Raw genomic sequence first — 72089 nt, 5'->3', positions numbered from 1 at the left:
TTCAGAAACAATACAATTTTTGTGAGTCATTATTACTTATTTAAATTTGAAATTATGAAATATTTTAAGCAATTTAATAAATTTAAATATATATGAACATTTAGTCGTTTTATTCGATTATTCTACATAAAATTGTTCGAATTATTCGTTATTCGAAAATGGCCATTTTTAAATTGTTCGAATAATTATTCGTAAGAAATTATTCGATTAATCGAACGATTATTAGTCGAATGAATACCCTAGTTAGTAGACATCTAGAAGAAAAGTAATGTTTCAATTGATCTGTGGAAGTAGAATTTCACCAAATTTTTACCACACACAGAATCAGTTATGTAGATTCTTATTATGCATTATACACTATTTTTTTATTGAGGGACGATATATACTGGGTCCTTAAAAGTTTCTAAAACTATCTAGCTATGTCCGTCCATCTGTCTGTTGAAAATACGATAAGGCCCAAACGAAAGGCGCTAGCTGAAATTATACAGAAATAATCTCTTTTGATAACGTTTCACAGTGGCGCAAAAATCTAAAATTTCATGTTCAAAGTTGACTGATTTTCAGTTTTCAAAAAAACAGACTATTTATTGGTAATTTGGTCCGATCTCAGATACAATATATCGAAAACTATATAACGGATCGTCATTATTTTTGATTCTATTGATAGATCTATTTATTAAGAAAAGAATAAGAATTGTACTGTTTTCTTTGTATTTGTCTAGGTAAATCAATATTTACCAACTAATAATTTTTTCAATATTTCTCAACCTTAATGGAAAATAAAAAAAAAAACTATCAATTTCTATATTTGCCATATTTTCAAAATAAGTTCTTTGATTACTCCTTTACCTAATGCAAATATCTCCAGCTGCCCTTTTTTGCCCCATTTTTTAATAGAGGTAAAATTTTGAAAAAAGACATGTTTCCAAAAATGACATTAACCGTGAAAAACCTACAAACATTTTTTTTTTTAATCTTTTCTGGAATAATTTTAAATCATAAAAGCCTTTAAAAAGAAACATAAAAAATAAAAAATTTTAAAAAATACTTTATTTTGCTTCCCATAAAACCTAACCCTAATCAATTACCTATCATAGTCCTTTTAATTTTTTTGATTATCTCATTTGGTTCAAAAGTTATGATTTTTGCAACGAAAAAACTCAAATGGCGACAATGTGCGTTTGTTTGATATTGAAAATAATGGGCAATATCGGGCCATGATTTCAGCAAGCCCCCATACAAATGTCCCCCTGGAATACTGTTTGAGCTGTCACAAGTGTGGCAATCCTGATAAAATTTTGTACAAATTGGTTTTAAGCAGAGACCAAAAATAACTGTTATTAAATTATTTGAGACTGAAATCAATGAATAATTTTTACGTTTTCAAATAAGAGTTATTCATAATAAATATTTGTTTACGTTGCTCATAACTTTTTTTTAAATTTTTTTCAATAATAAGATTTATTCTAAAGAATATTTTTTTTCGTTGCTCATAACTCAAAAGAAGTTTCATTCGCCACCTTGGTTGCATTTTATTAGTACATACATTGAATTTAACCTTTAAAGTCGCAAAAAATATGCTTGGTATGAGATTGATGTTTTTTATTGTGTGTTTTTTAATTATGAAGAATTTTGTTTCACTATCAATGTTTTGGCAAAAGCATTGTCCGCCAAGTTGCACCTTTTCTCAGTCAACAGAAAGCCGTTTAGCCGGAAGTGCATAGACAATATGAACCAATTTATTTAAAAATTGCAAAAGTATCCTTTTTATCTTCCTAATATTGCAACAAATCGGCATCTACGTCAAGTCTCATAGGTTTAAAGCTCTCTATTTCAGTTATAGCTGTTAATAACTCTCGCTATGTATTGCCTTTGTCATCTTCTGAAGATAAATCCACTTCAAATTCTCTAATTGATGTTCCGAACATTGATGTCGTACACAGAAAAAAGAAATTCATAATTGGAATGAATTTTGTAATAAATATTATTAATCGAACTTGACTTTTTTTTCCCAAACTTTTTTCATTCAGTTTAAAACATGTTCATAAATATTATAAAATTGTTCATGATGGAAATTTTTGCTTTTTTTTCATAAATTTAATAATATTTTATAATAAATTGCATTATAATTGGATTATCTAATGAATTAATGTAAAAATATTTGTTTAGTAGCCATATATTGGCCAATATTTTAAGATGAATCAACAATATCTGAAACTTAAAAAATATCATTGAACATAATAAAATATCCATAAACATTAAGCATATCATCCCCTTAAAAAAATTTAATCAATTTCGTGCATATTTGCTCATTTTGTGGCTGAAAATCATAAAAATAAATAAAATATTTTCCAAGGAAAATTTCAAACATTTTTCAAAAACAAAAAAATATAAATGAAATTATATTTTTCAAGCCTTCTAGATTTAATTTGAAAACATAAAATATGAAAAAATCTTAATATTTAAGAAATTATTTATAAATGTTATGAATTGAAATCTATGAAATCAAATCATACTATTTATGTTGAAACTTTTTTCTGTGTATTTAGATTCGTCGATTCGTCAATCAGAAAATCGGATATTGGTTGAAGTGGAGATACTTCAGGTGAAGTTAAATCGAAAATAAAAGTTATGAGTAACGAAAAAAAATATTTATTATAAATAACTCTTATAGGCAACGTAAAAAAATATAAATCGAAAATAAAAGTTATGATTAACGTAAAAAAATATTTATTATGAACACAGAAATGAATTTTGTAATAAATATTATTAATCGAACTTGACTTTTTTTTCCCAAACTTATTTCATTCTAAATAAGAACATGTTCATAAATATTATAAAATTTTACATGACGGAAATTTTTGCTTTTTTTACTTAACTTTTTTAATAAATTGCATTATAATTGTATTCTAAATGAATTAGTGCAAGAATATTTGCATAATAGCCATATATTGGCCAATATTTTAAGATAAAAAAAAGAATATCTGAAACTTAAAAATTATCATTAAACATAATAAAACATTCATAAATATAAAAATATAAAAATTCATTCTCTTAAATCAATTTAATCATTTTCGCGCTTTTTAAATCATTTTGTAGCTGAAAATCATAAAAAAACTAAAAATTGTCCATGAAAAATTTCAAAAATTTTTGAACAACATAAAAATCAAGGCGTATTAACAAGGTGAGTGCATAAAATCAGCTGTTTCTTAATTCGCTGTGGTTTTATGTACACTATATGTCAAACTTTGTTTATGTTTACATTTGTTATTGTAAAAAACATAGTAATATTTTAATTCGCCTTGATTTTGACATTTACCGTACATTTTAAATTGCCTGTTGTTTTTGCATTGTTGTATTTGTTGCCGGGACGCACTCACCTTGTTAATACGCCTTGATAAAAATAAAAATGAAATTGAAATTATATTTTTCAAGCAACGTGTGAAAATTTTAAAATAGGAAAATAACAAAAAAAGCCAAAATAGGAGGAAAATGTTTATTTTTGAAAATTTCTAATTATTTTGTTTATTTCACAAATTTCTATAAAATTTAAATTGTTTGTACAAAATTTTGAATAATGATTAAAACTAGGAGTATGACAAGACCGGGCAAATGTTACTATGGCTTCTTTATTTCAAAAACGTTTGTATTAATTGATATAAATTTCATTATTTAAAAAAAACAATTATTAGAGATATTATAACTATACTTTTAAGCAGTCTAATTGTTGATATTTTGGTAATTGTTAGAGAACAAAAACTGAATGTATAAATCTTCATGATGAACAGCAATTCCAAAATTTGTTTCAGTGTGAAATATATTTTGAAATTGTACCAAATAAGTCATTGGTGTACCATTGTACTTTTCAAGATCGAATTGTACCAAAAAAAGTACAATTGTACCAACTTTGCCATCCCTGGTACGAGCTGATTTCTTAAATGTATCGCAATCGTATTGTTTTTCGTGTCGTGTATCGGATAATGCATCAAGCACATGTCATCAATTAATATCAAAGTCTCATTCACCATTTGTAGTTCGCAAATCTTAGTATGATGTTGGGCCACGAACGTTGACTAATAATTATTAACAAACGCAAATAAAAACCCATATAATTTCTTGGATGGTCTGTGTAAATGCGAACTAATGCGGCGATGAAAACTAAATGGGAAATACTTGAAACGGAATTTCGATCAACTCTTGTAATACATTCTCCTCAATAAAGTACACTCTTTGACCATTTACCAGATGTACGGCTAAATGAACAACATTTGGATGTCTTTCATGAATGACAAATGAAAAATTGCCCAAAGCGGACCATTTGAAATTGAGTGACTTCATCGTAGAATTGGATTACTACGACCATTTAAAAAAATTAGCCATATCGGTGCAGCCTTTTCTTTTCTAAAAAAAAATTGTCCAAATGGGCCCAGCCGTTCTCAACTGATGCAATTACCAACGAACGACATTTTATTTTTATTTACATAATTTGATTTTTTAAATTTTATTTTCTGTCATAATTTTGTAATTGTCATAAAGTTCGGAATATGGGTGAAAGGCATTTATAAAAGCTTTCTAGAATTATATGTATATATAGTGAACATTATTATTTTAAAATTTGAATCATAAAGTATAAAATAAAATGCTAGATTTACTCGTATGTTACCCAATACTGATATGTCTCTATGATGATTTCAATGGCATACAATTTACACATTCCTATGCTAAATTTGCGTTTGTATGAGTATTTTAGCATATAATTTTAATAGATTTTACAACAAAATGTTGTTGTTATTTTTCGGCTGTTTTTATTTTCTACTTAACACATACACACACATATGTACATGTGTACATGTGAACATATTTAAAAAATCATATTGCCATAATTTGTCTATGATATGAGGATGAAAAAAAAAATTTGTTAAAAATGCTTGTTTTACTTTTATTTTATGTTCCTCATTCTCTTACACAAATTGCCCCTGTGTGTGTCTATTTCCGAGGAATTTACCACAGGAATTTTGTAAACTCAACAAGACACATTCCCAACCAAACCCACAGTCAGTCAGTCACACACACACACATAAAAGCAGATTGTTTCTGTTTCGTTTAAGTAAATATGTATAAATATACACACACTAGACCTGTCCTTAGAAATTAAATTCGTTTTGGATGGGCCTAATTTTGGATATCTATTAACAACCTATACAACGCTTTCCGCTACGGGTTCTTGATATCCTATTGGCTTCAAATTGTGCATCAGTTAATTTTAAGCAGATATTAAAGTAATAAATAAAGCCTCTTCAAAACAAGGCTGGTCTAATACTTACACATGTACATTAATGCAAGTTTGTGTGTTCCACTGACTTTATAGCATTTTAACAAATTTTTTCTTGGCATAAATAAAAAATTAAAATGTAATTTACCTTTTGGGTATGTGCCATAAATTGGATGGGCTTAAAGACACAATATACACACGATTGTAAAAATACTTACATACGTTCACAAATGCTGTCACCGTGTGCTTTCCTCAAATTATAATTTCATAATTTCAATGTACAAAAGTCATAAAATGTTTAATACATCTGTTATAACTTATAAGCCACATCCTATGATGAGTTACAGTATTTTAAAATAAATAATATCTACTTTTCTACCAGATAAGAACTTTGGCTGAAATTTAAAAACTAAATCTTGTAATATTTTCGGTGACTTTTCAACACATTTAACGTTTAAGTTTATTTTTGCTTTAGTTTTGTTTCCTAATATTTCCAAATTTGCACGTGTGCACACTTTTGGCCATGACTATTTAATCGTTCATATTAAATGGATGAGCTTAAAAGTTTATTATATTTTCGATTGGTTATTTGATAAGTTTAAGTGAGAATATAGCTACAGTTACTAACGACAGGATTCTATATTAAAATTACATTTGTTTTTAAGGTTTGTTTAGACTTTTAATACAATGTTTATAACCCGGATTATCAGAGAAAAAATATAGAGTTGATGTTAAAGATAATGAAAGCATTTTATGGTAAAATCTACAAAATTGTAATAATGATACGAAACATTCTGAAAACTATTTTAGTCATTGTAAGGCCGAATAATAAAATAAAGAAAATTAATTTAAAATTTAGCCACAAAATTTGCAGAGCGATCACATTCAACTCCACTTTAATCTAAGTTAATATTTTGAATATTAATTGCGATTCTGCTAATATTTCGCAGGCATATCGAGCCCTTAGCGCCAAATTATCGTAAGCGACATTTTTAAAATTTTTGTTTTATTGCAGAAATTAAAATTTCTGCAATAAAATTATTTTAAATTCAAATTCATATAACTTTGGACTTAGGCATTATTTTTAAACAGTTCTTTTTCCATTTGACACATACATGTGTTGTTAGTCCAATAAAGGAGAAAATCGGGAAATATTTGCATAAGCTGTTATCAAAAAACTGGAGTAAGGTGGGTAAAAATGTTGAAAATTTAATTTTCAAAAGCGAATATCTCCTAAGATATAATAGATAATTAATAGCTACGATGAGGAGTATTGTAGTGCTCGATGAGAAGATTCTACATGTATAATGTTTTTGAAATCGGAACTCAAACCAAGAAATAATATCGTTTTAAAAATGTAATATACCCGAGGTGTCCTACTTTGAGGGCCCTTGGTCGCGCCCCTTGTGGACCCATGAGGTCCACGTTCAAAATTTAAACTCGACAACACTTCTTCTTTGCGTATGTGAAATTTCATTCAAACCCATCTAACCATTTAGAAGTTACAGATTTATTTTCCTTTTTTTCTATACCACTGTGTGTCGCTTACGATAAAATTTGTTTACTGTAAAATATAAACATTGACTTACGATAAAATCTTACCCCCTATATTTTTGATGTTATTAACAATTTTGATATTCTGAGAACGCTAAAACATCAGTCGGTCCATAAAACCTTAATTTATATTGTATGTATTTATACCCTACACCACCATAGTGGGGAGCGTATTAGTCTCCCCACTATGATGGTGGGTCTAACACCCACCTTAAAGTATACCGATCGACTTAGAATCACTTACAGAGTCGATTAAACGATGTCCGTCCGTCTGGTTGGCTGGCTGGCTGTCCATGTAAACCTTGTGCGCAGTGTACAGGTCGCAATTCTGAAGGTATTTCACAAATTGCGCTCCAAATAAGTTTTATATATACAAAATTCATGTCACCAAATTTTGTTACGATCGGTCCATAATTAGTCATAGCTCCCATATAGACCCGCTTTCGAAAATCACTTTAACGTGCATAAATCGCTTAAAAATGTTGGTATACTCACAAAATTCAACATAGTAAACTTTCATAGAGACATAAATCACACGACCTAATTTCATGGTGATAAGGCCCACTTCCAAAAATCACTCAAAAATATAAATTATTGAAATTTTAAAAGAAAAATGTTTTTGCTCTTTTACTTAGTGTAGGGTATTATATGGTCGGGATTGACAGACCATACTTTGTTACTTGTTTTTCAATATTGATTTGGATTTCTTAATTTCAATCAGCTTTTACTCAGTAGCTCTTCGGAATTATTCTTATAACAATATAGGAAAAATGTAAGATAATGCACATATAAAAATTGCAAAATCAATTAGAATACAGTATTTAAGGTTTAATGGTTTTTTGAGTTCTTCGAGGACCCCTGGGAACGAACACCTATACTGAATGTATTTTACTTTCAACAAATCATTAAAAAATGCTTACGTTTCATTATGTTTTAATTACTATGTCCATAATGAATGGATCAAAACCACAACAAGGTTTTCAGTTAAAGACCTTACTGGAATATACAAAACATTAAAAGTAAAGTGTAAATCTTATTATTATGTCGTTTAAACATTTATTTGTTAAACTTTTCGAAACAGGAAATGAAAACATTATTTACTCAGAACACTTTAATTTCTGGGGAACCAAAAACATCAACGCATTATGTACAGAACAAAAGAGAAACATCAACTCAATGCAGAGTTGAATTGTTATCTGTCTTGTGGCTATAACACAGTAGGTGACAATAGAATAAAAATTCGCAAGGCATTGTTATTTTTGTAAGGAATATGATGTCAGTTAAGTAGAATTGGTTTAGAATACGGTGTGATTTTTCCAGAATTATTAGTTCATCAGTATTTCTTACAAGTCACGGTACCTGGAATTATAATGTGAAGAATATGGGAAAAAATCGAATAAACACAATTTCAAAAGGCCTTCAGTTGACTCCAATAGATTGAGTGGAATTTATCAAGCAAAATTTAATAATTTTTTTAAAGATTATCTATAAGTTAAATGGATGAAAAAAACACCTGTTTGGCCAAAATATCTAAGTGTTCTTGATCTTGTTAAAAATTGATTCCGAATTACTATCCAAAAGGATAATAATTCGGAAATTTCATCCCAATTGGAAGATAATTATTTCAAAAGTTGGTTGACTTGACATGAAATCCCCCATATATATGTAAGTTTGTTATTCCATCTGTAATTTTTGCATTTTTCATTTGCGACCACATAAATATATTTTAGAACATTTTTCAAGTATTTGCTTTTTGTAATGCAGTGATAAGACAATTGGTTATAAATCTAATGTAATCTGGCGTGAAGTCAATTTAGTGTCTCTAAGTAATATAGAGTGTAGTCATTTTAAACGTTTACGTTGTACTGTACTATTGGAATGCTTTCGGATGAAGGTTTGTTTACAAGCAATCGATTATTGGATTGTCTATGATATGTTTTTTTAACTGACTATTTGAAGACAATTAGCACCCGTTCATATTAACATTACTAGTTATGTAGCTAATCAAGTTACGTAGCTGTTAATCCAATGTTTTTGTTATATTGAAACAAACAAACATGCATTTTGCAAAAACTTTAATTTTGAAAATTGATAAAAATTATCTATAGTACCTATAGTCAGATCTCATGTCCACCAAATCTTCTTGATTTTAATTATTGCATAACTCGCCAAAATAATATTAAATTGTAAAGCGACCCATTGTGTATTTATTGCCAATAGCTATAACACCGACAAATAATAATACCTTCCCCACATGTAGTGATATAGGGTATATGTAATAAAAAACTTTATACTCTTCACACAACCAACAATAAACATAGCCACAACCAACAGTAATACATGGATACAATGAGTGAGTGAATGAGTTGAAGTTGTTAATGAATGTAAGAGGTCAGTCTGTTTAACCGCAAATTTACAGTATTGAGCAAAAATGTAATATGTTCCGAAGCTTTCTCTCCTTTCAAATTGTGTATTTACCGTTACCGCTAAATACGCAATTACCATCAAAGCTATAAAACCGTTACCTCAAAAAACCTTTACCGTTATTCTATAAATATTTTTAAACTTCCTGCTCTCTTTATAATTTTAGTCAAATCGAAATTAACGTTCTCCTTAACCCTTTGTCGACCGACGGTACTTATAAGTACCATAACAATAATAAGCTTACAAAATGAAAACAAAACATATTTTGGCCATTTGGAATAATATATACTTTTTTCCTATTAGCAAACTCGCTTATCCAGAATAACGGTGAATTATTTCATATTCTCATTGTGGTATTTATTTATGTTGTAATGATAAAAAATACTGTTTGGTAAAATACCATAAATTAGACTTGTAATAGAAAATGTTATAAAAGTTACAAACTAATCAATATATTAATAAAATTTAAACACAAATCTATGAGTTTTTTATCTTTTGGATGATGCTGACCCAACGGTACCAGGTCCCTTTCGGATCCTTGCAGGTTTCTTTCGGTTCCATGCAGGTTCTCCACAAAAAAAAAATTGTAAATAACTTCCTGTAGTCCTTATTTTCAATATTTCATAGAAAAAATAAAACTTTTTCAACGATTTAAAGTCTTGGTCCACAAGGGGTTAAGTAAATAACGGTATTACTAAAATATGCCGCTAAAATACGGTTACAGAAATATTTGAAATTAAAGTGACCATTACTTGTTTTCTGCATTATTTGTCAATCAGAACTATTGTGATATCACGGGATACTGTTAAAATAGAGACCATATAGTAGAAAAAATCCATAGGCTCAAATTAAATTTCATCAAATGCTGACAACCCATGAAGATAATTTAGGACAAACCTAACCAAACACCAATTTTCTTTATTGCCAGAAGATCAACGATCAGACCTTTGTACTTAAATTTCAATTAAATACTATTTTATTAACATTAAATTATTGAAAATCAAATTTATAAAAGAAATTGTATTAAACCTTGAAAGCCCGATCGACAAAAAATGCCATTCAATTTCATTATCACAAACTCTCTTTATCTGTGAGGACCTTGATCCACTTATATTTTTGATCGTCACTGTTGGTTTGTATCTGCCTATATTTCTCTATGTACAATAGTGCAGAAATCCGAATAATTTAAAGAGCCTTGATTATTTTGCAAACCCAATACGTTAATGTGATTTCCGGAAGTGGTCCTTATATGGGAGATATGGCAAATTGTGGACCGAGAGTCATAAAATTCGATGACTTTACTTTCATATATATTACTTATTTGAAGCAAAGATTGTGTAGATAAATACCAATATAATCGTGGGTATTTTTAGAGTTTAATTCTTCAATGAGGTAAAATGACAGCTTCTATTAGGTTCAATCGTTCAATCTATTAGGTTCAATCGTGAATCTTTTAAGAGTTACATTTTCAACTGTCGCTCTTTAGTTAGAAAAGTCTAGCTTCAATCGCGGGTTCTTTTAGAGTTAAATTTTAGCTTCAATAGTGGATCTTTTTAGAGTTAAATTTCAGCTTCAATCGTGTGTCTTTTTAGAGTTAAATTTTAGCTTCAATCGTTGGTCTTTTTAGAGTTCAATATTAGCTTCAATCGTAGGTCTTTTTAGAGTTAAATTTTAGATTCAATCGTGGATCTTTTTAGAGTTAAATTTTAGCTTCAATCGTGGATCTTTTTAGAGTAAAATTTTAGATTCAATCGTGGGTATTTTTAGGGTTAAATTTTCGATTCAATCGTGGGTCTTAATAGAGTTAAATTTTAGCTTCAATCGTAGATCTTTTCAGAGTTAAATTTTAGCTTCAATCGTGGATCTTTTTAGAGTAAAATTTTAGATTCAATGGTGGGTATTTTTAGGGTTAAATTTTCGACTCAATCGTGGGTCTTAATAGAGTTAAATTTTAGCTTTAATCGTGGATCTTTTTAGAGTTAAATTTTAGCTTCAATCGTGGATCTTTTTAGAGTTAAATTTTAGCTTCAATCGGGGATCTTTTTAGAGTTAAATTTTAGCTTCAATAGTGGATCTTTTTAGAGTTAAATATCAGCTTCAATCGTGGGTCTTTTTAGAGTTAAATTTTAGCTTCAAGCGTTGGTCTTTTTAGAGTTCAATATTAGCTTCAATCGTGGATCTTTTTAGAGTTAAATTTTAGCTTCAATCGTGGATCTTTTTAGATTAAAATTTTAGATTCAATCGTGGGTATTTTTAGGGTTAAATTTTCGATTCAATCGTGGGTCTTAATAGAGTTAAATTTTAGCTTCAATCGTTGATCTTTTCAGAGTTAAATTTTAGCTTCATTCGTGGATCTTTTTAGAGTAAAATTTTAGATTCAATGGTGGGTATTTTTAGGGTTAAATTTTCGACTCAATCGTGGGTCTTAATAGAGTTAAATTTTAGCTTTAATCGTGCATCTTTTTAGAGTTAAATTTTAGCTTCAATAGTGGATCTTTTTAGAGTTCAATTTTAGCTTCAATCGGGGATCTTTTTAAAGTTAAATTTTAGCTTCAATCGTGGGTTATTTTAAAGTTCAATTTTAGCTTTAATCGTGGCTTATTTTAAAGTTCAATTTTAGCTTTAATCGTGGCTTATTTTAAAGTTCAATTTTAGCTTCAATTGTGGGCTCTTTTCAGAGTTAAAATAACTACATATAATGCAAATTGGATCATTTAGAAATAATGGGCTTCAATAGTAAAGGCCTTGTATAATTTTCTCCCTCTGAAGACATTAAAAAAATAGAGCAACACCGTGAAAAAAGAAAGAAAAAGAAATACAAACAGCATTGATATTGACACATTACCAACGGTGAAAGATTTAAATTTTTACAAGGTTAATAGGAGATTTAACCATTCCTCTTTGCATTTAATGTTGCTATTTTTTATAAAGTTTTTTTCTCTATCTCGTTTTATTTTCTTCTGTATTTAAATTATGTTAATTTTTTTAAATATTTGCAGTTCTTTCCGTTTGTTGGTTTGATTTTTTTCGAGTGGAGCTGTAATGATTATTGTGATAAAGTTAAAACCAAAGTAATAAATCATTTAAATAAATATTGTATGTAAATAAATTTATGTACATTATACTGTATGTTGTTCATATGTATGAATTGTAATATAGGATATCTGAACACATTTGAGTACTTTACTGACGGGTTATATTGGAATGTGTACGAGTATTTAAGTATTTAAGTATGTACAATGTACATTATTACATTTATAATTATGCAACAAACAATGTTGCATGTAGTAGGTATTTATTGCTTTATGGATAAGAGTGTGTGTTTATGTAAGTGTTTATTATGTTTTCTTAATCAGATTTGTGGTATGTTGTTAAAATCCGTTTAATTAAATAATAAATCTATTTAAATGTAGTTCAGTGTACTTTTTTAAATCGTAAAGTAGACACATTTAAACAAATATTTATTTCAGAGATAATTTGAAGTATCTTTTTATTTAATTCTAAGTTCCTAATTGGTTTTATTTTGGTAAGTTGAAAGGCCTAAAATAATTAATCCACATATGTTTCATTTAATTTTTTATAGAATTCTTTCAGATATTTTTCATTTTACGGCATCACTCACCGGGTTAAGCTAGTTATTAATGAAATTCCTCAATAAATGTGTCGTAATCAGTTGGAGTCGGTCTTGGAAACGAACATTTTTCCATTTCTTTTATAAACAGGCTCTGTTCGGTTATTTGCTAGTCTTTTCAACATAATTTATTCAGAGCTATATAAAAATTTAAAAACCAAAAATTAAGCGAATTTCTTAAGAACCGGTCGGATTTTCAAATTGAAATACTTTAATCAAAACTCATCGTTTGATTGGTATTCCTACCAAAAATTCACAAAAAACGTTTCTCGGACAAAATACATGTTATTTGTTCAACTCAATTAACCCTCGTATAAATACAAACATAATATTTAGTATGAGTTTTTCAAACTTTTGTTTATTTGCGCAACAAATATTCAAGCGTTCAAAAAACCAACCATACCATTCTCACTTACTGACTTACATATGTTTGCATATGAATTCTTATTTATTTTTATCTTCTTAAAATTGCAATTTCAACAAAATTTAATTTTCAAAAAATGTGTTACTTTATTGCGAAGATGTGCTTGTAAATTACACTTACCCTCAGTCATATATACATTAGGGAGGCCCCAAAAAAAGGAGTTGTGGGTGTTCCATACTAAAACACGTGTTTAATTTAATCTAAGATATCGTTTCGCAAAATTTTGGTCCTGCAAACATTTCGATATTTTAAAATGTTCGCATATACTTATATAAAACAATTAGTTTAAAGCTATTTGCTGGAAAATGAGGCTTTTGCGCATTAAACAAGTTAAATAAAAAATGAGGAACACTCCGTAAGAGCGCATTTCGACCATAATTTCTTTAAAAAATATTACTTTTGAGTTTTGTTATCTACCGGTGCCGTAGTAAAATTAAAAATATTAAAGGATTTAAAAAAAAAATAAATGAATATTGTAGCGACATATTTTCCCACCTTATGGTGGGGCAGAGCTCGCGGCTACCAGGGTTCGTTACAAAAATTTATTTTTTAAGCCAAAGGATTAAAAGACAGTTTCTTTTTCTTACAACGTTATAAATCGTGCTTTATTTTCCTTATACACTAACAAAGCACTTTATCACGACGTTAGCCACCGACCGACGGGGAATAGAAGGACCCGTATTATACTCTTAAATAAAGGCTTACCGTATATATGTACATACTCTCACGGAGAGAAGCACGTGATAACGATATTACGGATATTTGTTTTGTTTCCCCACTTACTACTAGGTGGCGTTACTTAAACTAACTACAAATAACGTTTAGACAAATTTGAACAATAACAAATCATAATATTAATAGGCAAGTCGATTTATTTAGACCCCTTTTACGCTCACATTATACATTCAATTTGGACAAGAAAGTTACCATTTTAAAGCGATTTATTCATATAAGTGCAGAATATATATTTATTGAAATCGGTTCAGTTTTTTAGGACTTATATGCGTATAAAAATGTTACCAACACATATGCAAACACGTGTACATGTAAATAAATGAGAGAAACAATTAAACAGTTGATTGATTTCGCTCTGTTGAGAGTGAGAGTTGTTATAGAAAACAAAGAAAAAGACTTTAGTAATTTAAATTCGCTTTAATAAATATATTTTGAAGGTGTTTTTTTATTTTCTAACTCCCATATGCATAAACAATTTTTAAATTTATCAAAGGAAACAAAATTTCCATTCAAAATTTGTTTTATAAACCTTTGACAAATTGAAAAATGTGCAGAACTATAATTGTGACGACGATTTTCAACGGTTTATCACTGCATGAAGTTTAATGAAAAATGGGACGGGTCGGAAAAAATGGTGAGTCGCCTCCCAAACAAAGTAAAGTTATTTCTATATAATTGCAAGATTCTTCAAACTTAGTCTAAATGGCTCTTTTATAAATTTGCATAGCTTCTCTGAAATTGTTCGGGATTGGATTAGTGGGCGTGGCACACCCTATACAAAGTATATAATTAATTTCGAATATCTGTAAAACTATAATTGTAAAAATGTTTTAGCGAGTTTATCTGAATATAAACGGAATTAGATTAGAGGGCATAGCACCCAAAATGGGAGGGTTCGGAAAAGGAGGTGAGTCACCTCCCATACATAGTAATAATTGCCAGGTTCTTCAAACTTTGTCCACATAGCTCTCTTACCATTTTACACAGATCGACTGAAAATGGTCGGGATTGCATTAGTGGTTGTGGCACAAAGTAAATAATTAATTTTGAGTATCTGGAGAACTATGATTCTAAATGAATTTAAACTCTGTATCAATTAGTAGGAATGACCCCTCCCTTATAAAGGAAAGTTAAAGTAAAGCTTGATATTTACATAAAAGGTTTAAAAATGGGTGGGATCAGAGCAGTGGAGTGGTATCTCCCATACAAAATTAGTTAGTTATTTCCGAATATCAAGTGAACTGTAATTGAGAGATTATGAAATTTTGTATGTGTTTTTATCGTATTTCCATTCATATTTTTTTAATTTTACTAGGATAGGGGTAGCGAAGTGCACCGGGTTAAGCTAGTAAAAATAATTAGACTAATGTGAGGCAAAAACAAGTTCCTACGACTTTTGCTCGTCACAATATAATTAAACCGGAATTTCTGGAATAGTGAAAAGGTGGCAGTGGTGTTAGTTTTTCCAAAAAAAATTATTTTATTAAGAAAAATGAGAGTAGTAGGTAGGTAGTAGTAGTAGGTAGTAGTAGTAGGAGGTAGTAAAATTTAGTTCTTTGAGTTTTCCTAAAATTTTCTCTTATTTAAAAAATGAGAAGTGAAAAGGAGGCAGTGCTGTTAGTTCTTCATATGGTATTCAATCAATTAATCTGGTTTAATCGGCTAATCGAGCAAAAATTAAGCGATGTTTAGAATTATTTTTTGTGTGAGTGTTTTTTGTTGTAAACATCAAAATTAAAATTCATGTTTTCTCGTATATTTCATAAGTAAAAATTTGGGTTAAATACAGATTAGAAATATATTAACATCTACTATTTATATTTCTGTAATAGCATGATTTGTTGAAAATTTATTTAAGAAATAGTAAAATGTCATAAAATATTCAAAGACGTTTTTCTCGAAAGGACTTTTTTTAATTATGACGTTGTTGCAGCAAATGAGCGATATGCGAGTTTTTTATGGTTTTTTTAGATCTTCTGAAATAATTTTTTATAAAAAGAATACAATTTAAACGATTTTTTTCTTCAGATTTAATAAATCTTTTCTTGAAAAAAACTCTCTCGCTGATTGTATATGTTGGAGAATTCAAAAGCATGATAAAGAATATTCCATTTTCGATAGTTTTAGATTTTGATTCATTTAATAGTTTCGTTTAGTTATGCTAAAAGACTCAATTCAAAAAAAAGTTTCGTCTATACATGTAAATACAAACAAAGTTTCAAAGACATGTAAATTAAATATGTCAGTTGTTATACATACTCACTAATCATGTTTATTGGATGTTCAAAAAATATATAATTTTAATTGAAACGGAAAAATAAATACAAAACATTTTTTAAAGTGCAAAAAAAAGGAATTTCGGTTAATCGACACAAATTAATCGGTTTATTTGTTATTTGAAAATCGGCAATTTCAAATTATTCGAACAGTTAACCGTCCAAAATTAATCGGTTAACCGATTAATCGATTGAATACCCTAGTTCTTCACTAAACAAATTCTCTTATTAAGAAAAATGATAAGTGAAAAATAAGCAGCATATTAAAAACAAACAATTTTTGATTTTTTTCTTTACAAACCATAGTGCATTTGTCGGCTTATCATTTTCTAAAGCCCATTGTATGCATATGTTTATCGATGTTATACAATCGTCCACCTTAATTTTGTTTTCATCATGACCACTATCGTACAAATCCTCCGATTCCGTATCTGATAATATCATTTGCTTCTCATTACTTTCCACGTGAAATTCTTCAAGAATCCAGTTGTTTATATCAGTTGTTTATGTAGGCTTCCAGGATTTTTGGATATTGGACACTGATATTTTATCCGAGGACGTTGGTGAAAACTAACTTACGTGAGGAACAGATTCGTTATGGAACCAGTCCTTGAATATAAATGATGTCATCTAGGCGTTATTACTGGAGTTGTATATTATAGGATTATTGAAAAAACATTCAAAAGCGCGTGGGTTTTTCAATTTTCCAACAATTTTAGTTTGTATGTGCCATTAGCAACAAAAAAGAGTTATTTGCTCTTTACAATTTTTTTTCCGGGAGCCCTTTTCTCATTACATGTGACAAAAGTGATATGGAAGCATCCTAGAATATAAACCGGATTCATCGTCATTGCTCATCAACGTAAACCTTAAACAAATGGACAAATGGATCAATACGATGTTTCGAAGACAATTTTTCGCTCGTAATTTTAAAAAAATCTAATTCCATGTCGACGAGTAAATTTCGACATGATAAATTTTGAAATACAAATGACTGGCTTTTGATCGTAAAATCGCTGCTGAGATTGGAAAAAAAGTTTCCCTTTGTTTTGCATCCCACTTATAAAGCATTTTTTCCATTCTTTAACGTATAACGTTTGTCCGGGCCACTTTCTGTTGTACTTACGAACTTTATTAATGAATTTTCTTGCTTTATAATGCGGTAAACTGAAGACTTATGTAACTTATATTTCATGCAAATTGAATCTCTACTTTTAAATTGTTTTAAAATCTAATTTTTGAGAAATCGTTGGCTTTAAAATATGTTGAACTTTCCCCATTTTAAGACATACGAATATGCTGACAAAATTGAAGATCACAATCATCCAAAAAGGTTAATATACCAAATGACGGGGTTTCCATTTTTTGGTTATAGACATTGTAATCAAATTAAAAAAACAACAGATAAAAGTCGCGAAAATATAGCCCGTTTTTCGTACACTGTCGCGATTATTGAACCTGCAATGTTAAAAATTAAGCCGTCGCGAATAAAGAGCTTGCACTGTACAATGTCAAAATCTTAAAAAACAAAACTACGAATATTTTTGGACTTGAAGGTGAATTCATTCATATACGGTGCATAAAGAGCTTTTCAAAGCCTTTTACATAATATCAATATTTCATATGTTTACTATGCAACCTTCATATTGGTTGCATAGTAAACATAAAAACTTAAAAAACCCCATACAAAAGGAGCCACCCTAATATATTCATATGTATGCATATTATACGACTACATACATATACATTGCATATTTGTTAATGTGGGTATGTAAATACATTGACATTAAAACATAAAGAATAATTTTTTATTTAATTTTAGATGATGTATGAGTTTGTTGACATTGAAGAAAATGACATATCAAACCCTGTACAAACCATACGAATTTGTTTATTTCTACTTACGCGGAGAATATTAAAAAAGTTTTTTTACAAATTTTCTCTTACACTGGAATTTTACCAAACGAATGTTATTCGTGTTATTTCAGTAGCTTAGCAATATTTTTTCTGAATTATTTATCTTAAAGCGATGCCAAATGCACAGTAAAATATAAATTTTAACATTCACTTGCCTTCACATTCAATAAGAAAATTATTTTTTATTTGCTCCTTTATATTTAGCGAGTTAATTGCTTCAATGTGATGGCAGATGATGCTCAATCTGATTAAATGCAGTCATTTTGAGACAGAACAATAATGTTAAAATACAGAATTCTCGCTCTCTCCTCCGATCTATGGTTAAATTAATTCGAATAACCCCCATTATCACCTTAACTACCTACAGTATAACTATAAGTATTCAGAGTTTTACTTAATATACATACTTACAGTTACAAAATGAACATCCCTAATGAGTATTTATCATAATTGTTGCTAAAGAAAATGTAAAATAAATCGCATTAATTTTATACTTTTCGTTTATTAAAAGCAGACGCTATTAAATTTTATTTTACATCGCATTATTTTTGTTAATATTCTTATATGTTCAAGTACAAAAAGGCAAATGCAGACACTAGGTCAGCAGTATTTGATAAAAAATACAGTAGAATTATATTTAGTTTAATTAAACAAAGGAATTAGAAATTCTAATACCCGTATTAGACTGTCTGTCTTTTTCAACGATTATAAATTTGAGGAAATATATAATGCTCTCCCTAAATATTAAATGTTGTGAAATTATTGTTTTCATGTTATGTTAAGTATCCTTAAAAATTATTATGCAATTACAACTCAGCTCAATTTAATATTAATAATAAAATTGTTCTTGCTTCGTTTATTTAGCTTGTCACTCAAAAATCAATATTAATACAACGCCAATTGTTTAAGTTTTGTGTTTTGTTGACGATTTTTATTCAAAATCTATAACATTCTGACAACATCGTCAATATGTTGGTTGATTAATAACTTGCGCGTCATTGACATTATTTCTTAAGGGCAATCAGGCACGTTTTCGTATTTGCGTTGATAAACACTGGAGTAGACCACAAAAACTCATCCATACTGGTGAAGTTCCGTTTATAACTCAAATCGTAAATTGGTGGAGTGTTACGCGTCGTATATCAGCAAAAGAATAACAACATTTGTCAAAAATTTGTCTTTAAATTGAAAAATATACAATTCATTGGAATACACAGTTAAGGGGCACAATAAGGTCTACAGCTAGCTCAGCGATTGGTATATAAAGTTCTTAACCCAGTTTCCTTAACGCATAACATATAATATACTCTTTTGCCAAAATTTACCACAGAGTATATCTAAATATTTCTAAATTTTAAATATATCAAACCAAAATGATGGCAAGATATTGTGCCAATTGGGGTACATTTTTCCCACCCTACTTGACTAACAAACTGTCAAACGCCTTGACAGAATTTGTACCCAAATTTTTACTTCTGTCCCTAATATTGACATGATTAGTTATTTAATAAAGAAACATTTTATCTTGGCTATCCTTCCCTTTGAATAAAGAAATTAAAATTGCATTTTGTTTTTTTTATGTTTTACAATAACAATTCAAAAAGATGTTTATTTATTGATTTAAAAGCAAAACAAAATAAGAAAATCATTATATAAACATAGTAAAAAAAAGTGTGTAAATTCATTCATAAATGAGGCAAAATAAGATGAATGAAAAAGAAAAAAAAAAACTAGAATTTACAAACATACACAAGGCGTATTAACAAGGTGAGTCCGTCCCGGCAACAAATACAACAATGCAAAAACAACAGGCAATTTGTTTTTGTTAAAATGTACGGTAAATGTCAAAATCAAGGCGAATTAAAATATTACTATGTTATTTACAATAACAAATTTAAACATAAACAAAGTTTGACATATAGTGTACATAAAACCACAGCGAATTAAGAAACAGCTGATTTTATGCACTCACCTTGTTAATACGCCTTGAACATACATATTACTTTCGTTATTGATTGAAGAAATGATATGGAATCGGACTAACGATCAAAAAAAAATGAGAGTATTTATACTTAGAGTAATAAAAAAGATAATTACAAAAAAAAATAAGGTGTTTTAAATAATACTCACAACAAAAATTTACCATCGGTGTTCCATTTCTCGTTGTTTCGACTGTAGGGCCCAGCAATCAATACAAGATGATGGTGATGTTTTTGCTTTTTTAAAAAAAAAAGAACTTTTAATATTTTTTGTAATTACTTAAGATATAAATTCATAAGAAAAAATATTAAAGATATTTAAATTACACTCATAAAAATACAATAGTTTTATTTATAATTTAGATACTAATTTTAGGAAATTTAAAAGTATTAAATAATTTTATGTTTTAGTTTAATATAATTCATTTAGTATTATTTAGGTTTACATTTTTAAATTCATTTTCATTAATTATTTTAATTATTTATTGCATGTAAGTTGTATTGTTTTTGTTTAAGATTTAATAATATTAATACTTTTAAATTTTTACATTTTAAGGTATTTTAATTTATATAAAGAAATTTTAAGAATTTAATGTTAAATTTTAAATTTTTTTAAAAAAATGTTTTCAGAAATAGATTTTTTATGAGATTATATGCTATCAATAGTACTTTAATACAAATAGAAATATAAAAATATGTAAAATTAATAAGTTTTGTATGACAAATTATAATTCATAATTATAATTTTGGTTAGTTTTTATAATTTTAATTAATACATATGTAATTTAATTATAATAGGTTATTTAGTTTGATTTTTAATTCACGTTTGATATTTCTATAATATAATTTTCTGTGTACAAAAACTTTAATAATTATTTAATTTAAATCATTTTGAAACAGCATTTTGGTTAAAGTTTCTTTTTGTAAAAAGTAGTTTTGTTTGTTTTAAATTTGGTTTACTTTTCTTATAATTTTAATTGAACTGTTTGTACACATTTATAGTTATTTTTAAAGCAAATTTAAGTCTTTTAAAAATATGTTGAACATTCTTAATTCGTTGTTAGAAATTTATAAAATTATTATTAGAAAATTAAACTTTTATACTTAAACTGGTCACATGTAGATATTGGAAGATTGTCATATGTAACTTGGACAACACGTTTAGAACTTAGTCTTAGACCACGTGTGTGTAATGTATGGAAATATTCTTCTAATCTTGGGGAGTATTTGGTCCTGGTTCGCACTTACGTGGCTTCCCAAAATGGGATTAATTGGAGTGTGGAAAAATCCACGTGCAATTTGAAGTCGATTTCTTTAAAAAATATAAAAATAATCTTTGTAATGACAGCCACATGCATATTTTTCTGTAAAATTAGGTCTTACCTGAGACAATATTAGTCTTGCTTATAAATTTATTTTTAGAAAATAAAATTAACAATTTTCTGATTTGCTCCTTTGAAGAGTTTTGTGTAACAAAATAAGTTTTTTAAAATGATTTTCACATTGATTATATATTTATCACTTTTGAAAACATTTAGTATTGGAAAAAAACTAATTATTTATGCACTTAGATATTTGGTTGATGCGATCACTTAAAATTGTTTGTCTATTTACCAAGAGTATCACTAAGGGTACTCATTTAAACGCTTTCCCATTTTCCCATTTGTGCAAATGGGCAGATTTGCGCGACGTGTTTCATGAACCCACCTTTTCAATTTTGTGCAATTTTATACAGAAAATTTATACATATTTGTCAAATAAAAATAAATTCAACAAAAGCTTTAATAATTTTTTTTTAAATTGTATAAATTTTAATTTTAAAAATGTTGAATGAAAGTTAAATCTTTGGAACAAACGGTGGTATACATAGTTTGGAGGATTTTGATTATGTTCTAGCTGTTGGTTAATGTTTTCTTACACTATGTCATTTAATACAATCATTCTGTTCCAAAGTTACACAATTTTCACATGCACAAAATTTTTATATTTTATTTGATTTTTATTTCTTATAAATAAAAGTAAACAAAAGCAGCTGATTCATCAAATGCACAATAAATTCAAGTTTGCGAGTCTAAATTGTCGCGCAAACTTATCGGAGTTGTGCAAACGAATTTCCATACATTTTTTGACAGTTCATTTGCGAGAGTGTAAAAATGCACAGATTGCACAGTTTGCGAGGCTTTTAAGCGTTTACATGAGGACCCTTACTATGATTATGAAATTGGTTAAGCTATCAATAAAATGATGAAGTGCGTATCAAGATAAGAAATTGCGTAGTAAAAATCAAATTACAAAGGAGTGTAATAGCCCTGACAGACATGTGGTTTCTATACCACGATATGTATACTACGGTTTTTGATACTACTTTAGTGTGACAGACATGTAGTATGCGTACTACTATTATTGTTTTTACATTTGATATGTTGGGAAAAATGGAAAAAGAAAGAATTTTGAGTGTAATTTTAAACAATAATAATAAAATTGCATATTTTGTTCACGTGAAGAATGTCAGCGTCATTATTAAAGCTCTTTGCATTTTGCACAACATCTGCAACAATAATAATGAGCTGATTAATAATAATTGGACGCAAGAAAGTGTCACAGAAAAATTATGACACCAACCAAATCGTAACCCACCCCAAAAAAATAAGTGCAAATCACTTTTTTAAACGTAAGTTTATTTGTATTTAAAATTAATTTTTTCAAAAATTAAGCCAACTTTGGGTCATTTTCTAATGACTGTTTCTTTTTTAGCTGAACTTGGTCCAGGAATATTATCTGAGGCAATGTTGCTGGAGATGTTGCAGTTGGAGGATTGAGCTGAAGCTAGCGAGTTTTCCTCAATAAATTTTTTTTTTTTTTTATTTTTATTTAATTTTAACAAAAAAAAATTTTTCAGCTTTTCTATTTGAAGCCTCAGCGCCTTGTAGGCTTTATAGAGGCTGTAGCATGGCATTACAATATTAAAAAGTGTATATTAACAATATTTAGTTATATATATTAGCATTTATAAATTAAATTTCATATACATAATATATATTAAATTAGAAGTGTTTCTAAATCATTTAACAAATATATTTTAAGATCATGTTTAAAAGATGATATAATGGACATATTTTTTAGCCTAACTGGTAAATTATTGTATTCAATTGGACCAGCAAATGCAATTCGTTGCTTGGTTAAATCTATACGACATCTTGCAATTTGTAAGTTATATGCTTGCCTTGTAGATCTACCCGTTCTTCTTATATTTTGATAAAATTTGATTGCTCTTGGGCTTAATCCTTGTACAGACTTAAATATGTACAATAACATTTGCTGTTTGTATAAACCACGAATTGGCAAGATATTTGTTGCATTATATTTATATAAATTGATAGTAGAATAACGCATTGGTAGGTTATAAACTGTTTTTAGTGCCTTGTTTTGTGCTGATTGTAATTTCTTTAAGGAACTTGTCGTACGACATCCATATATTAATGGCAAATAAGTTAAATGTGAGTGTATGAGTGATTGATAAATCATTAACTTAACATCAGTATTAAATTGTTTTCCAAATTTATAAAGAATTCCAGTTGCAGCTGATATTTTTGAATTAACTTTTGCAATATGTACATCCCATAGCAAATTATAACTTAGATGAATTCCCAAATATTCAACAACTTTTGATTCGTAAACCAGTGATCCATCCACATGAATTACCATATTTTCTGCATTTCTTCTTACATGCGGTCTAAATCTTATAAATTTAGTTTTAGCTGAATTAAGAACTAATTTTATTTAGCCGGGCGAACTCCGTTAGTATTGCAGCATCATATTCTATTACCGTTTGTAACACCTTCTCATGATTATATTTATAAAATAGACATATGTCGTCCGCAAACATTATCAGTTTGCCGTTAAAATTTATATTTTTTAAGTCGTTGATATATATATTAAATAGCAATGGTCCTAGGACACTGCCCTGAGGAACACCGTATTGTACAGGTAAAAAACTGCTCTTCGAATCACCAATTTGAACAAACTGAAGCCTGTTTTTAAGATAATCATTAAAAAGTAATACAGTTTCAGAAGCAACACCTATGTTTCTTAGTTTTTTTATTAGAATATCATGTTGAACTAAATCAAAGGCCCTTGAAAAATCGAAAAATACACCGGCCACACCATTGAACCCAGCATCAATTCCATCACAAATATATTCTATAACATTTATTAAAGCTTCTTCAGTTCCAGAACCTTTTGTAAATCCATACTGACACTCATACAATATATCTTTTGAGTGTAGATAGTTTGACAATTGATTAGAAATTATTTTTTCAAAAATTTTATCAATGATTGATAGTACTGACACAGGTCGAAAATCTACCATATATTTTGAAGCAGTTTTTTTGGGTATAGGAATGATTCTATGTACCTTTAATACATCCGGATATTTTTTAGTTTCAATCATATTATTAAAAATTTCAACAAGTACACGAGATATTAAATTTTTTCTAATCAACAACATTTTTGTTGTTATATTGTCGTAGCCAACACTCTTGTTCAGCTTAAGCGATTCAACAATGCTGACAACATCTGTCTGACAAATTCTGGCTAAATTCCAAGAATGATGTTCAGGTATTAATGTTCCAAACATATTAATATCATCATTGGGATAACTTATTATGTTGCTTATTAATCGATGGCTACATTCTGAAAAATATGAATTCAGAGCATTTGCCTTGTCACCGTCTTCAAAAATAAATCTACCATTTTCTCCGATTAACTCATTTTGTGTTTTATTAGATCGACCAAGCTGTTTATTTAAAAATTGCCATGTTTTTCTAACATCAGTTCCAAACGATTTCAGATTGTTAATATAGTAATCATCCCTTAGTTTTTTATTGCAAAATTTTATAACTTTACTGATCCTTTTCAATTGTTCGCTAATGTTAGATTTGTGTCTGTTCCTTCGCCTTGTTTTCAAAAGTTTATTTTTAAAGCATATTAAACCGTATAAGCATTCAGTCATCCAAGGAGCAATTTTATAGCGTATATTACATGACCTTGATAAGATTTCTGTACTTTGTAAAGCAGCTGAAGTTAAAATTTGGATAAATCTCTCACATACATCAGAAGATGGGATTCTGACACATATTTCGCCTAATACATTATCTAGAATCGACCCAAATTTTTCATAGTTAATTTTCTTCTTACACTCAGTTATATTCTCATTCAGTTCAACGTTCAAATTAATACCACAACTAAGAAAGTTGTGATCAGACATCGTGTTTTCAATACTATGAACAACAATTTTACTGGGAATACTGCTAAATATCCAGTCTATACAAGTTCTACTTATGGGTCTAGTAATATGGTTGTGACAAGAATGCATATCAAAATTGTTAAAAAGATTTACCAGTGCTTGCTGCGGTCTGTTTTGCAGTAACAAATCTACATTTAAATCTCCAACTATCAATGTCATATTAGATCCCAGCTCATCGAAGATTCTTTCCATTTTTCTTAAAAAATTGCTAATTGTGCAACGCTGAGATCGATATACAGATACAACGACAAGTTTAGAATTATTTAATTTCAGGCAGCTCTATAGCAATAACATCCAAGTTATCTTCACTTTTGTTCAAAATAGTTCTATACGTTAATTTGGAGTTTATATATATTGTTGTTCCACCATATCCATCCATCCTATCGCAGTGAGTCGCATTAAAACCATCAATCGTATATAGACTTAGGTGATTTTTACTGAACCAAGTTTCTTGAATATCAATAATTTCAGGCAATTTTATCAGTTGACTTATTTGATTTTTAAATATATTAAATTTGTTTATTGAAGAAACACTTCTTATATTAATAGAAATAACATTAAAATTTTGTTTATTATTTTCAGAAGTAAAAGAATTATAAGCATGAACACTTTTAAAGTAATTCGAATTCATAGTTGAATAATATATTAAATAATAGTTGATACAAATACAAAATCATTAATTTGGGGACATAAAGCATGCACCCGGATCATCATCGTCATCATCATAAACATCACTACGGGCAGAAGTACGCTTAGATACACCAACAGCAAACTTCATCAAAAGACCATCAACATCCTCCATAGACCTTACTCGAATCTGCCTTGAACCATCCATTTTCTTAACAAAAATTTTTCCTGCATACGTGTAGATATACTTGAAGCCAACAGTTTTTAGAGACTTTGCATGTTTTAAAACCTCAAGGCTTTCTTTTGATAAGAAATCGTTGACAAAAACGTTCTTCATTCCTTCCACATCACGCAGTTTTTTCTTTTCTTTTATGAATGCAACTTTGCTTTTGTTGTCTACAAACTTGACCACCACGGACGATTTGTTTGTTATACCTTTATGCCCAATAAAATAAGCATCTTCGATTTTATCTGCACTTATCTCTGCACCAGATTTATTAGCAATGTCCATAACAATATCAATTGCCTTTGATTTATCTTCTGTTTTGATTCCATTTATAATGCAATTATTTTTAACACGAATGTCATTTAAAAAAGCAATAGATGATTTTAATTTGTTTACATCTTCTCTTAGATTTTTGTTTTCTTTTTGCAAACATTTTATATTTTGTGTATTTTGCTTTACCCCTCTCAAAATATCATCATATTGCGTTGACATAAATTTTATTGTTTCTTTCATTTCTCTCATTTCCTTTAAAATTGATTTAAACTCCGTATTACCTTCATTCGTAGGCATACAGAATTGACATTTGAATTCAAGAGAGTCATCATTCATTAGTACTTCTATTTCTACTTTATTTAGTTTTGTACATAACAAGTGGAGAGTTTTTTTGCACAGATCACACTCTATTGCTTCATCACTTTCCAACACTGGTGTTTGGCATTGTATACAATTGATTTTTTTCTTTTGATTGTTTAAGCTCTTTCGCACATTTGAAGGCATTTTTCATAATACTCAAAGAGCACAACTGTTTCTTTCTCTAATTGAACAACACTTAAATTTTTTTGAATTATTTTAAAACGATAATTCGATTATTTTTAATTGAGAGTACGCAGCGAGGTTAAAATGACGTCTGTTCGCGACAGAGTTGCCATGCCTTTTTTTTCAATTCAGATCTTAGTGAACCAATTTTCTACAAAAATAATAAAAACAAATATATATGTATGAATATATACTTTATTATGAAATGAATAAAATTTAAACAAACCTGTACATTCGTCCTGTACTCTCGTTCTAATTCTGTACACATAACGTGGTGGTGAACACCTCTTAATTCATTAGTGTGTTCCTTCCAGACGTCTATCAGCATTTTAATTTCTTTGTTTCCTAAAATTTTTCTGATTGAAACCATTTTTTGAAATAAAAATACAAATTGTAACTATCTTTTCAACTGACTTTATGACTAGGGTTTCCTAGTTCTCATTGAACAGAGCTGTGTTTAGTGAGTAGTAGTAATATACTACATTTATACCACGTACATTTTCATAGTATACGAACCAGCTTTAAACCATATTGTTTGATGGTTTAATTATAGTATAGGTTGACACACATGTAGTATACTACGCTAGTATAGTATACAAATCCTATGTCTGTCAGGGCTATAAGAGACAATTTCATATTTACAATTGTTTTGTCTTAGACGAGAAAAAGACAAATAATGTTTCTTAGTCAAACTTAAAATTATTACCATATATGGTAATAAAACTGATGATATTAATGAGTGTAATTATTAGGAATGCAATGTCACAAACTTAATTACATACATACACTAATTGAGTGAGAAAATCTGAACAAACTTGTAGGGGAAATAATCCGCATTAGGGTATGTAGATCTTTGTACGGCAAAGTAAGTATTAAGTTTTTAAAATAGAAAAATTTTAACAACTTATATACATACACAACAAATATTTAATGTTTTTATACAATATTATAAAATCGTAACAGGAGTACCATTTATTACTCCACGTATGAACAGGAATGATGAATAATGGTACTCCGCCATTATCACTTTTGATTTTAACAACAAGGTTCCAGCTTCCTATCTAAAGCTATAGGTCGACTAGAGACTTACTTGAACCGACGCACAGTGGTTTAGAAGCATTTTTTTTTGAAAAAATTGGGTATCTCGGGAAGTATTGGAGATATAGTAACGACATTTTACAATGTTGGAGCTGAGTTGTTTTTGAGTTGATTTACAATTGTTCCTCGGGTCTCATATTTTTTAAAAAAATCTATTTATGATTCGAATGAGCTGAAAATATAAATAGTCCTTGAGAAGATCTACAAAAAATACGCTTATATGTGTAGGTTATTTCTTTACTTCAAGAGATATTTAGGTTTATTTATTTATATTTTTAAATTTGCTCGATCTTTTTGTGTTTTTTAGAGGGTCGATTTTTTTTATCCCTCCGATGTAAATAAATCTAAATCGCTCTTGAACTAAAAGAGATAACACAAGTAAGTGGTATTTTTTGTATATCTTCTTAAGGAATATTTATGTTTTAAATTTCTGCTCATATGGATCAAAAATGGTTAGATCCGAGAGGTGACCAAATTTGAGGGGCTACGCACTGGCACCCATTATTGCTAGGAAGCTGAACAAAATCAGCTCCAACCATGTGCAATTTCGTAACAATATCTCTAATAGTTCCCGAGATACCGAATTACTTCTAAAAAAAAAAACGTTTCTAAACCACTGTGCGATGTAAGGAAATGACAATTTGTGATTCGTACTATTCGATTTGTTATTTAACAAAAAAATGTAACTTATGAATACAGAGAAAGGGAGTGAAAGGAAACGTAAGTCGATTAAATAAGTTTAGTGTTAGTAGAACCACCAAATTTTGCGTATATCGGTCTATTATTAGTATGAACTAACTTCCGAAAATCACTATATACCTTTATAAATCTCTTGTAAATCTGGGTATTACTATACAGCAGACTCACTGCTAAATTTTCTGACGATTATTTCATAATTGGTCAAAATACCAAAATACTAAACTCAGACGATTACATACTTGGTCAATTCACAAGGTCTCCTATCATGTCATATTGTGCTAATATTTCACGACTCGGCTTAACCTATTCGTAGGCGTTCGGGGTAGGTTGGTAATGAGAACACAATAAACATAACATGCAGAGTAGTATTAACCACATTTTCAAACCATTATTAAATATTAGTATATTTTAACAATATGCCATGAGAGGAGACCTTGTGAATTGACCAACTGTTTCGCGATTTTTGCACTGAAACGTACCATTCATACTGCCAGATCTGAAAAACAGTGTATTTATGAGAAAGATGTGTAACTTTTGAATTGTCCTCCACATTCACCAAATTTTAATCAAATGCAAAATGTCTGAATGTCTGAATAATATTTCTCACATACCAGGGCGCTGCTGTTATCATTCTTAATATTTTATTTTGGAATCTTTGAATTTTTTCAATATTAGAATTTTTCAATTATTAGGAAAATAGAATTTCAAATGAAAATTCTCATTTTCAACTTTTCTTTTCCGAATAATAAATGAAAATTCTCATTATCAATTGTTCTTTTCCGAATCTTAAATGAGAATTGAATTATTTTTTCCGATTTACTGTTGAAAATGGTGTATAATTACTTTTAGTGTCGGTAATAAATGCTTTCCAATTATATCGAGATTTCTCAGATATTGTTGTAAATGAAATCTCATCATGAAATCAATACAAAATTAATTTATCCAAGGATCCAAGGAAAAGAAAAACACTATACCCTTTTAAGATTTTTTGTAGTGTAAACTCTGAATTTCTCAAAGGTAAAAAATTTTGAAAAACTAAAGCTAATGCTGCCATCCTAATAACTAGGACTAAGAAAATATTTAAGATTTGATTGAAAATCATACACCCTAACTATGAAAGAAATTTTAAAGTTAACTTTTGTTAAAGTCGACTTTATTTTAAAATAGAACTTTTGTTTTTATTTGAAAAAAGCTTCAAAACTTTTTCGAACATATACATTCAAATAATTGAAAATATTTTTGTAAATACAAAAAAGAAATTTCAAAAAATTAAAATAATAAATTGTACATAAAAGTTCAAAACAGAAAGCCATAGAGAATTATACATAGAGACGAGACACTCCGATTTGTCAAACAAAAATACAACAAATAATAGTTCTGATACAACAACAAAATACATTGTCTAGCATGAATTTTGTTGTTGCAAGAGATAGGTTTTTGACAACAGATTTAGGTTTTTGACAATTCCGTCTCGTCTGTATAATAATAAAACAACGATTTAAATTATATTTGAAATTTGTTTATAAATAATAGTCAACTTTATTGACTTAAAGTCGACTTTAAGGCTTTTGTAGTTAGTCTGATACATTTCAATGTTTATATTAATTTTATGCAACATTCAAGTATTAAAAAAAAATCGAATTGAATGTTTTAAATGCCCTAGTTTTACTATACCAAAGGTTTTACAAGACAGTTGGAAGAAAAATTTGTTCCATAATGGTGTCTAGGGTGAAGCAAACAGAAGAGCTTTCTAAACAAATACGTGCAAATACTAATTCATATGAATGTATCTGTATGCAAACATATTCAAGCGAATAATAAAACACATATGCATACAAATAAGTAGCATTAGGTAATGTATGCCAGGAGACACACTCGTGTAATGATGATGGCAAACAAATGGAAACAGCAGAAGAAACATGACTTGGATACTCGTGTGATACTGTTGCATACAACAATTCAACTTAGCAATATCAGCTACAAAAGTTGCCATGTCATGCAAATAAAAACTCATGTAGATACAGAGGCTACCAGTACTAGAAGTACACCGAAGAAACCCTTTAACAACTCACAGACATTACCAGTGGTTATGGTTCACTTAAATATTGTAAAATAAATATATTTAAAAAGTCCAAAGACTTATTTTACATAGTCAAATAGTTCGACTAAAATGGGGGCCAACAAGATAAAAAAGAACACATAAGAACATCGTACATAAAATTATGAGTTACAGTAACTAAGTTAAGAAAACATATTTAATAAAGTGGACACCAGCCTTGTAGGGTTCTATAGTTGAAACAAAAAGACGACTTTTCGACGTTTTTCGTTTTTAAAAAGTCGACTATTCGAACTTTCGTCTTTTGGTAATCTATGAAAAGTCGTATTTACGTAATTTCGTCTTTTGGTAATTTATGAAAAGTCGACTTTTCGACTTCTTATCTAAATCGACTTTTATTGACTATTCTACTTTTCAGATAACTTAATCGAAAGTCGAAAGTCGATTGTTTGAACAATCGACTTATAGAACCCTACAGCCTTGCATTCGAATACTAAGTGCACCACCTTTGACAATGTCAGTAAATTATTTTAATATCTAGTAAGTAATAGGAGTTTTTTTTTACTTTTCATGCGAGTGCTCACTCTTATTGTAGTATTTAAATAATGAATAAATACATACATACTTACGTAAATATAGAAGGTTACAACAGTATGTCTATATGTTCATTAGACTGACTCGATTTTATTTGATATATTTATGAAGTTTTACCTCCATACAAAATAAAATTGAGTTTCGGTTAGGGTTGTCATTCGAATAATCAAGGGAAAAAATCATTTTTATTCGGACGAATAAAATGTTTCAGTTAAGAATAACAAATTATTCGATCGATAATTGTCGAATAGCCGAATAAATTTTATTTTCAATCTAACAGCTTAACTATAAAAGCCTTAAAGTCGATTTTAAGTCCATAAAGTTGAATATTATTTTAAATTTCGTACCATAAAACAAATTTCAAATATAAGTTAAAATGTTATTTTATTATTTCAAAAAAAAGCTTTTTGTTTTGAACTTTTATGTACAATTTGTTATTTTAATTTTTTGAAATTACTTTTTTGTATTTACATTCATTGAAAAATGTTTTCAATTATTTGAATGTATATGTTCGAAAAAGTTTTGAAGCTTTTTTCAAATAAAAACAAAAGTTCTATTTTAACCCTCGGAGGTATAGGGATTTTTTGGCGCTAAACGGTATAACCAGGTCTGTACAGACCTATATGGGATTTGTATGGAAATGCGTATTCAGATATCCTAAAAGTGAGTGTAAATTTTTTTATGTTAGGAAAAACAAAAAATTAACAACAAAAACACATTTTAATACATCTTAGGTAGCTACTCACACTATTTTATTTTAAAGGCAACAAAACACATATTATGTACGGCATATTATATGCGAATACCTGGCATGTGAGTGCTTTAAACGAACCGGCTGTTTGCAATATATGAAATGAAACCGTGCATTTTCGCTGTTTTTTGTCCAATTTATAAAAAAGTGAGCACGATGGACTACTTGAAGAGGATACGGCGTTGGTTATTTATAGACCTCTACACCCAACGATGCCATTGCAACGTATAACATATTGGAAAACAATTCTAACGGCCATCGGTTTGTCGACCGTTTGCAAGTGTAATCACCAACCATCTGATCCATGGTGTCCACTCCGGATTTATACTTATTGTAATCCAATATTTTAAATGGCTTCTGCGCTGTTTTCGATGAGTCTACGAGTGCGACATGAGTGTGACATTATTGTTGTGGTAACATAATAATATTCTCAATATCTCTCTTTAAGGATAGAACATCTCTTTCGGTATGCTGGCTTTGTTTCTTCACATGGTTCCTACATAACCCAACCGTTTTGTCATCAAAATCGTGGCCAACTCATATTCCAAAAAAATGTATCAGCATATATTGTTCGTCCAGAACCACAATGTTTTTCCACCAATTTCAGAACAACGTTCTCGCCTAGATTTGAAGCACGTGCTTCGTTCGCTTGTTTTCCAACATAAATTATTCCTTTCAGTGGGTAATAGGAGTTGGAGTCGCATATCCACCAGATTTTTATGCCGTATTTGGCTGGTTTTGATGGAATATATTGGAAGAAGCGTTTGCGGCCCCTGTACGGAAACAATTGCTCATCAACTGTTATCTGGCTATCCGGAACATATCGACACTCCAAGTTGTTCATGAGCATGTTCCAAACGTCGTCGATGGCTGCCGATTTACTTTCTACTAGTCGGGCGAATCATGTACTGCTATTGTCAAATCGATTGTACTTGAGAATTTGTTTATATCGGATAAGAGTCATCGGTACCTGGTAGATTGGGTTTTCATTATTGCTCCACAACTCAGGAGCAGGCTGATTGTTTGACCCAAATATGTCGGAAAACAAAGTAAGGCAAATAAAAGCATATATTTCGTTTTCCGTCACTGGAATTAACACACAAATTATTCATAGGTCTGCACAGACCGGGTTATGTCGTTTGAACCAAAATATTTGAAAATCTGGATTGAACCGAATCCGGAACCACAATCGGATTGATTTTCTCATTGTGCCCGGTGAATGTTGCTCCAGGAAGTCATGAAGGGATTTGTCTTTAACACGAAAAACAATAGAGTTATACACACTTTTATATGCAAAAGGTCTGCACAGACCTGGTTATACCTCCGAGGGTTAAAATAAAATCGACTTTAACAAAAGTTAACTTTAAAATTTCTTTCATAGTTAGGGTGTAACATTTTAAAAAATTGTTTATATAAAAAGACATTTTTAGAATTTTCTAAAAGCGAACAATATGAAAACCGTGTTTTGAATTTTAATATTAAATAATATTATAATAAAGGCATAATAGGCTTCTAATTAAGTATATACACAAATTCTACAAAAACTGCGTCTTATGTTGATAACTCGTAAAATTAATTAGTGATATTAGTGGACAAATACAGATACAAATAAAGTTTAAAATGCATTTTAATCTATTCTTTTATAACAAATATTTAAATAATTTACTTAAATTCATGGGTCATTTAAGGCTAATAAATGCCTCAATGTAACTCTGACAATAAGAATTCTCTCACACATTAACTTACAACATTTTAACTTACATAAATTTGTTGGACAGTGCTATCAGGACCCTACGATTTTGTTTGGATACAATTTGTATCATCTCAATAGAAAACCTAAACTAAAGTAATGTCATATATACGACCTAGCCTTAACAGCATATTCTTATACTATCTGACCAATGAAGATGAAGTAACATAAGAATTCAAAAAGAGAACCGCCAATTGAGTTCTACTATTAACAATCACCGTAGCAACGTCCTTGCAGCTCTACGTGTTCCCTTCGTAGCATAAATAGCTCAGAGTTCCACCATGAAGAAAAGCATTTCATAGTGTTAGTGATTAGCATCCAATTGTGGTCCTCTTGTTGGATACCATCCACATATTAATTGATACCTTAGATCTATCATTAATGAGTGTAACGTCTGGTACCTCCTCCCATCCATTATAGTTACCCGAACATGGAAAATTAATGTTGGTGTGGTTACTGAATTACATATACATTCTTACTTGTTTGTATTAAAGGAATTAAGTAGAGACTAACCCATTTTATTGAGGTCCTTGCTATGCACCAGATCATTGCCATTGGGAACCACGATTATGTCGTCAGCTACATCCGCTGAGCTAAGCTGCGTATAAAGAAAAATGTTAAAGAATTTTTTAGCAATAAGACATGATCTTGGCCTACCATTACTTCTTGCATAGAGAATATTATATGCTGAGGCCGGGAACCCATTTACCTTTTAGTATGAAACCCAAGGTTCTTGTACCAGGCTAATTCCCAGGTACTCTTCTGCTAATAGTAACCGGAGGTTACCTGTAGCATATTTTAAGTTCAGCAGATTTATCTGCACTATTTTAAGCACCATTGTCAGAATTTGTGGGTGGAGGGTTCAGAAAGCTTCATATCTGTAAGCAGAGAGTTGGAGGCTTCAATAGCATCTGAATCGCCGCCACTCGCTCCTGTAGGCTGAAACACCTTCACCTTTGCGTCCCCAACCCGCTTAGAAGCCACTGTCTTTGTCAACTGCCAGAGCCATTAAAAAATGGTATTTTACCACCTTTGTATTTGTAGTTTCCTCCATTTCTAATAAATGATTCGATATATTCGATCAAAATTAAACTTGAGTAATTGACAAAACTAGTTTCGATCATTACCTAAAATCAATGATTATTTCGTTTGTACAGACAATGTCGAGAACTGTTGTTTTAGGACATGATCTGCCAATTAAAAATAAACTAATTATAAAACTAACTTTCCCGATGCCATGCTATTAAAGAGAAATACTTTCAAAAAACATTTTCGAATTCATTTATTTTTGAACAAAAAGAACGAACCATTCTAATTTACATATTTACATAAATACATAAAAATGATAGTAGTATCAAAGTATGAACATTTTCATATTCATATGCTATTTATTTAATTTTAATTAAATTTTCTCTGCTCGACATTTAATGTTATTCTTTATTTTTGCTGCTAAAAATATTGCAAAAGCAAAATGTATATATTGCAAATAAGGACAACTTTAAATATTTTATAACTTTATATTTTAAAAGGATTTCTTTTTATGTGATTTTCAAATTATTAAAGCAGAATATAATTTCCAACTTACAAACATTCATACATACACAAATGTAATAATGAATTGTTTAAACATAAATGAGAATAAATTAATGTAAAAACATAATCACTGTGTATTGAAAAATATAGTCATTTGGCGAAAAATATACTATTAAATGCACCGATCATAAAATTATGCTAATATGGCTCAATGAGAGACACGAACACATACAGTGGGGGCCAGCTATTTAAGACAAACACTTGATTTTTTTTCCATCAACTGAATTTTAAGTGCGACCTAAGGGTATGAAATTTATTATTAATATTTCTAGTTTCTCAAAAATGTTTGGAAAAATCGGTACAACATATATGGGCAAAGATATGTGGCATGATATAATCGAAACTAATGGAACTAATAATACGAAATTTGGTCCGAATATTTTATAATAATAAAAATATAATTATATGTAAATGTTAGAAAATATTTTTTATTTTTTAAAAAAAAAAGTTGGTCAAGTTGTAGAAAAATCGAATGTGTTCGTGGTGGATATGTATGAATTGACACAGTTGCATAAACACACTTGTGTGTTAAAGCAGTCCACTCATGCATTCATATTTTAAAAAATAATTGAGAATCACATGGAATTTAGCAAACAATTTTTGCCTTAATTACCTGGCCGCCACTGTATATTTCATTTAGGTGGGTATTAGGGTTACAAATTAATCGTTTTTTCTTTTGTTCGCATAAAAGATTTTAATTTGTTCGAATAATAATATTTTTAAAATTATTCGAATTTTTTCAATAATTACACTAGTTTACAAATCAAACATTTTTGATTGCTAATGGAATGAAACTTATATTTTTGAGAAGACCTGTACTTTAAAATTTTGAGATATATGGGTTTCTATTTTTCACCTGCCCTGAGTACTACTAATGCATACTGTAGTGTACCTAATTGTGGTATTTAAGTATTTACATCGTTTTTGGGTACTCAACACTCTGGCGAAGCTACTAGATACTTTCAGAGTTGTATTTTTTTTTTGACAAATTCCAAAAAAAATTAACAAAAATACTGTTCAAACGTACTTATTTTTTGTAGATAAACGTTAATAAATAGCTATTAAATACTAAACTCTAAAGTAAAAACTATTTTAAAATATCTTCTAGAAAGTGTAAAATAAAGCCAAACCACTTTTTGTTTTATTCGCGGAACAATTTTTCAGTTTTTAGGTTTCCCTATAACACAAACACTGCAAAATGCTTATTTACATTATTTTGGATTCCCTGTGTCAAATCAGGGTAAAATGTGGGTCCCTCATTCAATTTGTACAAATTGTGGTGAATATATTTCAGGTAAAATGAACATTAGATAAAAATTTAAAAATATCGGTTTGGTTGACCCACAAAAAATAGTTTTGCCGCCACTCCACATAAAATTAGGTTTAATGAAAAATTTCGTTAAAGCTTTATATAAGACAAAACCAGCATTTCAATATTTATGCAGCGTGTTCCCGAGTCTTTCTGAGGCTAAATTAAAAGAAGGGATATTTGTGGGTCCTCAAATAAGAAAAATTTTGGGTGATACCAAATTTGAGTGTCTATTAACCGATGTTGAAAAAGCAGCATGGAATTCTTTTAAATTTGTTGTTCAAGAATTTTTGGGGAATAAGAAAAGTCAAAATTACAGAGGTATTGTTGCGAAATTATTACATAATTTTGAACTGATGGGTGTAAATATGTCCCTCAAATTCACTTTTTACATTCTCATGTGGATTTTTTCCCGGAAAACCTTGGACACATGAGTGACGAACATAGAGAGCGTTTCCATCTAGAATTGAGGTTTTCGAGAGGAATTATCAAGGTATTTGCAATCAGAATATGCTAGGAGACTACTATTGGAGTGTCGTGAGGGAGACAAATGAATATAATTATAAAAATAGGACTAAAACACTTCACTTTTAATTTTTTTGTCCTAATTTAATGTACATTTTTATATGTTTCCTTTTTAATAAATATCTCAAAAGTTTGACGTCCAGGATTTTTTTAATATTTTTTCCGAAGTTAGAAGACCTAAATACACAAATCCCCATATGTTTCAATTCATGAGCAAAAACCTGTGCCTGAGTTTGTCCTGATATTTGTAACGACCGATCGACACAGAAATAAGAATGAAACGATACGAGTAAATACAAGTACTTACTCGATACTTTGGCACAGAGTACAAAGTACGTATCAGTCAAAAGTACTCGTTTCATATTAACCAACAAATAACCCCATTCTAATAAAAAATAATATGAAATTTTACAATCGCAATTCCCAATGATAAAAGAAAAATTCTGTACTTTACCGAATTTTATGATGATCTTCTCACATTGAACTAAAACAATACACAGATCGGTAATTTGTATCCAAAAATCATACTACTAGTAGGGCCTAGGCCTCAAAAACATCGAAATCACGTTAACATATTTTTTGACGATAAAAATACTGAATATGGATATTAAAGTATATATACCAATATAATATCTATAACTGTCATCATATTTAGGTGGAGGATATTTAAGATCCGTCACATTTGTTATTATTAGCTTACCCTGTTGCACTTAAGAATCGAATTTTTTGCGGTATATAAGAAGTGATTTTTTCTAAAACGCTTCGAATAATAAGATTTATACCGAGATAATACTTTTATTTATTTCGAATTAAAAGTGCAAATTAAATCTTGAATTAAATGTTAAAACTAATTTGCGGAACTAATCTCGCATTCGTTGTGTTTAATTATGTTTAAGTAATAAATAATTTACATAGTAGCCGTAACTTTAATGGAAAATTATAAACACGCGACAACAAATATTTATTGCTTCAAATTCCACCTGCTGCTTTTGCTGTTTATTTATTCGATTATTAAAATTTCGTTGTGCGATTAAAAGATCATTAATAATAACATGCACACGAAAAATATTTATATAGAAGTTGACATAATGTTTGTACAAAAATATTATATATACATATGTATGTATTTATAGTACGAGTACATACATATGTAATATTCATATGCACATAACTATATGATACATATGGGTAAATATGCTCATTTTATTATATGTTTACATAAGAAATGTACCAAAGAATAAAAAGAAGGGAAGCCTCTCAATTTTTCTACAACAACAACTTCGCTCTCTTCTCACATACGAGTAGTATGTGAATTCAACACACTTGAGAGAGAGATTTAACTTCAAAACTTTTTCTTGAAAATTGCACAAAATTGCAATTCTAACACACACTTTCACCATCACATTATTTATTTTTTTCCACACATTTGAACCATTTAAATAACCGAAACGTGTATATTTTGCACAAACGAAAAAAATATTTTTTTAATTTTTTTGACATTAATTTTTTGGGGGTTGAAATAAAAACTAAAATAAACACATTTGTAAAATTTCGTATTGGAAATTAATAAAAAAATTTAAATAAACTTAATTTTTGCAAAAATTATGGAATAAAAAGCGGAAAAATCTATTTATAAAACCTCTCCAGATCAAATATCATTCAAATAATTTGAGAATGGTTTGAATTTTTGTAATAAAATTTGGTTATAATTTTTAAGGTCGCTTTTTTACAACTCTGTTTGTTTGAGGAGTGTGGTGAAAACCAATACATATTAATAAAATGATACCAATACATTCTTATAGTTAGGTTTTTTTTGACAACCGACTTAGGTTTTTTTTGACAGCGTTTCACTTCTTGTTATTATTCTTTGAAATGTACATACATACATATTTACTCATGCAGTGTCAATCAAAATAAAAAAATGTGATGAAAAGAATTTCAGAAATCTAATAGAAAAATATAAACAGTAATACACAATACAAAATTTAATATACACAATACAAAAAATGGAGTCAAAATACAAACTCGTCCTTAAATTATTTTAGACCACCCAAATTTGAGATATTTCAGTTCTTATACAATCTCCAGAAAATATCAGAATTTTTTAAAATTTTTTGCTACTTTGTGTAATTTATTGCAGATAATACCATTAAATTTTACACTCGTCATTCTTATGAAATTTCTGTTGAAAACGGCAATAATTGGTACATGATTTTTCTTAGCCCCACACAAATTTCCATACAAAATTCAGCACTAATAAGTTTGTCTTCGGAAGTTCAATTCCGAAAATCACTTGAATACACATGAAAATCGGTATAACGGAGTTTAATAGCCTGCGCAGAATTGGTTATAGCTCCCATATAAGGACCATTAAAATATTACAGAGATCTGTATATTTGACCATAGCTCCTATATAAGGTTCACTTCCGAAAATCAATTCTATCATCATGAATCGCTTATAAAGGCTCTATTAGATTAAAATATTTCTTCCCATATATACGAAAATCGCTGTATCGAATTTTATAATGATCGACCGATAATTATCTGTCGCAATTATAATTGCTCACAACTCCTATATACACAGAAAAAATTATGAATGAAATATTTCCAAACAAACGCTTGTTTGAAATAAAATTTATATTTTAGTATTATTTTTATTTGGTTTTATTAATATATTTATTGATTTTAAATTTTGTTTTTAACAATGCTGACAACTTTTTAAATAATCAAAAACTCATATTTATTATTAAATTTTCTTTATTTATTGTACTGCAAATCAAGAACGCTTTTATATTACGAAATATTTTTTATAATTTGTTAAACCATAGGCAACACTTCTACACAAACAACTTTTTTTCTTTACAAATATTTTATTTGGTTTTAAGAAACATTTTAATAGAATCGAATATTTTTTTTAAATGACTTTATATTTTTTTTGTTTACTATGAAACAAAAACAAATTTATGTAATTTGACAGACAGTTGGAAAAATAAATATTAAAAAAATATAAAATTTTTATGTAAATGGGTTTAAATGTTTGTCCATTTTGTGGTCTGCATTATCCAGACCGGGTATTATTGAACTGAATGACGTCGATAATATTGGAGTTCATGCTTAACGTTCGGTAAGTATGATATTACAATAGTTGGCAATACTGTTAAGCGTTTCGGTGCAATTTCAGATTTCAGATGATATGGTGCCTATTCCGGCTATTCTTCTTGCGATAATACTTAATAAATGGTAAGTACGCTTGATTATCAATTAATAATACAAATATGATAATAAATACAGTTCATAATGAATTTTTCTCTATCTTCTCGTAGGTGAAGAATATTCAGTGTTATTGGATTCCCGTTATATGGAAAGTGCGCAAGTTTGGCTGACATCTCACATATTCATTCCTGGATATTTTCTATTAAAAATGTCTATAAAATTATTTTATTTAAAAACATTGTATTATTCAAAATATTGTGTATTTTTTACAGAAAATATTATTTTCAGCAGTATTTTCTATAGAAAACATTATTTATAACAGTATTTTCTATAGAAAATGTTGTTTAGAACAGTATTTTCTATAGAAAATGTTGTTTATACATAATATATTTTTTATGAATATTTTTATTGATTTAAATATAAAGTTGTTAGAATTTGTACTCAAAACCAATTATTTGTTTTTATTGTTTTATTAAAAAATTGTTTGATATTTGGAGGATATTCAAATATTATATTTTATTAATAGTAACAATATTTTAATAAGAAAAAAAATATTTTTTTCAATAAAAATATTACGAAATGTAGTGTTTGATTTTGTGAATTTTGTGATAGGTCCTATTTCAGTAAAATATTTGTTTGATTTTATAATTTTTGTGTTGGCGACGAGCAGAGTGAAATGACTCGAAAGGTGATGTTTTTCATCTAAGAGGATAATTGGAATTGAATAAGCTTCATCAAAATGATAACTTTGTACCAACAAAAAAGTAAAAGAAGTTGTGATCAAATCAGACCAAAATCAGTATGAAGAAAATGCCTTTTAAATATTTTCTGTACACCATAACATTTCTCGACTCTATCTATCCGATTGTTCAAAAAACATTTTTATCATAAACTACCTCCAAAGTTATTTATTTTTTTAGATTATCACATTTGAACTAACCCAATGAAACAAAACATAAATGACTTTTCCAGTTTTATTATCATAACATGGCCACACAAAAAATCCGTTTATAAATGACGCACACTGGTTGAGAAACGTTTTTTTTTTATTGGCAATTTAGAGATATTATTATGAAATTCCACATGGTTGGAGCAGGGTTGTTTTCAAGTTGATTTTCGTTTGTTCAGCTTCCTAGCGGTAGTAGCGGCCAGTGCGTAGCCCCTAAAATTTGGTCACCTCGGATCCAAAATTGTTTAAACAAAATCGGCAGAAATTTAAAATATAAATAATGCTTAAGAATGTCTACAAAAAATCGCGTACATGTGTAGGTTATCTGTATTAGTTGCAGAGATATTCAGATTTATTGAATTATTTTTTTTAATTTTGCTCGACCTTTTTATGGGGGCCTACGGAGAATCGAAATTCATTTTCAAAACATCAGCTATATTGGCGATAAAATTCTAAACAAAATAAAAAAACTTGCTAGTTCCTATGCGCATTTCACTGGCCCAAAAGGCTTTAGAAAAACTAAATATATTATACAAATCAAACTATAGAATGAATGAGAATTACAGATACTCAAGCTTTATTTGTGAAAATATCAGCGCCAAAAATTTACTGTTATTCTGCGACATGAGAAAGCAATTGGATTCATTTTATGCATTGGAACAAAATGTGTCTTCATACTAAATTTTGTTACTATAACTTAATTTAAACAAGAAATAAATAATAAAAACCTTCTCCTGTAAAATTTAGTTTTTGTCGCTTGAGCTTTTTTTGCGGGAATAGCTCGATATGTTTAATGTAAAAAATGCATTTGGATTAAGATTCAGTTCGCACATACTTTTAAATATGGTTAAAGGATGCAAATTTGGACCTTTCCGTCTGTACTTTTTTGTCGTATTTTATTAAAGTAGAATTCAACTGAATTGTTACTCACTGTTATTACAATTTACAACTGTATAACGTAATTTATGTTTTAAACAAAATTAATGCATCAAAATGAGTTTACAAACGAAATGTAGCAAATGAAAGTTTAACATTCACTTTTTTCGTAAAAGTGACACAGACAGTATAAACATCATTCAAGAGTGGATGTGTATGTGTGTGGGTGTTTGAGTGTGTAAAACTCATTCACAGAATTTCATGCAATCACACATAGGCAGACATTCATTTTAAAGAACATAATCATAAAGAAAGATTTTTCTTTGATCTTTTGTTGCTTTTCTGTAAATGAAAGTCTCCGTGAATTGTCATTCGTTTGTTTATTTGATTGTTGCTTTGAGTGTTCACATGTGCGTATACGCACTTTTACAAACATACAAACAATATTTACACATATTCATACGTACATATGTGTTTTTGTCTACAATTTCACATATAAAAACATACGAGTACAAGTGTGTATATGTGCTCATGGGTGTATATAAGTGTGCCTTCATAATTTGCGTCAATATTATTTTCAAACCCGTAGATTTTACGCATAATAACTTTTGCAAGCCATGCATAAAATTTTGTGGTTTTTAGCACGACACCATAATTGCTTTTGTGTGCGGCCTAATGTGTTGACATTAGGGATGCCAATCCCGAACCCGCAAATCTCGGGATTTTTCGGGATTATCAAATCCCATAAAATTACGAGATTTTTATATTTTGGACAATTCTTGAAGCACAAAAAATACCTTCAAAGCTAAATTTTAACATACTTATAATAATAATCTCATTTCAAATAAGATGCAATCAATGTTATTGCAGGCTGTGCTTAATAGACCATGAACTGCCTAAGAATATGTTTTTGGAATGCAAACGGCATACGCCAACACAAAAACGAACTCGAATATTTTTTAAGAAACCAACAAATTGATGTAATGCTGGTTTCTAAACTCATTTGACGTCCAGAAGTTCATTTCGAATAAATGGATATGTAATATATGACACAAAAGATCCCAGAGGTAGAGCATGCGGAGGCTCGGCAATTTTAATAAAAACTCGAATCAAACACTACTTAATGTGTGATTTTTGCGAAGATTATGTTCAAGCTATTACAATCTGTCTTGAAGATTTTCATCGAAACTTAGTGATTTCATCGATATACTCACCCCCTAGATTTTCAATTACAGAAAGTCAATATAATAGATTTTTTAAATCACTAGGCCCCCGTTTCCTGGCTGCTGGCGATTATAATGCTAAACACACATTCTGGGGATCACGACTGATTACCCCTAAAGGTCGTGTTTTGTACGATACAATTTCTAAAATGATTTGAATGTGCTTTCGAGCGGCCATACAGACCCATCAGTCTATTGTCTAATATATCAAAGCTATTTGAGAAGATACTTATGAACAAGTTGTACCCGATGTTAACTGAAAACAATTGTATTCCGAATCATCAATATGGATTTAGAAGAAAACACAGTACAATCGAACAAACCCATAGACTTGTAAATATGGTGAGAAAAGAAAAGAAATACTGTTCCGCACTCTTCATCGACATCTCTCAAGCGTTTGATAAGGTATGGCATGCTGGATTAATATACAAACTGAGTCAAAATTTACCCGAAAACACACATAAGGTTATAGAGGGAAACTTTTTAAGTACTGCACAACCCATTGAAGCTGGAGTCCCCCAAGGCAGTATCCTGAGACCTTTTTTATATTTGATATATTCGTCTGATATGCCAACTAACAATCGCACTCATACATCAACATTTGCTGATGATACTGCTATTCTAAGCATTCATGAAAACCCTCAACAAGCGTCTCGTTACTTACAAAACCACATATTTGAATTAGAAAAATGGTTAAAACAATGTAAAATTAAAGTCAACGAGCAAAAATGTACACACATAACATTTACATTGCGTAGAGAATCATGCCCCCCTATTCATATCAATAACCAAACAATAATTCAACAATCGGTAGTGAAATACATCGGAATACATCTCGATCGTTGCCTTACATGGAAAAGTCATATAGATGCAAAGTTGACTCAAATGAAATTGAAATCAATTCAAATTAATTGGCTTATTGGCAGAAACTCCACGCTTAGTTTAGATTGTAAACTTCTACTTTATAACATGATCATAAAACCGATATGGTGTTATGGCATACAGTTATGGGACACGGCCCCAGCGTCAAATGTAGAAAAGATTCAATGACGCCAAAACAAGTTTCTAAGAATGATTACAGATGCCCCCTGATATATCAAAAACGCGAATATACACAAAGATCTTAACGTGCCCATTGTAAAAACTGAAATCTCGAAAAATGTACAAAAATATTTAAAAAAAAAGTTGAAGTTCACCCAAACTCGCTGGCCCGCAACATATTAGATAACCGTGGCCACACTCGATTAAGAAGGAGGGACACAGCAGACCTAATCTAGAAGGAAGAATGCCAATTTAACCAAAACAACCATGAATACAAAATTTTTTCGTCCGGCACTGGCTGGACTAATTAAATAATAATTATTAGATATAAGATTTGAACAACTTATTGTTAGTTCATTAAATAATGAAGATACAATAAATAAATGATGAAAAAAAAAAAAAATAAATTTCAAATCCTAACGGAGCCAGATTTTTTAATTTCAATCAGGTCTCACTTGCACTGACAGACTTATACACATGTTTATTAATGAATGCGCGTTGACTATGAACGATGTTTTTCGGCAGCTCAATACTTTGAGTAATACGAATATGTATAAAACAAGTAAGAGTGTTAAATTTGGCTATGCCGAATCTTGTATACATACCATCAATATGTAATTTTGGCCTACTATGGAGACTTGAATCAGTTATGGTCCGTAATGTACAAAATTTGATATTGTGATTTATTTCTTAAAACTTTAAATGTCTTATGTCGAAATTTATATTATTATAAATATTCACAAACAAATATTTTTCTGATATAGGGGTTATATGGGGTTAGGGTCAATTATGAACCGATTCCCACAAATGTTGGTAGAAAGGTTCACATAAACCTTGTTTATGTCGCTGCCTCCTTTCGTGTTTTAAACAAACTGACAGGCGCACATTTTTTGTTATAAAACAAATTCCAGACACAATTTTCCAACAAGATCGGTCAAGAACTCTCTGAGTTAGACATTTTTGCCAAACAAAATATTTAAAATAAAAATTTTAAATATTGTTAGGTAAACAAAATATCAATTTTTTTCCAGTCGTTTTTTTCGAAATTCTTATTTTAAATTTTAAAAAACTATTTTTTTTTTAATTTAAAAAATAAAATTAAATTTTTTGGTGAAAAAAAATCGGGTTAAAAAATATTTTTTCCGATTTTGACATTGAAGTCCAACTTACTATATGGTATTATATACGTCGTTGCACAGGTATTACGTCAATTACGTATATATTTCTATTATTTTAAATTAAATTGCAAATGTAATTTTTTAATGGCAAAATTTTTACAACAACTGTAAAAAATTAATTTTTTCTCCTTGTAAATGCATCTCAAAACTTCAGATGGCATGCGGCACGTCTTAACCCCAACCGATTTACCTAAAATTTTTTCAGAATGATTTTTTTACTAATGTTCACCAAACTGGGGGTGAGAATTGCCAAAATCCAACATTCGTTTATTAAGGGCCACCCTAATGTTTATATTGTACAAATGTTTTTCCCCATTTTTTAAAACATTCTACCAAATAGATTTTAAAATTTCAAAGAAAACTGTTTTTCAAAAAATTCCTAAATTCCTAAATAAGTAACAAATTAAATCTAAAATTTGTTTGAAAAACAATCAAAAAAAATATGATTTTCATAACAAATTTTTATTTTTTTTATTTTCAAATCAAGGGGTATTATAACCAATTCTCTATAAATTAAGTTTTAAAGGCATGATTTACTGGAATATAAACAAGTAAGAAAGTATGGTCAGTCAAGCCCGACCATATACTGAGTAAATGAGTAAAAACCTTTGTCTTTTAAAATTTCAATAATTTGTGAGTGATTTTCGATTTACAGATTTTTTAATTTCAATATTGATAATTTCTCGTTGACTGTGTACGGAGATTTACATCAGCTCCATACATTTATACTCATATTAGTATAAATTATATTTTAGTATAATTTTTTTTATAAAGAGCGTGTGCGTAGCTAATAGGTGTGTTCGCGTACTTTCCAGTAAAAAATATCCAGTAACTTTATTTTAGAGAGTAAAAATAGATATTTCCACAAATTTTTCATATTTTTATTCCATATTATATTCTCAATAAATCAAAAGGAGATGATCAACAAATTCTTAAATTTGTTTAAACATTTTTTTAAAATTTTGAAAATTGAGTTTTGAAACTGCTTTTAAAAAAAATTTATTTTTTTGGTCATACCTGCGAATAGGTTAACGGTATCCTACGAAGACAAAAACTCATATACAAGTAAATATGGATATATTTTAAGTAAAAACTAGCTATTATTTTAATATTTATCCAAATATGTTAATTTTGTTCTTACATTTCTTGTTCTAGTTGCCTGAGACACGTTAATGGCCTGGCGAATTTTTAATAACTTTAACATTTTTCAACCAATTTCTGTTTTTTATGTCTCATTAGAACGACAATTACGTACACACTTCTATTCTTTTAAATTAAATTGCAAAAGTAATTTTTTAATGGCAACATTTTTACAAAAACTGAAAAAAATTAATTTTTTCCCTTGTAAATGCATCTCAAAACTTCAGAGGGCCTGCGGCACGTCTTAACCCCAACCGATTTACCTAAAATTTTTTCATGATGATTTTTTTACTAATTTTCACCAAAGTGAGGGGTGAGAATGGCCAAAATCAAACTTTCGTTGATTAAGGGCCACCCGAACTGCTCATCTTTTGAGGCCAAGAACGAATCAATATCGGATACTCTGCTCCAAAGTGAAGCATATCCCAGAGAGAGCGACATGTAAACCAGGCGTCCAAAGCGTCTCCAAATGGTATCTGTTCTTTCTGAAGGATTGTCGTGGCTATGTTAGCTGGTTGCATCGTTATTATAATGGTATTAATACCGGTATTAGGGTAAACGGTATTTGAATAACGGTATTTTATCGAACTCAATTGTAAACGGTATTTAATCTGTATCGGTTGCCAACCTTGCATTTTGTAAATGATTACAGCATTTGTGAAAAGCTCCTGCCATAGAATATTTGAATGATAAATGACTAAAGTGATACAAAATGTGAATTTACTTGGTATGCATTGTAATTGTTGTGATTTTAGAAAAACCTGCTATTTTGTTGCTGGGTAATTTTAGTTCTTTTAATTTTTGTATTGACAGGACTTTTTAAGTTGACCTCGCCCTATGTTGTTTACACATTTATGCAGTTTTGTATGTATGTAATTATGGTGATAATAACATGAAATATAAATATGAATTTTTCAACATTGTACAAGTACAAAACATACAACAAAAAAAACGAAATGTATGAATTTTCTGTCTTTCTGTTTAGATCGTAGATGAATATGGGTGCGGGCATAAAGAGAAATATACATAGAGCGGAAACTCTCCTGTCAAAGACCTAACTCAGTTGTCAAAAAACCTAAGTGGTGAGAATGCATTAGTAAATAAAACTATGTGAATGTGTGACTATTTTGAGTAAAAATGTTGGTTTCAGTTTTTTTCCGCTCTATGTTGTTTCTCTATGGGTGTGGGTATGCAAGTGGTTTGGGCATGTACCACCAAGGATAACTCTTGACAACATGCATGCTTTAACTTTCTCTTTAACAAGCACCACAAATACATTCATCACTTCTGTCTATAAGTTTGAGTGTGTGCATGAATGAATGCCTGCATACACACATACACAAATGTATATATATATGTATGTTTGTATGTATTGTTTTGAAAAAAAGTAGGCCTTCTATTTAACAGCATTTACCCACTGTTCATATTTATTCCCCCTTTGTGTTGTTCACAGCATTATATTTGCTCTTCTTCATTCACTCATAACTTCAATGTCATTTGAAATGTTGTCTTTCTGCCCTGCCAGCAATTGCAAGTTAGATTTTCGCATATAACGAAATGCTACTATTTCGTGTCGAAAAAATAATATTCTGCATATAAACAAATTTTACAAAAACAAATTACATTAATATCGAATTTTAAATCTCAAAACGTCTCTTTCTTCGGCAGTCTACAATTAAAAAGAAAGAAGAAGAACATTATAATACTAAGTAAATTTATGATTTTTAAAGTCATCGGTTGTCTTACGTAAACAATTTGTGTGCTGAATCAATTAATTTATAAAATTTTATTAATTAATTAATTAGTGTTAATTTTTAATTATGTTCATAATTGAAATGTCTTTTAAAAGTGTGATAGTAAATAAAGTTTATTTTTACTAAAATATAGAATTTGTGCAATTCACATGTTTAAAATTAATCGAATTATTCGAATAATGGAAATTTTATTAAAAAACAAGTAAGAGTGCTATATTCGGCTATGCCGAATTTTATATACCCTTCACCTTTGTTGTGGATGCATCATTATTTTTTATAATTAGTATATAGGTATGTATGTACATTAGAGTGCTCCAAAAAAATAAAATTGCGAATTTTGACCGTCCCCCCCTCTAGAATTGTTCTATGTATTGTAGAAACACATTGTGTAAAATATTAGGATGATAGGATAACGTTAACTGGTGGCGCAACGACGCTGAAGTTTTGAGGTGCATTTACAAGGGGAAAATACGCAATTTTTTCAGTTTTTGTAAAAATTTTGCCATTAAATAATGACTTTTACAATTTAATTTAAAAGAATCGAAATGTGTACGTAATTGTCGTTATAATAAGATATAAAAGACAAAAATTGGTGAAAAAATGTTAATGTTATTAAAAAATCGCCAGGCCATTAACGTGTCTCAGGCCACTAGAACAAGAAATTTATGAACAAAATTAACATATTTTGAGAAATATTAAAATAAAAGCTTATTTTTACTTAAAATATATCCATATTTACTTGTATATGAGTTTTTGTCCTCGTAGGATACCGTTAACCTATTCGCAGGTATGACCAAAAAAATAAAATTTTTTTAACGGCAGTTTCAAAACTCCAATTTCAAATTTTTAAAAATTTTGTTAAACAAATTTCAGAATTTTTTGATCATCACATGGGGATTTATTAACAACATAATAGGGAATAAAAATGTGAAAAAAGTATGTCAATACCTCCTATAGTTTTTCCGTACCTGCGATATAAATTTTGCGATTTTCGAGAAAAACTAATTTTTTGGCCAAATTTTGGGTAATGACCAGAATTTCCTTACTGTAATGATTTTTAAGTAAAAGCTATTCAGAATAATATAGTCCAGGTAATTTTAAATATAGTCTGAAAGTTTTACTAAAATCGGAAAACTTTAACCCTTAAATCGTGAAGGTCAAAGGTCAATTTTTTCAATATTTGGAATTTCTCGTGGAAAGATAGCGAAATATTATATATTTTTGGGCCGATTTTGATGAAACTTACGAAAAATATAAAATGAAGTCTAGTATTCACAATAACAGTACAAAAATGGAAATTAACCCTTAAGAGTACTTTAGGCCAAAATGACTGTGTTTTTCGTGATTTTAAAAGTTGAGGGTCATTTGGACCCCAAGTGCTATTAAGGGTTAATTTCCATTTTTGTACTGTTATTGTGAATACTAGACTTCATTTTATATTTTTCGTAAGTTTCATCAAAATCGGCCCAAAAATATATAATATTTCGCTATCTTTCCACGAGAAATTCCAAATATTGAAAAAATTGACCTTTGACCTTCACGATTTAAGGGTTAAAGTTTTCCGATTTTAGTAAAACTTTCAGACTATATTTAAAATTACCTGAACTATATTATTCTGAATAGCTTTTACTTAAAAATCATTACAGTAAGAAAATTCTGGTCATTCCCCAAAATATGGCCAAAAAATTAGTTTTTCTCGAAAATCGCAAAATTTATATCGCAGGTACGGAAAAACTATAGGAGGTATTGACATACTTTTTTCACATTTTTATTCCCTATTATGTTGTCAATAAATCCCCATGTGATGATCAAAAAATTCTGCAATTTGTTTAACAAAATTTTTAAAAATTTGAAATTGTAGTTTTGAAACCCGTTAAAAAAATTATATTTTTTTGGTCATACCTGCGAATAGGTTAAAGGTATCCTACGAGGACAAAAACTCATATACAATTAAATATGGATATATGTTAAGTAAAAATAAGCTTTCATTTTAATATTTCTCAAAATATGTTAATTTTGTTCATAAATTTCATGTTCTAGTGGCCTGAGACACGTTAATGGCCTGGCGATTTTTTAATAACATTAACATTTTTTCACCAATTTTTGTCTTTTATATCTTATTATAACGACAATTACGTACACATTTCGATTCTTTTAAATTAAATTGTAAAAGTCATTATTTAATGGCAAAATTTTTACAAAAACTGAAAAAATTGCATATTTTCCCCTTGTAAATGCACCTCAAAACTTCAGCGTCGTTGCGCCACCAGTTAACGTTATCCTATCATCCTAATATTTTACACAACGTGTTTCTACAATACATAGAACAATTCTAGAGGGGGGGACGGCCTGTACCTAGAAAGTTTTTTTCGTCCATACAATCTTGGAGCACTCTAATGTACATTGCCCACTTTCAGCTTACAGCATCCTAAATTTATCAAGAACACAAAAAACAACAACAACGCCAAACGAAACAGAACACCAAAAGAAAAAACAAAATACGCAAGGCAATGAAACCAACACACATCCAAACATACGTTTAATTGTATAAAAAACAACAACAACGCCAAAAGAAAAACAAAATACGCAAAGCATGCACATTCAAACATACGATTTGTTGATTTTTTGTCAAAAAAACCAACACACAACCAAACAAACGTTTAGTTGTATAAAAAACAACAACAACGCCAAAAGAAACAAAACACAAAAAAAAACAAAATACGCAAAGCTTGCACATCCAAACAACGTTTTGTTGTTTTTTTTTGTCAAAAAAACCAACACACAACCAAACAAACGGTTAGTTGTATAAAAAACAACAACAACGCCAAAAGAAACAAAATACGCAAAGCTTGCACATCCAACCATACATTTTGTTGTTTTTTTGTCAAAGCATGCAATACATAGTGTCTTTTGATGAAATTTTCAGAGGTTGTCTGGGATTTTTGCTCATATCTCCGTTATTTATGGACGGATTTTGCTGATTTTAAATAGCAAAATTCTCGAAAGTATGTCTGACAGAATTGTTGAAGATTTGGATCCCGGAGATATCTGGGGCCTTCAGAAAATTGATTTCAACAGACAGACAGACGGACAGACAGACAGACAGACAGACAGACAGACAGACAGACAGACAGACAGACAGACAGACAGACAGACAGACAGACAGACAGACAGACAGACAGACAGACAGACAGACAGACAGACAGACAGACAGACAGACAGACAGACAGACAGACAGACAGACAGACAGACAGACAGACAGACAGACAGACAGACAGACAGACAGACAGACAGACAGACAGACAGACAGACAGACAGACAGACAGACAGACAGACAGACAGACAGACAGACAGACAGACAGACAGACAGACAGACAGACAGACAGACAGACAGACAGACAGACAGACAGACAGACAGACAGACAGACAGACAGACGGACATGGCTTAATCGACTCCGCTATCTATAAGGATCCAGAATATATATACTTTATAGGGTCGGAAATGAAAAATGTAGAAATTACAAACAGAATGACAAACTTATATATACCCTTCTCACGAAGCTGAAGGGTATAATTAAAGAACGAAGTTCCCTCCCGAACAATCTAGAAAACAATTGACTAGCAAACGCTTTAGTTTCCGTTTTGGAGCTTTGCTTTAAAAAATTGTAGGTAGTTGGACATGATTCAAGTGTAATATAAATGTAATAAGAACTTTTTATATCGTTCATTAATTCGGATTTTAAAATGAGTAACTAATTCTTTAGTAAATGAATTATTCACTTTTTCTAAAATATTTATTACTAATTGTATTATACCCTCAAGTTCTATCAGGGTTCCGAATCTTTGCTTAATCAAGTTGTCTTAGGGAATCTGTCCAAAACTTGATATCATTGTCAGTGAATGTGATTAATTTGAAGTGCATGAATAGTGCATGATTGACGCATTTATAATATTTTGTGTTTATCTTTAGATTTATTAAATATTTTGCAACTCTTACGTACGCGGTTAATAACATTACTTATATATATTTTAAGATAATGTCCTATTTCAACGTTATCATTAAAAATGCCATCCTCAATATTACTTTCGACGACCGTTTCAAAATCACATTCGCCATCACTTTCAACACCACTTTAATCTAAGTTAATATATTGATTATTAATTGCTATTGTGCTAATATTTCGCCAGATAATATTCACACCACGGACTACGCCTCATGTTTAGACCCTAAAATGTCTGTTTCGATATCAATTCTAAAATTATTCAGCCATTTTTACTAAATAACAAATATTTTATTCCGTACATTTTATTTTAATTTTTTCAAGTACTAAATTAAACATTTTGAAAGACTTGTTTTTAGAATTGCAACTTCTTGCAATAATATTTATATGTATACTTATAGAAGGACCTATCGGACCACTCATCTACAGTGTTTAAATTTGGAATTATGAAAAATTTTAAGCAATTTAATAAATTTAAATACATATGTACATTTATTCGTTTTAATCGATTCTTCTACATAAAATTGTTCGAACTATTCGTTATTAGAAAATGGTAATTTTTAAATTGTTCGAGTAATTATTCGTAAGAAATTATTCGATTAATCGAACGATCATTACTCGAATAAATACCCTAGTTAATACGTTTTCCAATTAATTAGTGAAACTTATTTTATAGATTTTTTTATATTCTCATTTTTAATTAAATTACTTATTTAATTATTTTATTCATATTTAATATAAATAAGTACCTAGTACTACTTAGTATAAATACTGGTATACGATTTTTTCGTGATAAAATCGTAACGACAATAGTTTTTTTAAATTTATTTGTAATATGGATTATTTCATTATTAATACATTAATTTATTATTATACATGCATTCAATATAATTATCTTATTATTATTATTCAATATTAATTATTTTATGTTTATTTATTAGATCATGTATGGCTCATATTTAAAATGTTTTTTATTTTTGCCCTTATTATTTTGCTTCAATGTATTCTAGTGTTTGTAATTCTTTTATTCATCTCATTTACGTTTAACTCATTACATTTGCTGTACTCATTTTCTGATTAATAGATTTCTTTCTTTAAATATTTAATTTTTGATAACTATTAACATAGAGAAAATATACATAGAGCGGAAACTAAAAAAAAATCAAACAAAAAAAAAATACTCAAAAAGGTTACACATACGAGTGTTGTTTTTGTTTTAACATATTTTTTTTTACTAATAGAGTAACTTCGGGTATTGTGGACTATGCGTCTAATGTGGACCAGTGTCTTTTTTCAGAAACTATTGAAGGTATGATAAAACTGATTTGTCGTACATTTTACAATTTGTTTGAAACGACAATTGCACATTTGCTTTCATGAGTTATTGATATGTTGACTTTTTATTCTTGTATTGAAATTAATGCGCCTGCTCAACATTTTTTTCGGCTCAAGTAAGAAACAAAATTTGGTACAGTTACTTGGTATAATTTAATGTTTGGTTGTTTTATATAGTTAAAGTGGACACGTAGTTTTGCATATATTTGGTAAGAATTTAAGCACATTTAGATTATTAGGTAAAAATAACTTTTTACCACTGTAACCCAAGTTCGTGTAATGTGGACCACTTAAATTACTTGATTATGTACTACTGGTCCATATTACCCGACAATAACTATGTACTTTGTAAGCAATCTATCTAAGCCAAGAACGCGACTTTTTAGTTTGTATTAATAAAAATATATTGAAATTAAATTTTTTAATCATTCATGATTAGCTGGTTCATGAATTTTATGTATTAAATACTAGTCCACATTACCCTCATATAGTGGTCCATATTACCCTCCAATTTTTTTAATGCTGATTTTTGGGTTCCTTACAATATTTTCACATACATTTTTTATCCTTTAACGGAAAAAATATTCAACTGCAAAAACCATTAGAGAATACATTAGCTAATTTATTGCTTCACAACTCTTTTAATATCCATATATATTGTGGCCAAAATTTAGAAAAAACAAAACGGTAGTCCACATTACCCGAAGTTACTCTACATTATCACCACATAGGTTTTTGACAACTGAGTTAGATCTTTGACAGGAGAGTTTCCGCTCTATGTATATTTTATCCATGGATATTAAGCTCTCAATATTTTATCGTACTCAATTCTTAATTTTACTATAAGAAAAGATCAATGTAAAAATATTGTCATTCCATATTAAGCTGTCACCAAATAAAGACTTAAATCGGAACAATCTATCTATCTTCTCTATATATATAAAAAGGAAATGGTCCATGTATGTAATGGCATCACGTTAGAACGGCTGGAACGATTTGGCTGATTTTTTTTTATTCGATTCGAAATTTTCAGGAGATGGTTTGTAAAGGAAAAATAAAACTCCGGGTAAAATTCGGATATTTTTTTTTAGAGTCCAGTCAACTGTAATAAAAACAAGTTAGAGTACTATATTCACCAAAGATACCAAAGTTGTAAATAAAGCTCTTTACGCTTAATTCGCAAGATTACACGCCACCTTGGGTCTCACATTTTTTTAAAAAAATCACAAAAAATCTATTTATGATCCGAATGAGCTGATATTTAAAGTGTAAATAGTCCTAGAGAAGATCTACAAAAAATATATATACATACGTAAATTATCACTTTTAGGTCAAGAGTTAGGTTTATTTATTTAATTTTTTTTTTGTTCGATCTTTTTTTAGTTTTTAGATATGTCGGGCCTAAGGTGGTTCAAAATTGTTTTTTTAAAATATCACCTATATTCGCGATAAAATTTCGAATTGACCTAAAAGTGATAATCTACAAATGTATATATATTTTTTTAGATCTTCTCTAGGGCTATTTATATTTTAAATATTAGCTCATTCGGATTATAAATAGAATTTGGCGATTTTTTTAAAAAATGTGAGACCCAAGGTGGCATGCAATTTTGCTAATTAAGCATAAAGTGTTTTATCTACATCTTTGGTATCTTTGAAATTTTCGGGCAAAAATTTTCGCTATTATATTCCAATCAAAAAGTTTCAATTTGTCGGACAGTGTAATTGGTTAACATTACGCGTATGGCTCAACATTTTTCCTTATTAACCTCAAGTGAAGAAACAGAGTATAAAAAAGGTATACAAATGTATCTTTACAATAGTTTTATGAGTATTATAGTTATTATCGCAAGCGGAACTTCTATGGGTGGGGATTATTTATGTTGAATTTCAACTTGATAACGACATTTATGAGATATTTATGTTTATTTAAGTGATTTTCGGAAGTGTGCTTTATATGGGGGCTATGATCCACGAAAAATTTGGTAATGTAATTTTTATTTACCCGAAACTTATTTTTGCTGAATTTTCTATGGATACTGCTATTCTGTAGGCATTTATTGACCATAGAACCATATTTCGGGAAGAAATTTATATGGGGGCTAGGAGAAATCATGGACCGATTCTTATAATTTTCATCAGAGTTACTCTCTTTATCATAAAGGTAACGAGTGCAAAATTTTATGGTATTAGCTGCAATATATTTACACCAATAACCAAAAATATGTTAAAATAATAAATTTTTTTTTGAGGTTGTCCCACATTTTGATTCATAACTTTGGTTGTAATGTACCGATTTGGCTGACTGCTTAGGACAATAATACAATTTTTTTTTGCAACTCTGCTAAGTTTTTTTTTGCGTATTTTGGACGTGAGCGTGTTTTACACAGACGGACAGACAGACGGACATGACTCAATCGACTTAGAATTTCATAAGGATCAATAATATATATACTTTGTTGGGTCTAGGATGAATATTTCTCAATATTACACACGGAATGACAAACTTATATATACCCTCATTCTCCACTTATGGTGGTGGAGGGTATAAAAATAGGCATTTTTTTGATGGATCAGGTCCCCTCGGAATCAACAATTTTCAAATTTGATTTTATTTAAAATATTTAGTGTAAAGTTAGCTTTTCAAAAAGTGTAAATTCCTAATACACCTTTTTGGACATTTTTTAGATAACTTAAAAAGAAATAAAATACTATTTTTTTCCCAAAAACTAGCGAAAAATCGCCTTTTTTAAAATTTTTAAATTCAAATGCATATAACTTTGGAGTCAGTCACGATTTTTAAATAATTCTCTTTGGTTTGCCATATACATTTGTTGTTAGTCCAATAAAGGAAAATGGAGAAAATCAGCAAATATCAAAAAACTAGAGTAGGCTGGGTAAAAATTTTGAAAATTTAATTTTCAAATGCGAATATCTCCTAAGTTTTAAGAGATAATTGATAGCTACGACGAGGTAGTGTTGTGCTCGAGAAGGAGATTCTATATAGGCTGTGTCCTGTGTGTTCGGACACAGCCGAAGAAATAGGATCGTTTTAAAAATTGAACATACCCGAGGTGTTCTACTTTTGGGATCTCTGGCAACACACCTGGTGGGCCCATGCGGACTAAGGGTTTATAAGATTTATTTCCCTCTTTTTTTTCTCATACCACTGTGTGGCGATCGATCAACTCATTGTAATACATTCTTCTCAGTAAAGAACACTCTTTAACCATTTTCCGGATGTACGGCTAAATGAACAAGAGTTGGATGTCTTTCATGAATGGCAAATGAGTGCCAAATTTCATCGTTACTACATTTCGTTAAAAATTGTTTCATTCATAAACGGAATATTCCCTTTAGTATTTGCGCACTGGCGAAGCAGTGCCTTTGATTTTTGCTTGTGTTTCCGCTTCAGTGATGCACAGTGGGGCAGAATCAAAATTTTTTGGAAATAAATCTGGCATTTCTAAACCGCTCATCCGATCGATATAAAATTTGACATTGGCGTAGCCAAGGAGTTTCTGAGTTTAAGTTATTAAAATGGGCCCTACTAATGATCCAGGGGTTGCGCTATGGCGGCTCAAAATAGGGTTCCTTTGATATATAAAATTTTTCAAAGTTTTTTATATTTCTGGAAAACGCTCGGCTAGGTCTTGAAAAAACATGCTTCCGTGTGCAATTTATCTCTTATAATTTATAAGAGATTGCATTTCAATTAAATTTTCAAATTTTGCCATACCTTGGTCCAATTTTTTTAAAATATAAGTCGGACTTTTGGACCGCATGGACTTGAATTTGTTTGTTTGTTAGTTAACTAAATTACGAAAGATTTTAGAGCAATATCAAGTATGATTCCTAAAATAAACGATTTTCAATTTAAATATTAAAAAAATAGTTGATTTTTGCTGTTTTTTGAGGGAAAAGGTGACTCAACTCTTTTTTTATTAAAAATAAACTTTCTTTAAAAACATATAACAATTTTATATTTTTCTATAAGGCATCTTTACGAAGAACATTTTGGTATAAAAACATGTCTTATTGTCCTACGCCCTTCGGAATGTGACCTATTTTTTATAAAAATTTCAACATTGGGCCACATGTTCTAAAATCCTAAAACTGGGATCAAAAAAAGGGAAGGAGCTTTGGAAACCTTGATATGTTCCCTATTTATCCCCAAAGCATTTTCCCAGCCAAATTATAAAAAATTAAATTTTTGGGAGTTTTGCTCCAATTTTTAGGAATTGTGGGATTCGCTTTGACCCTTGGACAAGTTTTTTTACATTTTGTTATTTAGAATGACAATTTTAAAAAACGTTGAACATTTCATTGAGTTTTGTTAATAAATAAAGATTTTATTATATATTACATATTTATTGAGATTCTAAAACTTAAATTAGTATCAATATTTTAATACGATTGCAAATATTATTTGATCCACGATTATTCTGAACTATTTTTTTTTTGTTTAGATAAGTTAAATTTTGATCTTTCAAAGTCAAGTCAATATCTCAATACGCCACTTTAAAACTCCGCCCATCAAAAATATTGCTCTTTTTATACTAAAAATTTTTATAAAAAAAATGAAATGCCTAGAAGTCGGAAATTATAAGAGATAAATAGCACACGCAAGCATGTTTTTTCAAGACCGAACGCTTTCCAAAAATATAAAACTTTGAAATAGGAAGTCATATTTCCTGATGCGAGAAATGGATACCTTACATATATTCATTTCCGTCGACATTATTTGCTGCCTCCGTATTGGATGCTATCAAACATGGTTCCCCACAGCATTAATAGCTGTGGGCGTTCCCACTCTAGGCGGAAGACTAGATCTGGGAAGGACAACTACTCTACTAGTGTATCCAGGCAGTTTAACGGCGCGATACGCAAAATAACGTGTAACGACTGGCGACAGTAATATTCGTCTGTTTCCATGCCACATTTTTTAGACCAAATGATTCATTCAATGATTTTTTTGCAGAACCTGTACCAAACTTATGATATGACTAGGTAGAATGTAATAAAATTTTTCCATTTTAATACAAGAAGCAGAATGGAAAACATGTTTTTCTTTCTAGACACTTTTTAGATAAAAATTTGATACTCCTGCAACATAAAATGAAAAGAAATAGTAGAACGTGATACTATAATATAGTAACTATATCGGTAAGTAAGCGATACAGGGTTACCTTTCAAAAAAACTAGTTTGGACGACTTTTTCGTTAAAAATTGTTTGCAGGGTGTGTATGGGTGCTTGTCTGTCATTTATTTTTTGTTCTCTTAACAATATTTTATGCTGTATGTGAGAACATAACAAGCATCCAACAAAAACCAACTAACTAACTAAAAAAAAACCTAAACTGAACGATACGTTATTTTAATGAAATTATGTCAATGGCAACTAAAACACAGATCCATACACATGCACTCACACAGTGTTTGCACGCTCAAATATGCAAATCACATAAATACAATATATCATAGGAAACCGCTTAACAGCCGCTGCTGTCATCTCTTCCTAATCACACTAATGTTTGCAGATTTAATATTGTTTGTTTTTCTTCTTTTTGCTGTCTTTCTTGTTCGTTTTTGTTCTAGACTGATTGTCAGTTGTGACGTTTCTGCTGGTGGTTTTTGCCACCATAAGTGTGAAGATGTTTCGGGCAGTTCTTAAAGGAATGATAATTAAAATGAACTTGACCTTAACATGAACTTTTCTTGTGTGTTTCCTACTCTGTTTCAAAGTGGTATATCTTTGAGGATAAACACAACCAAACAATTTATCCAACTAAACACTAATGTGTGACCAAAACCGACCACCAAGATACATATGAAAATCAAATAGTAGTAAATCATTTAATTCCTTAATAACTCTGCTTGTATAAATATAATTTTATGGGTTTTTTTTGGTATAAAGTGCTTTTAAGTGCTTTTCTCGTATTTGTGTATTTCGAATTCAGCTAAAACGTTTAACAAAAACTACAAAATCTTATTTTACCATAGCAAAGTGCCAGTATAGTTTGTAGTGTAGTGTATCTGTGTGGATGTTTGCTTAGATGTGTGGGTTAAAGCCATTATCATTATGTGGCTTAAATATGGCTACATGTTTTTAGATGGTTTCATTACGTTCAGCATGTAGGTCTGATTAAGCAATTAATAGTATCTTTAAGATTCTCTTCTTGTTTTGTTAAATGACAGCATTTCATTTCATTTTAGTTGATTTTAACGTTTTTTTATAAATATATTGTATTGAGGGAGTTTGTACTGCGAAAATCTTTAGATAATTCCAATGGGTGTATTTTCAAAAACTTTGCTTAATTAATATACATACATACATGTATATGTATGTAGTTTGAAAAGGTTTAGTTTTAATATTTGTTAACTTAACTACTAATTAAAATTTTTATAATTTTTTATTTCTTTTACTTTTTCTCAAAAAAGTTTTGTCTAAAAGAAATTTACAAGTAAATGTCGAAAGCTAAACCAATAATATTTAACTTCACAATTAGTTTTGAGTTGATACTGATATACAACAAACTTAGTTCGTCTTAACAAACACAAATTACTTTATAATTTGCACAGAGAAAAAAAAATATTTTTTTTCAGTAAATTATCTAAAATATTTATCTATAACATATTTGTAATAGATGCAAAAAATTTTCAGTATTATATTGTGTAAAGAATGTTGCATTGACTTATACCTCACTCAGGCAATCAACGCTCAAAGGCTGTTGGAAAAATTTGTGGCCAGATGTAGGAGAAAATGTTATAATATCTTGTCAATCCTTGGCACATGCATTGGAAGGAGAAGGTTTTGGTGACTTTTGTGCAGGTGATATTGAAGAATTGATAATAAATAAAGAATTAGATGTTGAAGATTTAATAAATATGATGACCGAAACGAACGACAGCACTGACAACAAAAATTGCTTTATGTAGGGACTTTAAGGTGGTTCATAATACTTAAACAATAAAGCAACACATGTTTTAATTACTAATTATATTTCTAAATCTCTACGAACTGCTGAACCAATTTATCAACTCTCGAATCAGAAACCCATGAAAAATTATCTAGTGAGGAATGTGATATGTCACCTTCCAAAAAATAAGATAAAAAGTGGAAGACAGTGATAAAGAATTGATTGGAAGTTATGAACTGACATGTGTTTTTATGAGTTCCATTTATTTTGTTTTACTAAATGCTTTAACTACAATGTATACTTTATTTTAAAATAAATGAATTTTCTAAACAAAAGTTTAAATTTATTCGTATTTGGATTTTTTTTCGATTTACACGATTTTTTCAGGAACATGTAAATTGAGGGATAGGTATACTTTCGCAAAACTTTGATTAACTGGATTATTTCCAAAAGCTATGCCGTTTTAACAAAAAACAAAAATTTCGAAAAAGATTTATTTCGGGAATACAAAATTAATATTTTAGTAAGATTTAGATTTCATATTCTAAATTCCCAATTTAATTATTGATTAATTCACTGACATTTATTGTTGGGGGATAAGCTAATTCCTGTGCGCATTTCACTGGTTGCTTAGGCCAGATTATCAGGAAATCTTTTTCCAAAAGGATTTAGAAAAACTAAAGATTTTATACAAATAAAACTATAGAATGACTGAGAATTACAGACACTCAAACTTTATTCGTAAAAATATCAAAGCTTAACCCTTTCCGGACGGAGTTTTATTTTGAGAACCAAAATATATATGGTAGACATTTTTGCATATTCAAAAAGATGTGGAAAAAATATTATGTTCTGCATACTCAGAAATCCTGAAATCATCCCTTTATCCTGGGACATATAATCCCAATAAGTATTCCTGATGTGTGATTCGAAATTAAAAAATTAATAAAAAATCAGAATATTAATAAATTTAGATGAAAGCAAACATTTATTTGCTTATTTATAACATTTTCTAAATGTAATTACGGTTTTAATTTGTGGAATGGTCCAAAACACTTGTAACACAAAGCGTTATTGCAGCCTCAGTTATCATCTTTGTACACTTTTCGATACCCAGTGAAGACCAGTATATTCAACTGGCATACTGGTATAATTACATAAAAATGGAGAAATTCGGAAAATATTTGGATCCTCTGATATAAAAAATTTAATTTTCAAATACGAATATCTCCTAAGCTGTAAAAGATAATTGATAGACATGATAAGGTTTTTTACACTGCTTGACGAGAAATCCAAATGATGAAATATAATTGTTTTAAAAATTTAACATACCCGAGGTGATCTACTTTGGAATCACCTGACCGCGATCCTGGTGGGTCCATGAGGTCCAAGCTGAAAACTTGAACTCGCCAAAACTCCCTCTTTGCGCATGTCAAACTTCATTCAAATTGGACTAAGCATTTAAAAGTTACAGATTTATTTCTCTATATTTTTTTCTATACCACTATGAGGCCGCACAGTGCTTTGTTTTCATATAGGCAATGGACAAAAATAGAAGGAGTTATTGCAGACGAATAAAAATTAGTGGAATATTACCTTTTGGTAAGATTAAGAAAAAATATAATTCTTGAAAAAATCCGTGAAAGGACACGGGTACCTCCCATATATCCTGAACATATAATTTTGAATAAAATTCACAGTTATACTCCTAACATTTTTAAATTTGGTTATAATCATTTTAATAAAGTTATTGTTGTTTTTGAAAACTTTTATTACAATCGCAGCACGGATTCGGGTGGCTGCCATACATCCTTTTCCTTAAAAAACCTATAAACCTGTATAAAATTATTAATTTTCAGAAATTATTGTTCTCTTATAATATTAGATGCAGAGTTATGAAAATTTTATGGGAAGGATATTCATAATTCCAAGACATCAAGATTTCAATATCCTGTATAACATCTAATTTTTTTTTAAAAAAATTCGTAAACATCGTTTCTTATTGTGGAACCAATTTGGTTATAATCATTTTAATAAAGTTATTGTTGTTTGTGAAAATTTGTATTACAATCGCAGCAAGGATTCGGGTGGCTGCCATACATCCTTTTCCTTAAAAAACCTATGAACCTGAATAAAATTATTCATTTTCAGAAATTATTGTTCTCTTATAATATCGGATTAATTTAGTTATTAACATTTCAATTTTAGCAAGGATTTACATAAATGCCATATATCCTTTTTTAAAAAAATATTTTATATATTTTCTAAATTCGGAAGGACGGATAGACGGACATTTTAAAATATTGATAGCCTTATGGTTCAGCTGTAATATTAGAAACTGGATGTTGGATTAAGCTTTAAGTGTTCATAATATCAGCAGAAGTTCATATTAATATCTCAATCTAAGGATATGTAGGTTATATTCAATTATTGAGTTACTTGCATTTACGGTAAAAATGTATTATTTATGGGAGCCAACAAAAACTAATTTTTTTTAAAGTTCTAGTCAAAACGGACAAATAATGATTTCACATTATAATAAATAAGAGATAGGCATTAGATAAAATTAAAGAAAAATTAAAATTGATTAACATGTTTTTTTTCAAAATTAAATCAAACTTTGTCATTTTTTTTTGATTTCAGCAAAAAAACATACAACATCAAGAACCAAATAAAGACCTATTAATACACTTTATGTCATTAAACTACTTTTGTTAAATAACGCAATATTTCTTAGTTATTTAAAAGAAAAAAACGGTATTATTTTATAAAAAACCAAAAATCTGGAGCTATTTCCCCAAACCATCAAATTGAAAATTTACGATATGGTAATTTATACATTTAAATAAAAACAAAATTTTAATAGTTTTCATACGAAAGGACAACTAATGATTACATTTTCTTATAGATAATACTTATGGCTATTCTATAGTTAAACATAATCAAAATAGATTAACACGTATTTTACTAATAGTCCAACAAAGTTTTAGAATTTCAGGCTTACAATAAAAAAAATGTTAATTATTAAAAATTGCGCAGATTAAACTGTTAAACCTTTTTTGAGAAAAACGGTAATTTTTCATAATTCCACATTCATATTCTTTCATTTGCAGCCAATCGCGAGTTTATATCTTTTAAAACGAACTTTTAACAATGATTTTAGTTAACCTTAAAACAAATATATTTTTCTCCATAAAATTTATGTTGAAAATGTACTAACTTTAGCGACCTCTAGTGACGACAAAAATAGATATTTATAAAAAAGTCTTTTTTACACTAATGAGTTATTTAGTTGTCTATTGAAAAATATAAATTTCATTAACATCAAAGACATGATCTTGTTTTTGATTTTTGTCCATTGAACAAAGCACTGTGGGCCGCCTTCCAAACTGTTCAAATTTCAACAATGTTGTGAAATTCACTGTCAAGCTGCATGAATACTAGTGTTTATAAACCGGTTAACCGAAAACCCGGTTTTTCTTCGAAATCTCAGTTTTTTGCGAACCGTTTAATTTAAAATGTTCATATTCGGTTAACCGGTTTATCCGGTTTTTATCACTCTGTTAACCGGTTTTTAAAATTTGGGACTAAAATTAATAAATCTCATGTTTTTGCGCATTTTTAATAATCATTGTGTACACATTATTGGTCTGATATGAAACCTAAACTGCTGATTTACAATACAAACCTCTTTAGATTAATATTTTTAAGAATTACAATGATTCTAAATATTAGATAACGATGAGTTTACTTAAAGACTTATGAAACTATTAAAAATTAAAATTAATTTCCGTATAATTCTATAAGTTTAGGCTTAATCTTACTAATGATTCATTAAAAACTTAGTGATGATTTTACCAAACGTTAAATTGAATTCGATTTACATACCTTCTTTCAATAAATTTGACTTCATTAGTGTGTTTTGTTCTTAAAATTTTAATTTATTAATCATTTCGTTAGCTTTTCAGAAATATTACAGAAGAGACAAAAAACGTTCTCAATCCATGATTTGAAATATTTTTGAAATCTGATAATGGAGTTTCATTAATTATTTGGTATGATTTATAATGATAAATAATCATAGCTAAGAAGAAGTGCGTTTGAATGTTATAAGTCCTTTTTTGTGACTTGTAACATTTTCAGTTTCATATCAGAAAGTCGAGGTGATAATAAATTTCAAAATTATCAAATATTTAACTAACAAATTGATTTACATTTTGTGGTTGAAATTTAATGAATAAACCTGTAATTAAAACAATATATGTAGTAACATATTTATACTCAATTCCATTTGACTGTGACAATAATTTTGAAATTTTTACAAAATAAAATGGACTTAAAATGCAGTTTTGTATATTTATAGTTATTTAATATTAACCATTCCTGACTACTAAAAACTACAAATTTTAAAGCTTTATTAGACATTTTATGTTTTCTTCACATATATGTCGGTTAACCTGGTTTTTCGAAGGTTTTTTGAAAAATTCCAATTTTCGGTCAACCAACAAACCGGTTTTTTAAATAATCGGTTTCTTATAAATACTAATGAATAAGCTGACATGTACCGTTATGTTTTTATTCAAATATTATAATGAACTCTTAAATATGGTTTAGAAATTGCATTGAAAATAAAGAAAATACGAAAGTTTGAAAATTGCTGGGACGTTAAACAAAACACCAACAATAAACAGTGATTTTATCTTTCCTTAAATTCCTTACTACAATTGGTTAGTTTCTTGACGACACACAAATTTTGCCAAAAAAATATTTTTTTTGCCAAAAAAATTTTATATTTCTAAAACGACTGCTAAGATTGAAAAATAGTTTCACAACCCTTTTATCAACTCATGTCCATGTGTGCCTATCAGACCTCAGATTCAGTAATCTTAGGGTCACACATGAAAAATATTTGCTCAAAAAAGCGTAACCACTTATTTTTAGCACAAATTTGTTTGACGTGTTTACAAGTATTTTGTAAGATCAAACAGCATCAAATAAAATAAAACTAAATTTTCAACCTAAGTAAAATAAGTTTTTGAAACAAATAAAAGAATTAAAATGCATTTTTTTTAGTGGTTACGTCTTTTTCGTCAAATATTTGTCATGTGTGACCCTACCATTAGTTTCATCACACCAAGTAATTTGTTAACAATCATCAATGGTGAGCCTTACGATGTCTTTGGCATAAAAATATTTTTTTATAATCGTTCTTGCCTTAAGTTAGTTAAAAATAATGTGTAAACTAAAATTTCATCTACTCGTAAACAGTTTTGTCTTCTAACTACTGTATATATAAGGTAAAAATGATTGAAATCGCTCCATATATTGTTATAATTTAGGACTTCTAAAAAGTCGTACCCGATATACCAGATATATGCAAGTTCACATCAGAAAAAAGAGCAAGTAAGAAAGTATGGTCGGTCAAGCCCGGCCATATAATACCATACACTAAGCAAATGAGCAAAAATATTTTTCTTTTAAAATTTCAATAATTTATATTCGTGAGTGATTTTCGGAACTGGGGTTATATGGGAGCTATGACCAATTATGGACCGATCATCATGAAATTGGGTAGTTTGATTTTTGTCTATATGAAAATTGTTTATTTTGAATTTTATGTGTATACCAACATTTTTAGAAGATTTATGCACGTTAAAGTGGTTTTCGGAAACGGGCCTTATATGGGCGCCATTTCGGCCACTTTCAATAGGCTTGGACCTTGAAATTTTATCGAAATATCTTCAAAATTGCGAGCTGTACTTCGCGCACTCAGAAAGTGATTCTGAGTCGATCGGTATATTTTAAGGTGGATGTTAGACAAATTTTGTTGGACGTTACAAACATATGCACAAATCCAATATACCCTCCCCACTATGGTGATGTAGGGTATAATTATGTGGACAAATAAAATAACAAAATAAACTAAGTGAAAATTACATCAAATATGCATTCATATAATGGGGCGTATACTTAATATTGAAATATCCAATATTAAGTATACGTACACAACATTTTACACAATGCTTGACAAGGCGATTTGAAAGCAAATCGTTTAAAATAAGTATTGTAAAATTCAAATATAAATAGGTATAAATGTTAATGGTGTTAATATTTTTATTGAATGTAATAACTTAATATTATTTTATACATTTCGATAATATTTATTGCATTTAAATTGAATTATTTATTTAATAACCGTGTCATTGTCTGAATTTCTTTTGTGTCCCATAAAATTGGCTTAAAGAACAAGAATAAAAACTCCTTTTGTAAATTTAGCGTGAGTAATAAACATTTCCTTTATTTCTATATGTCTGCCCCAAATGCATAATATATTCATCAATAAAATAAAATATTTTATATTCATACGAGTTTCTTCCAGCCATTACAGAGTTATTAATGCTTTTTTTTAGAAAGTACTTAACTGCATTTTTTTTTACAAAGTTAAAAACATTTTTATACTTATTTTATTATTACGCAAAGAAAATATAGTTAATTAGTGTTGAAAGTTGTGTATTTTTTTCAATGTAAATTTGATTTATGAATTTCTATATAACATTTAAAAACTTTTAGTATTTAGGTCATTTTACAAAAATGTTGGCAAACTAAATCTTGCCAAACTTTCAATTTTCTACTTGTTTTTTCACTTTTTTTGTTACATGTATGAGTATGTTCGAGTATTTGACTACCACTCTCATAAAAACTGTTTCAAGCTTAATAAATATTATAAGAATTATATGAATTTTAGCGAATTTTTTATGGTAAGAGCCACTAATCTTTTTATTGCATGGCATCATTCCATATATCAACTTAACGCTCTCACTTGGCTTTTACTAAGTATATAATAGTTTACCCAAAATGCAACATAAATCATATGCAATTTTAGCAACAAAAACAAATGCTTTATGCATGGTGGTAAAAACGAAAAGAATTTAAATAAATAGTAAATGGCACAACTTGCGGTCGAATTATAATAAAACAACAAAATTTTTTCAGAATGTTTTTTTAAATTCTTGAAGGTTAAGTGGGACAATTATCGTGCAGTAATTCTAACAAATTTTTGAAGAATTCATAGGGTATCTTGAGGTTTTTTGATGGCTCCAGTGAAGATTTTAAGAATTTTTGTGTTTTGAAACCGATACTTTGTATAATAAAATAAGGAGTTGGCTAAATGTCGCTATTTAAATTAAAACAACATTTAATTTATTTAGAAGACGTTTTGGGAAAAGTTCAAGAATATTCAAGGACATAAACTTTGAAGGACATATTGAAAACTAGTTGAAAATCCAAAATAGCCTCTATCATATAATACCCATATATGGTGTAGGGTTCTATAAGTCGATTCTTCGAACAATCGACTTTTTCCTGAAAAAATTAACTAAAAAGTCGACTTTTTAAAAAATGGAAAACATCGAAAGGTCGAAAAGTCGACTTTTTGTTTCAGCTATAGAACTATATATATATATATACTATATGTAGAAATATATGAATGCATATTTGATGTAATTTTCATAGAGTTTATTTTGTTATTTTATTTGTGTACATCATTTTTTTCTGATGTGAATTTGCATTTATCTGGTATATCGGGTACAAGTTTTTAGTTTTTAATATTTGAACAAAGTGTATAACTGCATTTTCAGTATTTTAATTCATTATAAAATGTTGCACTATTTGGAATTTCTAATAAGAAGATAGCGAAATCATTTTAATATATTTTTTACCTATTTTATTTTAATTTAAGTTAAACAAAACTATGAGTACAAATTTAAACTACATAGATGATAGAAAAGTAAAAATGTAAATTTAAGTACAAGCATAATTGCATCAAGAAGCAAAATGTCAGAAACATGCGTTTAACCACTAACACGTCAAACCAACATTAAAGTAACAAAATAATGGAAAATACAACAATAACAAAAAAGTAGCACATCCATTATAATTTTAGTCGTAGTTTTTGTATTTGTTGTTGTACTATATTCATTAGGGTGGCACCGTTTGTATAGAGGAAAAATAAGATGTCGATATTCCCAACTAAAATTAAAGATTAATTTGTTTGAAGAGACCATTTCTCAAAATATTTGTCCTGCCATCAGTGGATAAAAGAGTCCTTTTGATAGGTGTTTGGCATCAATCCAAGTTTTCCAAAATTGTTATAAAAATAAAACAAACAAATTTCAAGTTTAAATTAGAGACGAAGATCTCTTTTTATTGTTATTAAATATTACCTCGTAGAAGGAATATATTGCTTTTTTAGTAAAATGCACGTAGTGCTTATGTCGAAGACAATTTGACAAGTGTTTTTTAATGCTAAAATAACAAGCATAATTTGGTGGCAAACAATATTTAAGGACCCGTTAACGGTTTACTCGCTAGAATCTAGTAAAATACTTCCAGCAAAGTTGCATAAAAAAAGGAAGCAACAATAAATTCTAACGTTGTTAAAAATAGTATAATACGTTTAAAGTAGTTATTACCAAAAGGATGCAACCTAAACATTGCCGGCCACCTTGCAACACTAATGTATGTTGTAATGTTAATAGCATAGGTATGGTTTTTAGACAGATCCATAAACTGAATGGTTTTTAGACAGATCCATCAACTGACCCTTGCGGGCAATGGTTTTTAGACAGATCCATCAACTGACCCTTGCGGGCAATGGTTTTTAGACAGATCCATCAACTGAATGGTTTTTAGACAGATCCATCAACTGACCATTAAAGGCATTGTTTTTATAAATAATATAGTAAAATAATACATACTAAGGTAAATCGTAAATATATTTCAATGAGCTTTTTTAATGATAATGTAAATATACAATTCGAATGTTAGTTAAAATGTTGAATTCATTTGTGTTTAATTCATAGATGTAGATCCATAGTAATAAAAAGAGGAATAATCAAATGACAGCATTAGGTCTTTTAGGAAATCCCGAGTTAGTGAAATACCATTAACTGATAATTATATAGAATTAACTGGACCTGTCAGTATCCAGCCAAAAATTGTTCTCTGAGCCAATAATGACCCTAAAACGTCTCGTCGAATTTCCGGTAACATAATTTGCGGATATAAATCAGCCCCAATAAGAATATCAACAGGCCGGCTATGGAAAGGATTGGAATCTGCCAAATGAAGATTTGGCAATAATCCTTTAATGTCGGCGTTTACAGAAATCGAAGGCAAATTCTCCGATATATCTGCCAAAACAAAGGCCGTTGTATTCAGTACTACAGAAGAATCCAAATCAGAGCCGATCTTCAGAGAACAAGCCTTTCTCGAAACTACAGAAACCGCATTATTTACGCCAGAAACTTTAGCATTTGCAGAATGCGTGGGAAGTTTAAACCTTTTTCGTAATCGATTACTAACAAATGAACATTCCGAAGCTGAATCAATAAGAGCTCTGACCTGATACCTATTGCCATTATGTATGATATTTACTGATGCAGTTCCTAAGATAACAGATTGATTTTGACGTGTATGAAATACTTGTCGAGTTTGCGTAACATTAGTAGAAGTAGAAGGTCGTTGATAAGTCGGTGACGAGTTAGTGGGTCGAAGAACCTCAGCAGAACTCTGACCGGAAGAAGTCGTAGTCCATTCCACGTTTGAATTTTCTATTGGCTCATGATGAAGCATAGTATGGTGTCGATTATCGCAAATTAAACAATTATTATTGCTTTTACAATTGCTGACATGGTGTGTCCTTGAGAGACAATTAGAACAACAGTTATTTTCGTTCACAGCTAAAATTCGGTCAGTTATTGGAAGACTCTTAAATCGTCGACAAGTGCGTAAAAAGTGAGATTGGTTAGGACATAAAATACAAGAAATATTCGAAGAAGTAACATCGTCAGAAGGTACAGAATATTTCACGTGGTTTGACTTTGTTTCCAAAACGTTACCCTTAAGATTGTTAAGACAGTCCAATGTCAGAATTCTTTCCGTCAGAAAGTTATCCAAATCTTGCCAAAGGGAGAGAGCCGTCTTGTTCTTTACACTGTGTTCCCAAAGAGAAACTGTCGATGAAGGAAGTCTTTGAATGCATATAAAGACGATAATTGGGTCCCAATTATCCGTAGGCACTTTATAAATAGAAAGGGATGTAAGACAACTATTAATACCGCGTTTTAAGGTCTTAAGTCCGGCACTAGTTTCCTTGTCAAAGGAAGGCAGACTAAACAGAAGTTTCAGTTGGTTGTTTACTAACATACGAGGATTCTCATATGCAATCTTAAGATCCCGCCAGGCTACATCAAAGCCCTCATTACTCAACGGACTTTTCAAAACAATATCTTTAGCTTCACCTTCGGTCTTACGTATTAAATGACAAAGGCGTTCTACATTACTAAGGCGCGAGCTCTTTATATAAATCGCCGTAAATAAATCTCTAAAGGCCGGCCAAGAATCATAATCCCCTCCAAATGCGTCGACATCGCAAGGGGGTAGAGTCAAAGTATGCCCAGAATCAGAATTCACTACTGGCGAATCACTTGCGTTCGGTACCGATTTAAATTTGCTCACCTTCTCATTAATCGAACCTAAACATTTCATATAGGCTACGTATGTGACCTGATATTTAGATGCAGCTACATCTACATCACTAGGCTCTGTATCAGAATTCTCCAAAAAATCCAAACATGCCTCATATGTTGTTTTAACTTTCTCCCATAACAATTTTATTTCAGCGCTCTGAACCTCCAAGGTATAAACATTATGAATGTCCTCAGGAAAATCATTAAAATTTGCCTCAAAAGCAATAAGAGCATCAGATGCTCTAATGAATCTATTAAGTGAAGTTATGGGCATTTTCCTTATTCAATTATCGACAATATATAAAAATTAATTACAAAAATATAAAAAATTTAACAAAAATATATCCCGAAACTATGTTGTAGTCAAAC

This window comes from Calliphora vicina, chromosome 4 (genome assembly GCF_958450345.1).
Source record: "Calliphora vicina chromosome 4, idCalVici1.1, whole genome shotgun sequence".
In the NCBI taxonomy this organism is placed as follows: domain Eukaryota; kingdom Metazoa; phylum Arthropoda; class Insecta; order Diptera; family Calliphoridae; genus Calliphora; species Calliphora vicina.
Note: the sequence above shows the minus strand (reverse complement) of the source record.